This window comes from Azolla caroliniana, unplaced genomic scaffold (genome assembly GCF_043228905.1).
Source record: "Azolla caroliniana isolate FFs.n. ecotype wild unplaced genomic scaffold, voAzoCaro1.0.p SCAF_16, whole genome shotgun sequence".
Taxonomy (NCBI): domain Eukaryota; kingdom Viridiplantae; phylum Streptophyta; class Polypodiopsida; order Salviniales; family Salviniaceae; genus Azolla; species Azolla caroliniana.
Genome location: NW_028230451.1, coordinates 878,320 through 950,408, shown reverse-complemented (window position 1 = coordinate 950,408; position 72,089 = coordinate 878,320). Strand labels below are relative to the sequence as shown.

Sequence of the window (72,089 nt, the reverse complement as noted above, 5' to 3'; positions counted from 1 at the left end):
GTCCGCATTCATGTTCCGGATGGCCGCCACCACTACTTGCGCCACCTGCGTTAGCGGGCTGCCGCCCGGAAGCTGCCGGCGGTAGCGGCGCCTTCCGCTGAAGAAGAGGAGGCAACCCATCGCCATGACCACCGTGGGAATCCCGAAGCCCAGCGTCCAGCTCCAGTTGTTTTCGACATAGACCAGGACGGTCACGGCCAGCAGACCACCCACACAGAGCGCGAAATACCACCAGTTGAAGAAGGAGCTCCTGCTCTTGCGCTCCTCTGGGTCGGCCTCGTCAAACTGGTCTGCTCCGAACGCCTCCAGGCATGGTTTTATCCCGCCCGTCCCCAGTGAGACCAGGTACAGAGAGAAGTAGAAGAAGCCGACTTGGTAGGGTTTGGGGTTAGGGCATCCACCAGCTGTCGCCGCCACCGCAGAGGCGGCGGTGGCGGCGCACCTGATAGGCTTGAGATGCGGAATTGAAACCGAGAGGGTGAGCAGTAGCAAGCCCTATGTCATGAGCATTGACGCTAAAAAGTTAATTTAAAAGAAAACTGAAATACGATTAATTAAACAGATTCCCCTGAAATCGATCAATTCAAGCTAGTAAACATCCAAAAATGATGGATCCAAGCGCTGGCAGATTACACATGGATGGATTGGTTGGTGGGGGGGTCGCTAATCGTACTTAGCGAGATGAAGGAATTCCAGAATATATAATTATGGAGCAGATGAAATATAGCGATTGGAAGGGGGGGGATTGGATAGCTATACCAATAAATAGACGATTGTGAGGATGGCAATGGTCCAGTACCGTCCCCAATAAGCGTCGGCGATGAAGCCTCCCATGATGGGCACGACCAGAGTGACTCCTGTCCAGACGGTGACATTCTTGATGGCGTCAGAGCTGCTCTCCTGGAGGACTTGGATGAGGTAATTGAGAAGATTGGATTGAATGGCGTAGTAGGCTAACCTCTCGCTCAGCTCCACTCCTGCGGAAACATGGCCATATATATATTTATTTATTTATTTATATCTATATTATACACAGAGCACAGAGAGAGAGAGAGAGAGAGAGAGAGAGAGAGAGAGAGAGAGAGAGAGAGAGAGATCTGAGGGTAAGCGTGGAACAAGGGGGGCAACGCAATGCTCAATTATATTATATATGAAGGTGAAGTGAGAGGGGATGGAGCACAGCATAGCCATGGATGGATGAATCACCGATGATGAAGAATGATGCCTTCTTGCCGCCGGAAGCTCGGAGATGGACGCCGGCTGGATGGCCTGCGGCGTCACGGACTTCCACGTCGTCCGGCACTGGAATATCCATCATGGTTTTCGCGAAATCACGGAATTAGCCTCCCAGTAGTTTTTTACACACACTATACGTATATATATAATACACACACGCGCACGCACGCACACACAGAGAGGGAGAAAGAGGGTGTTTATAATTGCCATTGTGTTTCTTTGGTCAAGGGCATCCATGAAGAATAACGTAAAGTTGGGGGCATTCTTGTGTGAGCAATAAAATGATAAAGTGGAGTGGGATGTTTTTGGAGGTTTATACCTCTACAAGTACACATCAATTCATATTGGTTCTCAATGAATTAATTGGTTTTTGTGCTTTTTGGGGGTGGGGGTGGGGGGTAACACAAATTCTGGTGGTCCTTCCTTTTGCCTCTTGCTTCTTGCCCTCATCTTGACGATCTATATACATATAAGTACAGACATACATACCCCCACGCACTCTATGTGTGTATCCAAGGTCCTTGAGCCTACTACGAGCGCCTTGGATTAGGTAGGCAAAGAGAGTCTCTATTGCAAGCCATCGTTTTTACTAGACCCCATTTGTTGGGGACTTATAAGTATTCGATCTCTAAAAGGAATTGTTTTCACTGTAATGTGTGTGTGTGTGTGTCGTTTAGCACGTAAATGTCTTGTTTTGTTGTGTTGATTAGCTTTCCCCTTTTTTTTAAACTTTTGTTCAACGAATATATTCTTGAAGCTCGAACTTCTTCATTTTTATCATTACCTCTCTTACCACTTTTATGTTTTCAAGAATCACCAACGTACCCCTCTCATGTATTCGAGAAAATCATTGAATAGTTTTTAATCATATAAAATACATCAATTTTTAGAGAGCGTCTATACATACAAATGTGATCTACTTTTAATAATGCAAATGCAAACATAGATGGATTTCATTCGAACAACAACAAGAGGAGGCTTCATTTCATTCTTCTACTCCATACATCTCGTTTTGGCCCATTCATTAAAACCTTACGAATACTTCTTATCCCCTTGTGTGCTTTGAGCCCAACTCATGTTGTTCTTTTAAGTGTCAAGTACAACTTTGAGCCCCCCCACTAACTAACCCAGGCCCTTTCCTTCAACACTATGATGACGCAACCCCAAACTTGGTTAGGTGTGTTGCTTTCTTCCTATACCATCTCCTTCCTACATCTTCCTCCCTTTGTTTTTCAAATCCATGATGTGACATCATACCCATCATAGTAATCACATGCGTTTATTTGGTTATTCCTTTAGACCATGTCCACTGACTAGTGTCAATTCATCCATGTTCATTTCTATTTCCCCCTTTGTAGTAGATGGTATATTTGTGTACTTGCTATTTTCTACCCTTATCTTTCCTACTTTCCTTTTCAAAAAAGAAATGTCGGACAATGTGTTGCTCTACTATTTCCCACTAGCTCCATCCACCATTGCAATGTTAGCATTAGCATACGTCAAACACTAACACACGTTATTAGCTTTATTGTGACATGTAGAAACTACTACCACAAGGGAGGCTGAAAAGGTGCATTTCTAACGTTGCTTGGGTCCTATAATAGAGAAAAGGTCTACGTCGATAATGACGAGGCTCAAGTTGAATATCTTTTAGCAGACATATCATTTTGTGTAACATGAAAATGTATTGGAATTTATAAACCCCCTTTTTTTAAAAGTATATGGATTAGATAGAGTAGTAGAATGAAGAATGAACGTTTGATCTATGAATTCATTGTTACAATATTCAAAAGAGTCAAAGATTGAGATATAAATTTACTTGGTTATGAGTTATATATGCCATTATCATTTATTCTATTACAATTCTTTGTCTTATTTTGGTCTAATTCAGAAATCGTCCTCATGCTCTTATCTTGCATATGTGGAAGTGAACACAAATAATACGCTCTTAGCTAGTAGATCATTCAGTTTATAGTATCATTATAGTCATTGCGGAAATGAAATAATTCCTTGCTAAGTATTATGTCTCCTCACAAGATTTTCCGTTGATAAGTATGAAGTCTACATCTTGAGTGTATATTGTTATTGCCATGTGTGCCAAGTTGTTATATTTTGTGCACATTAAGGAACAACCTAGCTATCATTTCAGGTTCATCTCTATACCTTTACTTAGATGCTCAACACATCCACAAGCTTTCAAGCAAGGCACAACAAAGCGTAACAGAGTTGGAGGCGACGTTGTCCAACAACCTTTCTCATAAGACAATCAAACATGTGCTTCCTCCATGTCCAATGCTTCGAATATACGGCAATGAGTGTCTATCATCTATACCATAACTGCATTTCGAGCAAAAGAGATGGTTTGAAACTCTGAAATGTTCTTGTCGAGGCATCAACTTTACAAATCAATAGAAGCAGAGGCAATGGAGAAGGCATCTATCGAGCTCGCCCTTCTTCTTCTTCTTCTTCTTGTGGACGTTAACTTTCCCGGGCCTTTTGTTCCATAACCCACCCACCCAAAGGCTTTTTTGCTTTCTTTCATGAGAGCACAAAACGAATGTGAGTGATGAATGAATGAATGAATGAATTCACTTGGATTTTAGAGGTTTCCCATTTTGCTGGGAGGCATCTACATTACTACATACATGCTCTGATGATTCCCGTCCGACACAGTTCTTGATTCAGGCAGTGGCCATTACTTGCAGAGGGGAGGGAGGGGTTCTCCGTTCCCCGCACATGCGCAGGGACGCAGAGAATGTTCTCCACAGTACAGAAATCTGAAACGTGGGCCCTGTCCGCGATTGTACACGCCGCAGCCTCCATGAGAGCGGGAGAGACGGACTAGAGGGAGATTATCATCGAGCTCCATCGACAGAGGACGAGCAAGGTATGCCACCCAATGTCTCCATCCACCTCCTCCTGGCCATGGCAGCGGCTATGGAGGTGGCCTATGGTAGCAAAGGGAGGAGGCTTCCAGCTCATGCCTTGCACCTCCTGCACGCGCTCAGTTGCAAAATGGGCGTGCAAGGTAATGCATCGCTTGGGAGCTACCTGATCCTGATATTGGTAGATGCTGGGAAATTATGCCTTGCTCGCTCTCTCTTTGACAGACTACTCCATCCAAATAACAAGGCCTGGAATGCTCTGGTCATTGCATACGTGCAATCTGGGAAACTGAAGCTTGCACTTGATCTCTACCACCAAATGCAAGAGCATTCCATACCTGCATTTGTCTTTACCTTTATAGCATTACTTAAGGCTTGTGCTAAGTTGAAAGATATGGCAAGAGGACGTGATATACATAAAGATGCTGAACGGATGGGATTAGTGGAAAGAGACATTTTCCTTGGAAACACGCTCATAGACATGTATGCAAAATGTGGTTTCCTCTCGGAAGCCGAAAGAGTATTTGATAAGCTCCCAATTAGGGATGTGGTCTCGTGGACCACATTAGGTGCAGGATATGTCAAGCATAAGGATTACTCTAAAGCACTGAACTATTTCAAACAAATGCAATTTGAGGGAGTACCCCCGAATGCTGTCACATTTGTTTTCGTCTTGAAATCTTGTGGTAGACTTGGAGCCTTGGGCATGGGTCTTGAAACACATATGGAAATTGATAGAAAAGGGATCCCTGTAAAAGACCTCATGGTTGGAAATGCTTTGATCGATATGTATGCCGAATTTGGTTTACTGAGACAAGCTCAAGAATCATTCGACAAGCTTCCAATTCATGATATTGTTTCTTGGACTGCATTAATTGCAAGCTATGTGAAGAATATGAGGAGTGCAGAAGCACTGCACAAATTCGAACAGATGCAAGTTGAGGGTGTCTTCCCTGACAGCGTAACATTCGTTTATGGCACTGTAGCTTGTGCTGCCTGGGGATCTAAAGGAAAGGGTAAACAGATGCATATTGAGATTGTCTGGAAAGGCTTGTTGGAAAGGGATCTTATTCTAGGGAATGCACTGATTGATATGTATGCCAAGTTTGGAATGGTTGCAGAAGCTCGTGAAGTATTTGATAGGCTTCCAGTACGAGATGTCATCTCATGGAATGTGCTAATGGCAGCTTATACCAAAGCTAAATGTGATGAGGAGGCACTCAACTGTTTTGAAGAAATGAAATCAGAACAGGTCCCTCCCGATGTTGGGACATTCACATATGCCCTTAAAGCTTGTGGTAGTATTGGGGACAAAGACAAGGGTAAAGAAATTCATGATGAGATCTCAAGAAGAAACTTATTGGAGAAGGACCTTGTTGTTGGAAATGCACTGATAGATATGTATGCTAAATGTAACCTGCTTTCAAAAGCTGAAGAAGTGCTTTGGAAACTTCCAGCACGAGATGTGGTTTCATGGAATGTACTTATTGCAGGATATGTTGAACAACAGCATAACGAGGAAGCATTAAAGTGCTTTGAGATGATGCAGCTTGAGGGATTCTCTCCAGATACAGTTACATTTATTTGCTGCATGAAAGCTTGTTCTAATATGAGAGCTATTGATAAGGGAAGAGAGATACACGCTGATATTGCTAGACAAGGGTCAATTGCAACACATGTTACCATTGGGAATGCATTAGTTGACATGTATGGGAAATGTGGTTGGCTTTCCAAAGCCCAAGAGGTGTTTGACAAGCTAACTGTAAGAGATGTTGTCTCATGGACGGCACTAATAACTGGATATACTGAACATGAATGTTGTAGGGAAGCATTGGCCTGCTTTGAACAGATGCAAACAGATGGGGTGTTTCCGAACAACGTCACATTGATTTGCTGTTTGAAAGCTTGTAGCATTATTGGTGCTATTGACAAGGGTACAGGGTTACATGCAGAGGCTGCAAGGACAGAGATGTTAAGAAGCGAGCTTGTTGTTGGGAATGCTGTGGTCGATATGTATGCCAAATGCGGTTTCTCTGTGAAGGCAGAAGAGGTATTTCATGAGCTTCCCATGAAAGATGTTATCTCATGGAATGCATTAATTACTGGATATGCACAGCTAGGAGAGATTGAAAGTGTCCTTAGTATCATTGAAAGAATGGAAAGAGAAGGACAGAGACCGAATTTCGTCACATTCTTGTGTCTCCTTAATGCATGCAATCATGCCGGTCTGGTTAATAAGGCCCCAGCATATTTTAACATCATGGTGCAATATTATGGCATTCATCCAACACAAGAGCATTACATTTGTATGGTTGAACTTCTGGGCCAGGCAGGTCAGTTAGATAGTGTTGTAACAATGATTGAGAAAACCCCTTTTCGTCCTAGTCTCACCATGTGGTGTAATGTTCTGGATGCTTGTAGAAAATGGGGTAACGTAGTGCTTGGAAGAGCAGCCTTTGAACACACAATGTGAATTGATGAGCAAGTCGAAAATGGGTTTAATGTCTTTGAGCATGCAATGTGAATAGCTGACTGTGAAAATAGATGAGCTTGGGAAAAGCATCCTTGGAGATACTGCAGACTTATTGCTGCATTGTAGGGATGAAAACTATTCATAAATATTGTCATTCATTCATTCATAAATATTGTGATTCATTCCAAATATGCTCAATTGCAATTCAATGAGTTATGGAAGAAAGGTTAAGCGGCTGGTTTCTTGAGAAAATGCCAGAATATCTGTCACAATATGCCACGAACAGCTTGGTGGAGAAGAGAGATGCCTGTATAAATTAATGGTGCCCAATTAAGGAGGTTGTTGCTAACGTGAACATGAGTGAAAAAGGCTCATCAGATGCATTCATGAACGCAATTCCTTGATAAAGTGATGTTCTGTCTGGTGTATCGAGATGTGGCCTGATATGTTTTGACGAAAGTGACTGAATTTTCTGAGTGAGGAGAAGCATTATCGTAATGGAGGTTTGGACAAGTCTCTACCAAAGGAGATGAAATAATGGAATATGAAGCAGCAAATTACATCTCCAAGTGGAACATGTGGATTTATAATGAAGCTGTGCACATTCAAATAATCATTGCATGAAAGTTGTCAAGACCAACTACATGTGGAACAATATTAGTTATTGACGGTTACAAATTTAACTAAATATTGTACCTAAACAACACAGAGCTTCTCTGCGTTACTACTTTGTGATCAAATTACAATGCTATAGGAATGATAGGTACAAGTAAAGTAGAGCTTAAAATATACAAAATAAATATCTAGGAGAAGCAAAGTTAAAGAAAGGTTATTGTGGTATCCATTATCCATATCAAATGAATGTAAAGTGTATAAAAAATCACACTACTCATTTTTCCTTGTAAATTGTTTTTGTAGTTTCTTTTTTGTCGTTTTGTAATGCTCATAAAATCATTTTGAATTCGAGCACCAATATTTGATTGTAGGTCCATTTGAATTTGAGCACATTTGATTGTCGGTCCTTTTGAATTTGAGCAAGACGAAGCAATAACAATTTGTAAGGAATTATGAGGGTATGATTGTTATTGCTGGTAATTCATTACAACTTTCAATGAAGTACTAAGGGTGTGGGGTGCTGTACATAAACCATAGTTACGTGGAACGGAAACGTTTGAGGAACGAGGACATAAATTTGGGTAGGTGGATGGGAATAGGGACACCTAAAATTTTATTTTCTCATTTATTATTGGGAATGTGCTTCCCAACGACTTTCCAAGTACATAATAGCATGAACCGGAACGTGGTTGGGCGTGCATGCAATCTCCAACCCTCAAATACAAGGTTTGGAATGAGAACGATGTTCCAAATTAGAAAGGGTTAAACATGTGATGCTACTTGAATTTCACAATATATTTATGCCAACAGTCGATGGTTAATCATGATGCTTGTATATTGTTTTAAAAATTAGAACAAGAGATGAACCTTCATTAGAGTCAAATCTACTCGGTTGCTTTTTAAAGTTGAAAATTGAACCGATCGCAATGCAAAATACCTCTATGAATGACATTGTGAAGACCACACCCTTTTTTGTACATTATTCCTCTATTGATCTTTATTATATCCAATAGGAACCATACTTCAATTCCGTAACATTTATTTTAAAATGATGTCCTTTGCAAGAAACTAGATTTCCTGTGTGCTTAAAAAAATATTGTTATATTTATTGGTGAATTTTGTCATGACCTTTTTAACTTTCTTTCTAATGTGAAACTTGGACCATTAGTTGTTTATTTGTTCATGTCCGATTGCATATTTACATTAAAGGTCACAAATAATATGATATTTAGAAAGGTATAATGAATATGAACGTAAGACTTGCATATCATCAACGAATTGGACTAGTTTTGTGAAACATATAATGACTTCCAAAGTTATTAGAGAAACCTTATGTGACAAGGTTTTTCCTTGTTTGCATGTCGCATCCAACTTTGTAACGATGGAAAGTTTGATGGAAAGTTTCAGTAATCAAGGGAATTCGGCAATAATGAATATAATTTCATCATCTAATCATGAGCCTAAAAGGATACCGGCATGTTTGTCAAGGAAATCAACGTCCGGATATCCTTATCGAACTTGCATGAAATCTTTCCTTCCAATATATACATTTTTGATGATATGAAAAGTCAATTGACACCAATGGTTCTCAAACAAATATTTACATGATATTTGATAATATGTTGGTGTGCAAAAAGTTAGATTCACCATTCAAGGTGTTGCATCAACTATAACATTAGAATATTTCCCCAGAGGACCATTCGGTTTACTACATTACAAATTACCGTTCAATGAGCTCCCATCATCCACTATTACACTTGAACAACTTTAGATGCTTTACTTTTTGATAGCACTAGAAATTAAAAGGAAGTTGGAAAAAGGTGGGACGGTTTGATTCTGGGTTTATTATCTGTGGTCCCTCTATGTGATTGATTAGGGTTTACTATATACGGTCCCTCTATGCTATTGATTAGGGTTTATTATCTATGGTCCCACTTATGTTATTGATTACTGTATCTAACGATCATGCCTTAAATTAATGTCATCTCATAGGTTAATAATGTTTGAACTCATTAAACTTAGAGATAACCATGATGCTATATAAACAAAGGATGTGTTTAAGTTTGTGAGCAAAATTAACTAGAGGGGGGCTGAATGCATCGTGTTAATGATGTTAATTTAAAATCAAGCTACAGTTAATGTCGGTGATTCTACCTGGTAAATAGAGAAAGAGGCACTGCACATAAGGGTCTTGAGTATTACGATGTAGAGTGGTAATTGAGAGTTTTGTGTAAGGAATAAGAGAATGAGGAAAGCGGATCCTCAATTATGCGGAGCATAATTTAAAACCCTCCCACTATCCATTCACCGTATGAATACGAATGTGCAGGCGGTCTACCTATATATACATAGTAAAGGGGCCATTAAAGTTAGTAGGGTCCATGAATCTGCCAGATCTGGGCATATATATATATATATATATATAGAATAGCAACCAGATGTGTGGTTTTTTCTCTTTATATTTAAAGTAATTTGGGCACATTGGCTGATGACATGTCATGTTGAAAGTATCCTTTCTGAAAGTTTGATTTCGAATATGTGCACTGTCAAACCCGGATTAAAGCCTAAACGCACCTACAACACTCTTTGTTAGCTATAGGGGGTGTGAAAAACTAATGACTTGCTAGTGGTAGGGGTGTTCACCTAGGAGATAGAGATCCTAGGTTGTCATAGAGTTATTCCTGACTGTTAGAAGATTCAAGAAACTGTATACAATGAATGTACTTAGTACGTGGGGGGGGAACTCTTTAAAGACTGCATTATTGAATTTCCCATTTTTTTAGAACCAATGCATGACCTATTGCTATGTATATGCCTTCTCAAGCAAATGATGTAAGGTCTTTTCACAAATGAAAGACACCAAAATACCCCTAATTTATTATAATTGCACATTGTATTGACAGGAGTTGGATTACAACCTTTTGGGCCCAATCATATGATCATGAACTAGGTGAGGTAGTTGCGCAAAATGTTATTCTATTGCCACAACTTATAAGGTAGGTCATTGGCATTTGTGATTGTGCACTCAAAACAAATTTCATGTACTCCATCCAAGTGTAACCATATTGGGCGATCAATACATATAATCTGTGTTGCTAGCAGAATTGGTGGAAGATTGAAACATGGAATTTGTTATTTGTAGCACAAACTCAATCCTTGAGGTGCACACCAATTATACCTACCATTAGTTGATTGAAGATAGAACTTGGTTGGTGGTGAACTAGGTGTCCCCTTACATGGCACGCCACCTAGTGTATACAATGGTGGCATTGAGTGTTGAACGGAAAGCATTTCTTTTGTGGGCAATGGCGAGCATGTTACCTTTGGTGGTTGCTTTAAAATATCCACAAATTTAAGATGACTCTCATGACCATAACTTACATGGATATCATATATGTATGTATACACATATATGTCTGTGTGTGTGTGTATTTTTCCATAAAAAATATCCTCCATTAAAGTAAACAATAGACATATATTGTCTTGCATCTGTTCAAAACTAATACTGCACCTCCTTGGCATATACATGGTCTCTATAGCCTCTTTTGAGTGCATTCCATGAGACGATATTTGAAACCATAATTGTGCTAAATGTTTTCTGCACAGTTTCTCCATTTCGAGCACATCCCGGAATTAAACTAGTCCATTCAATAAGACTTCTTGCTTGTCTTATAGCAAAGACTTGTTGAGCTTCAAGCATACTTCCACATTTTGCATACATCTCAATAAGAGCACTTGTTTCTATTACCTCCATGTTCCACCAGGACATTTAAGCATGGACGTTGTTCCCTTTCTGTATATCTCCCATGTTGCCAAATGCTTTCAACATACCAAAAAGCGTCATCATATTAGGTAAGAAGCCTTGCACAAGTATTTGAAGATAGAGTTATATAGCATCCTCATTCTTATCCTGCTCAGTATAGGCCAATAACATGGCAGTCCATTGTACCACATCTCCAACCAGCAATAATACATCAAAAAGCTCTCGGACTTCAATTATTGCTCCACATTTACTGTACCAAGAAAAGGATCTTTTTCAAGTCCTTCTTTTGCAATATCACCATGTAATTCCCCTCCTTTTGTTAGAGACTCTGCTCCAAAACAAGCTTTCAAGAAGTAGAGTTAGGAAAAAATCCTCCTACTTGCATTTGCTCCAGGCAATATATTTATTTATTTACTTACTTACTTACTTACTGATTTATTTGGTTTCAGTTGTGAACTTCCCACACTAAGCATCCCGATGATGTCAACACAAAATAAGTATAGTTGTACCGAATGTATCGAAATCGATGCTCCTCATTCGTAATTATATTGATGAAATGCACCTACTTGGAATAGTGAACAAAGTGAGACTAAAAAACTAATGCAAATTCACTTCATAGACAACAAATTCCATGGTGGTCTTGTAAACAATCACAGCAACCTTATAGTTGAGATTCCCACACAGTAACCATCATAGATGTTCCATGGTAAGATGGGATGCCATGGTGAATGTTCCATGGTTAGCTACAAGGAAGATGGCCCGGTGGTATGTATAGTGACAAAGCTTAGTGATGAATAAGATTAAAATATGCTCTTTACCCTTCTCTTTGAACAAGATGGAGAATTTGGATGGGACCTATAGATAGCGGGCCAGACTGTTATACAGTATATTTAAGCATGACCTTCACACTTCCATAGTTCTTCCCCCGGTTTTGGCATTACAGGGAGGAGGTTCATAGGACCTTCAAGATTACCTCTTTTCTGAGCAAGCACCAAGTAAATGGCTTCCATATACATATTCTAGCCCTTTGAAACCACCTAAGATAGATAAGTTCCCCAAAATGCCCACATATTTTCACCACACTCTCAAAATGCCCCTCTTTAAACTACATCTCTAGTCTTTTGTGTGTGTGTGTGTGTGTGTGTGTGTGTGTGTGTGTGTGTGTGTGTGTATGTTCCTTCATATTTGCTCGCCATCGTATCCTTATCGGATGGGTGTGGTTAGGAGAAAGCATTTACTAAGTAGGTACTTCTTGATCGAGATTTGCGGCGTCCTTAGGTCTTGTCATTCTTGTCAATTGTATGCCCACATTTTCTTGGCATATTTGTTGGTACTTGTTCCTTTGATGTGCATAATTGCCCTACTGAGACATATTCTTATTAGGTCATGCTAGTGTGTTGTTAATTGTGGCCGATTTGCCTTTGGAAAGGCTCGCCTAGCTAGAAAAGGAAATGGCATGTCCTATCTTGAACGCCATTCACAATGGAGCCGTGTGGTCACATACATACATTTAAATGACTAAACCATTGTTTTCTTGGAACTTTCTTCTTCAACAACAACTTGTTGTATTAAAGAAAAAGAGAAATGGGTTGCTAATCGCAAGGACCTCGCTGCCACCAATTTGTGCTCAATGTTCTTAGTACATCTCTTCATGTTCTTCATTTTCGAATTGAATTTCCAAAATGACATGCTTAATGTGTTCAAGAAATTTCCCATGCTTGCTGAATGTCTTATACTGCAAAAAGCCCCATTGACATTTTGCTATGGAAAGTGCAAGATTGTCTTTGGTTTTGTCATACAATCCCACAAAATTGTTCATACGCTTTTACTTAGAAGAAGAGCTAATTTTGTTTTATAGATCCATCATGGAAAGAGAAAAAGTAAGAAGATAATGAGATTTAAGAGAGAGTTACTTGAGATCTCCAATTTGCTACCACAAAGTAAACTACACTAACCAAACTATTGTGTGTAAAATGTGATGACGTAAAGGATAATTCTTAAAACTCCACCTAGAAATGGTGAAGCAATTAAATATTTTCTACCATTGTAGAGGGTTACATCCAAACGATGTTACTTTCTCAATGTCATATGTATAAGCAGTCATTTTGCAATCTCCAACTAGCACTCATACTTTTTAATTACATTCGCTTCATCTATATAGTTACTCAAATGATTCTTTCATACATTATCCTCACAAAAATTAATTGGTCAAACAAAAGAAAAATAATGGGGAAATGAACAAGCTTTTCCATTTACATTAGAAGTTTCTACCAAGCCTCTTGCAAACAATTTGATGCCCACTTCTATCATGGGCATTATTCCCCACAATATTACTTTGAACACATTGTGACAAAACACTAGGTTCTGGGTTGTGCTACAAATGTAAGCAAGACAACCGTCAATTGCAACACGTGACAATTATGCTTATACTAGCATATATTGACTCATTGAATATATGTGTACATATTACCTAACTAAATATCCAATTTTAGTTACATTGGACCCCGATATTAGTTTCATTTGCTCATGTGGTTTGTTCGGTATAGTTTAGAAAAGGAAGTCTTTGTCATATTCCATATTTTTCGATAATGTGCATGTAGGTTTGACCTACTAGTTGCTATGGGAAAAAATTATAAGATGATTATCTATAGCAATATTCTAACTTGTGAATACGTTTTGTGGTTTTGTACAATCACCAAAATTTTAGGGTTTCATAACCAAAATCTTTGCCTACTACTAAGAGAAGTATAGAAATATTGTATAGACACATTAGCCTTACCTCATTGGGTCCTACAAACTCTTAACCAATTGTTCGAGCACTCCCCTTCAAACTTCTTGTATGCACGTGGTGGCTTCACCACCACAATTTTAGATAGTTACAAATTACAATTAACAACTTGTGCTCTTAAGCATTCTTTGGATTTCACCTCACATTGAGGTTTCCTACAATAATGCCACATAGTCATATTAAAGAAGGTTTATAATCTTAGATTTTATTATATCATATTCGTGACCAAAACTTAAGTATGAACATGCACAATTATCAATCTCATTAGGCTTCCACTGTTTTTATGATTTTTCTATGATGTCCATGTTGCACACCACAAATAATTCTATTAGACTTATGAATCATGATGTGTGAATTGTAGAAAAAACACCATTTAAAGCATTAAGCACATGTTAAATAAGTGGGGTTTCTCAACTACCAAGCTTTGGGAATCCATCAACATTCAATGTTTATAAGCTCTTTATGAATCCTTCTTTATAATACATGACTAGGTAAAGTTTGATGGTGACTAAACATGGAACATTCAACAAACAATTTATAATGTGTTACCAATGGCACGGGTAATAAGTTATAACAATTGGCAATTAAAAAAATGGTAAAATATACCCGTACTTTTTTAACCAACTTACTCATTACATAATTAAGTAAGATATTATTAGCAAGAGTTTTTATTTTGACTTGTCTGTCTCAAAATAAAATCAAGTTAGGTTTAAATTTATGGGTCTTGAATCTCTACTCAAGTTTTCACTAATTATTGGATTATTAGGAGGCATATATGGGTTCTCATAGTAATTAAGTTATGTCTTGAGTAACAATTATTGGATTATTAGGAGGCATCTTTCTTGAGGGCCAAGAATCTAATTCATGTGAGTTAACGGAGAATTGGGGATCATGTTGTCATTGTGTCTAGATATTTTGATAGTTTGTTATAAAGGTAGAGTTATTTGCTTATGTTCTTTTTCCGTTGATCCATTTACTAGTCTGAACTAGAGGAATTGAATGTGGGCCTTTCGATTTCCATGAAACTAATTAGTGTTGCAAGGTAGGCAATGGGTTGTTCCCTAGTGGTACCCAGTTTTTCTAGATCCCATTGTAGAATGTGCGCATCGAACATAAACCTCTACGCCAAAAAAAAACCACAACAATATGAACATCACTTATTTATTTGTTTGAAGTGGATTCGTAAGGATTGTGGTGTATTGTTATTTGTCTTCAAGGTATTCCATTGATATAGTCTCTCTCTCTTTTCGTAATTAGCTTACCCTAGTGGTAAGTTGTCAACACTACAAGCACTACGGCTTCGGTTCGAAACCCAATTTTCTCACCTCTCTATTAGATACTTCAAAGTTCACACATATCTCTTAATTCACTAGATGCCACTATGGAATGTAGGGGTTGAACCCATGACCATTGGGTCTCCATTGGGCAACCTTACCAACTGAGCTACATCCATTTGAGCACTCTTCTCTTTCTCTCTCTCTCTAGAAACTCAAATTATATCCGTGGAGTCGTTTGAATATGATCAGGTAAATATTACATGCATTTTAGAATTCAAACCTACAATTATAAGTTTTATATTAAAGAGACTATAAGAAATAGGATCATCTCTCACACAAATACAAATGCAAGCTTCTAAGTTGTGGGTCGTGATCACCATCATGTACCCATGACAAAGTGTGCAAGCATGGTGCGTTGCCAACCAACACCATTACACATTGGTTGTTTTCTAACATAATCTTGTTGTTCGTGCAAGAGAAAGAAAAAGAAAAGATAAATACTAAGAAAATGGTGTCCTCCAAATTGTCAATAATGATAATAATAGCAAATTCAATCTATATAATAATAATAACAAATAATAAACTTTTATAATAAGTTGATCCAGATGGATTATATTGAAATAACAAACCTCCATTTGCCTATTGAAGCATCTTTCAACATGATATCATGCGAGACGAGGAGTATATTTTGAATCATTTCCTCCTTGATTATTAAGAATAGCATGATGTACATGAAATTCTATTATCCTACATCATAAATGGAATATATGTAAACCTGATTTCAGATGATATTGACATGTCTCATGTGATCTCCTCTTATTGACCTATATGAGTGTCCATATCCAATGTTAGATTTCAATACAAATTTATATTATGTCCATAGGTCTCATGTAATCTCCTCATCTTGATCTATGTGAGTGTCCATATTCAATGTTTTTGCGCCATCATGTCTTCTATTAGCTTGTCTTTCACAATAACCTAAAAGAAGAAGATTCTAAGGCATGTAAAATATAAATCTTCTACTTTTGAACTATTATCATGAAGAAGGCTATTGTCAGAGAGATACTTATCTGGTCACCTACATGGCATGAAATAGTTCATGTTTTGTGATATATTACAAAGAATGGAAGGAGTTCATGAATTTCCGAGGAACTTCATGCGTTTCTTACCACTAGGATACAGTTCCATTATAAGAAAATATTTTCACTCATAAACTGACATGATTAAGGAGAATTTTGATCACCAATCATCTCATAATATATTTGGGAATCATTCTAAATATATTCCAGACATAGGATTGTATAGATGACATCTCAATCCATTATATATTCCAAACATGTAGGAATATTTATGGTGATTAAGGAGAATTTTGATCACCAATCATCTCATAATAAATTTTGTAATCATTCTAAATATGTTCCAGACATAGGATTGTATAGATGACATCTTGTTGAGATATAAGCTCAACATTGGCCGGATCGGTGCGTAAACCGGTACACAACAAGAGGCCAGATTTGTGTGGAAACCGGGAGGCCGTTGAACAGATATTCCGCGAGGGAACATATTTGGGAGTTAGTGTAGGAGCTCAGTTATGAGCATTGAAGTACGTGTCAATACTTCTGTTAGTCCGTATGAACTTATATAAAAGTGCTCCCTAAGCACATGCTATGTACAGAGTTTTACACATTATTTTGAATTTAGTTTTTCTGTGTGTTTATTCCCTCTCTATCTCTCCCGTGTACATTGTGTCTTAAGCTCTCCCTTAAACCTGTTTTTCCTCTGTTGGTCTTAATAGTTATGTTAAACCATGGTGGATTTCCCCACTTTTCAATGTTCGTATACAGACTTGTCACACATTAACAAGTGAATCCAAATTACACAATCATGCAAGGTTCTAATGTGAGTAAGAGAGAAAGATATAGGATAGTTTGTAAGATTAGAAACTATTGTCTATGAGGTCATGGACTCCATTGCTCCTACCCGCACAAAACATATGATGACAACATACTCTAAATATATATGACGGGGAAATATCACAGTTACTTGAATTAAGGTAAATTCGACATCCATATGGCCTTCATGAATACAAGATGTTTAATGAATCGTGGGCGTACATACGTTGTATGAACTAGTGTGTGGGTGTTGTTTATGTTTCGACAAGGCTCTTAGTATATACTACAACCCTTAGGAACATGTCATCCACACTTGGAGTAGTAATATCCAAAGAGGCAAGAGGGATGGTTATTGGTATGCGAGAGTAAAAATTGGCAATGGTTCGGTTTGAACAGAACTGAACAACAAAACTGGGGCTTAATAAAAACTGCTTAACGATTTAAAAGGTTCGGTTCGGTTCAAACAATTAAAATGGTTTGATGGTCTAGGGATGACAAGTTGAAGTTGATTTCTTTTTTAATATTTTTTTAAACCTTTTCATTTTAAAGCATAATTCTCACATTTTAGGAGAAATCTTTAAAGTTTAAAATAATGAAAAATCTTAAAATCTTAAAATTGGAAATTTGAATTTTGCCCTAAACTTGAAAACCCAAATTGAACCATGACCACGGTTTTAACGGTTTGATGGTTTAGTGGTTTGGATTTGTTGTAATGGTTTGGTTTAAACGAGTTCGGTTTAAATGGTTTCAAGGTTCGGTTCGGTTCAAGTTTCAAATTTTTTAAACCGGTTTGGTTTTGACACTCTCGAACCAAACCGTCGTTGCCAATTGTTATGCAAGAGGAGATTTGTGGTTGGGGGTGTGATGACCGGTTTCACACTGAGAGATAAGGGACGGCGAGCACTGGGCAGATGAGATCGATCGAACAAGGAAGGGGAGTGTCCGAGGGCATTACAGTCTGCAGATAATAACAATAATAATAATAGTTAAAGAGTGTAGTGGTTGGGGGCATTGCAGATAATAAAATTAAGAATTAAAACGGGGACATGTCTGGCCGTGGCTGGCTGGGTATGACAGATTGATTTGCCAGGCTCGCGCACACACAAACCCTACCACCACCACTACCCTAACATTAGCTGTCCACTTTGCTTTCTTTATTCTGCTTGGAAGAATTTTGGAGAAGCATGTAGTAGAAGAAGAAGCTTGGTGATCCATCCATCCATCACCTCACACCTCTGAAAAAGATCCTATCTCTCCCTCTTTCTGGTTCGTTATATATATATGAGTAAATCTGTAATCCGCATTTGAGGACAACAAACTCTTGAAGCCATTCCATTCTCTTCTTCATCTTCTTCCTGATCGCTCTTACATTAGCCTGCTGTTACATTGATTTGGCAGCGGCATTACACGACATGGGCAACTACTGGAAGAACAAAGTTGTGCCCAAGCTCAAGAAGTTCTTTGATATTTTTGAGAAAGACAAAGAGGCGGCCACCACAGCTGTCGCAACCAGAGATCTGGAGCTACCAACGCCACCACCAGAAGAAGACGTAGCAGTAGTAGCAGCAGTAGGGACGGTTGAGGCTGAACCTAGTACTAGTAGTAGTAAAAGTAGTACTAGTCATGGTGAGGTTCATACAACCCCGTCCTCCTCCATCACTACCTCCACTCCTACTCCTACTCCTACTCCCACTCCCACTGTGGATCTACCTCCTCCTCCTCCTGCACACAAAGACGAGCCCAACGCTAACCCTAACGCTGTCGCAGTAAAAGTAGCGTCAACAACTATCACCACCACCACCACCGAAGTTGTAAAAGTGGCCACTCTTGAAAGCCAGCCACCAACACCTCCAAGCATCACTGTCACTACCACCACGCCCACACCGACACCGGCGACACCGGCGACCACGACGACACCACCGGAGACCACCAGCACGTCGACATCGCCGCCACCGGCAACCACCACAACAGCAACACCACCACCGGCCACCACATCAGCATCAGCACATACCACCACCGTAACACCACCACCTACAACCGTCACGACACCTATCAACACCGTAGCACCGCCACCGACAACTGCCACGACGCCACCGATAACTATCACCACCGTAACACCACCACCTACAACCGTAGCGACACCTATCACCACCGTAACACCACCACCTACAACCGTCACGACACCTATCACCACCGTAACACCACCACCTACAACCGTCACGACACCTATCACCACCGTAACACCACCACCTACAACCGTCACGACACCTATCACCACCGTAACACCACCACCTACAACCGTCACGACACCTATCACCACCGTAACACCACCACCTACAACCGTCACGACACCTATCACCACTGTAACACCACCACCTACAACTGCCACGACGCCACCGACAACTATCACCACCGTAACACCACCACCTACAACTGCCACGACGCCACCGATAACTATCACCACCACCGTAACACCACCACCTACAACCGTCACGACACCTATCACCACTGTAACACCACCACCTACAACTGTTAGGGCATCTCCAGTCACCATCACTACTATCACAGAACCACCCACTGCACCATCACTATCACCATCACCATCACCATCGCCATCACCTCCAGCTGCCACTTCCAGCTAAGCACCTAGACCTCTCTGCATCCATCCCACATCCTAGAACCTCATAGCATGTGGAGAAAGGGGCCTACAGCTACAGCTTCTCTTTTTCGTAAATACAGGTCCTTCTACATCGTTGGATTCTTCTTGGAGTTTTATTGGCACCTAAATATTTAATCTTCCAAGCAGCACATTCATTTGCTATTTTTACCAACCCTCCTCCTTTCTCCCAATACACAGAAACAAGCAAATAATAAGATTTTCTCCATTGTAAGACAATGACTAAGTTCACACGTTCATATTTTCTACTATTAACCTTGGCTTGCTATTTGCAGTCTTCACACTTCTGTGTGTATGTATATATATACATTTTTCAATATTTGATGTAATTGTTTGCTCACTAATGTACATAAATAATCTGGGAACAGATTTTGTAACAAGCCATTCCAATTTCTCCCTAAGTTAAAGTACAATAAATTGAACTGCACATTGAAATAATATGTTCTATTAATCACGGTTATAAACCAACCACACAAACCTGCCAAGGCTTTAGATAGTTTTTCAAAGACGCTCATTATTTTCTGTAAGTTGTGCCAGTTTACAAAGATATAAAAAATTTACATGTATACGTAATAGTGCAATATTAAGGACCCATCTTCATCTATTATGTACCAATTGTGGCCTCCTTACAATCCAATTCAGTAGCCACCGTAACATTTATTTGCCTACCTGACTCAATTCACGTAGCATGATTGCCATTATTGCAGGCGTTCTGTATCATCACTCTTATTATACCATACATTTCGGTCTTTTAATCCACATATCAAGCTACATTGATGTTTCACAAAACGGAATTTTGGATTTTGAACCCAATGATGTCAAAGATTCAAAGTCCTATGATCATTATTGCCATTTATTTCCTTCCATCTACGTGCTTGAGAGCAAAAACTTTATGATCAACGCAATACATTTTGCTCTATCCCTACAGCATTGCATTTGGAAGATAACTGAAACTTAGTACACTTGGAGGAAACCAAGGGTTGAAAGTTGAAACACCATAACTGAAGGAAATATGTACTGGAGACGTTTCTGTTTAAACTCTTATCAATGTCATTCTCATTATAGATGGATAAATCTGTAGGAAAAGAAAAGAGAGAAAAAGATAGAAAGAAAAGGAGAAAAGAGAGAAAGAATGAGGGAAACTGATTTAGTTTTATTTATGTAATAACACCCTAATGATTACAATGTTGGTGGTGGCTTTATAAGACCACCACCGAGGCGGACCATCTTCCTAAGAAACTAATAACTAACACTAATATTATTTATTTATTTTCGTTTATTATATTTTAATTTCCACAAAAGCTGCCCGGAAATTGAACATCTCTATCATGGAGTTTTTGTGGAGTTTGGTTAGTTATTGACAGAAGATTACTTGTTAGTCGTGTTAGGTAATTACAGATACAAAGGCACACTATGTATAGTATAAGGATTTTGAGGCAGGTAATAAACACATTGACAGCCATCGAGAACACAAATGTTAAAACTTATTTTACGTTTAAAGAAGGCTAGAGCAAGATATTGTTAAAATCAAGCCACCAGGAGTAAGGATTTCAACTTAAGTACTGAGTTCCATCCATTATTACAAAACACCAAGAAACAATATAAATTTCTTAAAGCCGAAATTTTATGTTCAAGGAATTTCCACAGATACTTCCACTCTTTTACACTGCAAGAGAGTGCAATGGAGCTTGTTTTGAATGAATTAACGAAATGTTTAAAACCATTTCATGCAATGAGCTCTCACAACACCTTCACTCTTCTACACTCAAGAGTAAAGTCTAATTGTTTTGAAACTCGAGAATGCGATGGCCAAAAGAAGTCACATTCTTAAGCATCCATGACACTAGAGGTTCAGCATGTAGAAGGACATGGCAAACAAAGCTTACCCGGCTCCTTTCAGGATGATGGAGCAAACTTAAACGGTCTGTTGTCTTCACATTTCAAATGACACATGAAAAGAACCCGATCCTTAAGGCCAAAAAGCTTCAAATGCATTCCATCAGAACCACATTCACAGTTAATATTCATCTCTACACTTTACCACTCCCATTTCAAGGACTCTTTGTTGAGCTTCATGATCTTCACATTATCTTCCATATCTCTCTCTACATAAGATGGCTCAGCCATTCCAGCATAAAAATTGTTACTACCTGTGCAAGCTCATTTAGCAAGAGAAACTAGGGGCCTGAATACGTGCAGCACATTCATAAGAGCCTCGTCTTCCACCCATCGACTACGGAGAGGAGAATACAAGAAAACGCGGGCATTCCTAGGGTTTATGGTCAATCCTAGAATGAGAAGATTACCTTTCCAAACCCAAGAAACATCAATATTTATGGCAGGTGAAATGTTCTTGATTTGAGACCACACATTCATCAAAAAAATCATAAACCTCACAGTCTTTAACAAGAAATGCCCTTGTCCGGTATATTCATCACAAACATAGAGCTTACCATTGATCACCATACCCAAATTCACCTCAAGGAGACTTCATATATGCGCCACTTGTCCATGTCCTTCTAACTATGTATGTCGAAAATATGTGAAGCTCTTGAAGCTATGTAAACTTTAGAGAAAGTGAAACCTCCAAAAAACAATCCCAGTTGGCCAAGTAACGGGAAGTCATAGTTTTCATTGAAGATTCTCTTGTGAGTTGACTATTGATGAGGTTTCCTTGGCAACATTTTTTAGTTTTAAGGTCAAACCTCCATAAAGTAGACCTATGATTGTGGCTTGTGGAAGTTCGTGATCATGAACAGACTCTCTTTAGTTACTAAAGCCTCCTTTGCAGAAGTTTCTTTGATCATCCCATATGAAAATGAGAAAAATCTAAGGAGAGAAGAGGAACAGACTTGTATCAGGAAACATAAGAGGGCGGGGAGGTAAGAGATTGAGAAAGAAAGAAAGAGATATCGATGGAGATAGATAGATAGATTTCTTTTTAACGTCCACGGCGGAAGTGCATGACGAGGATCGAACAGACGAGGATCTACTATGGAAACCTTCTATCTATTAAGCTAGAGGAAGTTAGTCATGCTCTCTCTCTCTCTATATATATATACGCAGATTTGATGGAAGCCGCAGGTTTTTTCTAACTAAAGACAGGCTATCTATATATAGTAGAAGGGAGCCGCCAATTTAAGTAAGAGGCAACACATCGCATATCCCCTCGCCATTAAAGCAGGCTAAGAAGGTAAGGCCAAGAGACATTAGAAGCTAATAGATACATATGCACCAGGTTATGAAGGGTATGTACTAGGGAATAAGGAATACCATCAAGGCGCACTCCTCTTCTTGCTATTGTTGTCTGAGGCAGAGTTAGAGATGCTCCTTGTTACTCTAGTCTCTCAACACACTCAGCAATGTATTAGTTAGTATATCAATAAGAGGTGGTATGTTAATGTTCTAAGCGATAAGTAACACTTGTAATAGGATTTTGCCTTCTTCATTTAATTCAAACCATGTATGGTACGGGGCATTCTCTTCTTTTAATGTCTTGATTGGAGCAACAGCTTATACATCTAATGAATCCTTCTTAGCATATATAATAGTGTCAGAGAGAAAATTGCAATGAGTCTCTATGGAGGATGATCTTCTCAATTTAGTGGATCGAAGCCTATTACGATCATAGCAAAAACAGGGAAAGTATGTATTATTGATCCCAATCCTGAAAAAGTAAACCCTTTCTGGGATATTTGGGTTTGTGATAGGAAGCCCTTATTGGAATAAGAGTGGGATCCGGCGGAATGGTGGTGAAGAGATGTTAATGGTAAGATGGTTTCTTTCTTTGACTACTCTGTAAAATTAGGTAGGGAATTCCAACAAATGAGGGTTCCAGTTATGCCGGTTGCAGCTAAGGTATGGTTAAATAATAATATTCCTATGTATTCACTATTAGCATTTTGGAAATGGTTGTGGGCTCCACAGATTCCTTGCAAAATCATTACATTAAGATGGTTATGTGTCCACAATGCACTTCTAGTCTTGGAATGGATGCATATGGAAGAGGGAACCCAAACTTGCTCTTTTTGTGGGCTTTACTTGGAATCAATGCAACATGTCTCATGGAATTGTATGGCCGCATGTTATGTTTGGAAACGTATGTTGCGCCTCATTGATGTTGCATATGGACCTAATGTGATTACATGGGGAAATGTCTTTTGGATGGACGTAAATGTGGATAAGCATAATTATGAAAGAGAAAAGTTATTATTTACCCTTCAAACTAGGGGAAGGCAAATTAAGGACATACCATACTCAAGCTCAAATCGGTTGAATGTGGATGCTACAGTATGGGCGACGATATCATCGGTGGTTCTATGGAATATTTGGATAGATCGATGCAAAAATGTGTTTCAGCAAATAAAGCAAAATCTTGTTCATTGTGTGAAGGAAATTTGGTCAATGCTTATCTCAATTTTAAAAGGTCAATATGACTCCTTCACAAGTAATGAAGATATGATTTTTATGAAACAACAATCCTTTAAAGGCAAATGAAAGGATTTGTTCATTTTTGTGGAGAGAAATGACAAAATGGATTGGCAATATGTACCCCCACAATGGTTGTTTCCTCCATAGGTGGAGGTTGGTGTCAAGTATGACATAATAGGGGATATCTTACCCACCACTACGTTGTATTATTATATATCTTGTATATGCTTTTTGGATTGCTAATGGAAACTATGATGTAGTTTAAAAAATTAAAAAAATGTATTAGTTAGTATCCATCAGATCTATCTAAGCAGGCTACCTTCCTCTAAGAGATTGACTATATGGTATTTACGAATCCTATTACATGATCTTGCAAAACAGATTGATGGATGTCTCTTATGTGAGAGTGCTTATTGGGGCGTCCTACTCGAATAGATCCACCGTATCTATGGGTTGAAAGAGAAGACATACTTGGCGATTTTGTATGAGCAACCTTATCATCAAAGCATGGAAATTGACAAGCATCATATTCTCATTTATTCTCGTTAACCCAAAACATACACATCGATTAAGTCCCAAGAAACATGATCACTTAGACATACGATATACTAGATTATTTACACACATGTTACATGCTAGTGGATCTACATGACCCACTACATGGTTTCTTTAGGCTTGTAACTATCCTCCCTAGTGAAAGCAAGATCAAATGCTTATCCTTAATCACGACATCATGATTGGAGAAGAACATAGGGCCACCATCACAAACGTGAAATATATGCTCGTAGCCAAATTTGAAATGAAGGATATAGACAAGCTTCATTATTTTCTTGGCATCAAGATCGTTTGCATACCTCACTAGATCTAGCTTTCCTGGATCCTAGCACCACATCATCTTGAAAAAAAATTGTTTAAATTGGACTTGAGGAATTGCAAGTTGCTCATGACCACATGCGACTAGAATGCAAAGATGCACTCTAACTCTAACTCACTTATCTAGATGCGACACACCCCAACCTTAACTACATGGTTAGCCTCTTTAGTTAGTGTGAGATAACAAGTTCAAGTAGACAGTGCATGAAGACATCCATATATGTATGTTTATAAATTAAAGATTGCCATTAATTTTATTAATCACACATGTCATTGCATTGAAAAAAGTTGATATCTTGGGTATTCTACAAACTCTCCCATCATTAGTACGCAGTTCCTATCTTCGATTTATATTTGTATTGGAGCTCTACATAGATCCAACAACCCACCTCTCTTGTGTAAGTATGTTATTTACCTATTTATATTATCGATAACTTGATTATAGTTTATTGATTTTTAGCATTATTTTAAGCTTTGCTATAATTTTTTCGAGGCTTTGGTTTTGCTCTTCGGCGTATAGTTGTTTCGATCGTCTCAATGAGCTATGCCTCATCCAGTAGATGTCTAAAAAATATCTATCTATGTCACACGCATAACACATATATATCTCACATCTACTTTTTTCCATTGTGTTAAGACAACCTATCTAGTTCTCAAAACCTTTACATTCATTTCACGCATTAACTAGTGTGCAGTTGGATTACACTTAGGGTGTACCACAGTTTGTAAACGGCACTCTAAATCGTGACATCTTATACGAGGTGGAAGTCCTTGTTAAGTTCAAGGGCTTCATGGATGTTGATTAGCCTAGTAACTTAATAGATCCACGATTAACATCAAACTTTGCCTTCTCCTTGGGAACCTATGTTATCTCTTAGAGTAGCAATAATCAATCAATTATGGTTGTATCGAGCATCGAGGCAGTAAAGAGACAAAGATTGCCCACTATGAAGCCATGTAGCACAAGCATATCATGTAAGACTTCAATAGCTCATTGAATTGGAGCGAAGGGAGCATTATTTTGTGTATTTGTAGGTAACCCATCATTATAGGGCATGTTAATATCTCCAATACAAAAGTGGTGTAAATCAAAAGATAATAGTCGTTAAAATAGAACAATAAAGGTGGTTAATAGTCGGCATCCCACTTTTGGAGCGCTATTCTTCATAGTGGACATTTCAAACTAAATCTATGGAGAACATGACAAACTCATTGTTTGCTAGTTGTTCCCAAAACCGTAAGTTAACAACATACAATCATGAGTATCACTACATCATTTAAACTTGGTGAGTTTATAAATAATCATCGATCGAGAATACTATATAAGTATAAAGGCAATGTTGTTTGTTGCCTTGTGGTTTTGAAGGTGATGGCATTTTGTTGATGTAGAGAGAAAAGAGAGAATGTGTAAAAGATAATTTTACATGGGATTTTGTGTAGTGCTTAATGTAACGAGATAAGGAGAAACACTTCAGACGAAATGAAAAGTACATATCTGTAAATGATGAAATCATTACATAAAGAAGTACACGTGTTTGGTAAAAGTGTTAGGTAAAAATGAGGAAATTAGGGACTCCTACGTATTGGCACTACCCTCTGGAAGTGTCCGAAGATGGACACTTGAGTGGTTAATGCTCGTGAACTACTTCCAAATAAATTGTAAGCCAATCTATTTATAAGTTACTTATATGCAATCTTCTGATTGTGTTATGGAATATAGTAAAGGATATAGAAGACAAATTATGGATTACAAGGGAAAGTTTTACTTGCCGAGAAAGGATGAAACTTTGATTAGTTAATGTTGATAGAATCCATCAAAAACATGTCACGAAAATTCAAGTTTATAGTATTTTGGTAGCTTTAGAGAGAGAAAACTAGCGAACTTGTTAACTTGGAAATGGGTGCAAGATAACTTGGTGTATAAGTCCCACCTAAACTTTTCTTGTATGCTTTTTTGTTTAAAAACATTTACCGATGAAGAATATTGATTTGTTGTAACGAGATCATGGGGAATGAATCTCTCACTCCTTAGTATATATAGTTTTTGATAACTTATAAAATGGATATGGTTTGAGTGCAGTAAAGAAATCTTGTTACACATATTTATGATGCATTTTTGCTTCCATCCATGGGAAATAAATATGCAATATTGTCACTAAAGTCTTCTAACAAAGATTGTGCCTACTATCAAGATATATCAAAGTTTGAGCACTAAAAAGCAAGGACTAACAACTTCCTTTGTGTCTACTATCAAGAATTTGTCTTGGTAACTATTTGCAACAAAAGGTCCCCACTCTCTAGGAGGTAATGGTTTTGCTTTGTTCCTTTGTTGTTAATTGGTATTGTAAATATTTCGTTTGATCTCTCTTATTTGATGCAACCACAATATGAATCGGTCAAAATGGAGGGCCCTACGTAAGATTTTGCCTTATTTGAGCAGTCAACGTTTTATAGTTTTCGAAACTAGTAGTTACCCAATTGTAATATAAGTATTATCAAAAAGCAAAAGGTCGTCGGCACTAGATTTTAAACGGTATTGAATTTCTGTACAAAATATATTGAAAAGTCGGAGAAAAGGAGGTTTAAAGTATGATGTTTCACTTTGTATAGAGAAAATGAGATAATGTTTTACTTAACTCAGATATGTGAGCCTTGATACAAAGTATTGTGAAACGTTAAAGAGAATGAGATTTAAAATATAAAGTTTCACATTCTAATGAGAAAATGAGGTGATGTTTTACTTAACTCGGATATGTGAGCCTTGAAATTCCGCACTTCGTAGAAACGCAAGTACACGTTTGGTTTCAAAAGAATGCTTATATATTGGCTTCCATTAGGCTCCATCGCGGAAGAGGCCGAGGCAGACCAACATGTGTACCCCACAAGAGAGGGTCGATTTCAGACCACTAGAACCTTTGTCTTGGCCATGCCAAACTTGGAACTCAAATGGACATACATTTTGATTGTTCTTGTGACCAACCGACAACTGCATAATGGTCCCCACCAACAAACAGTCTGTGGGATTTATTTCTGAAAGGAAGAAGACGCCATCGCCATTGTTTGAGTTGAAGCAGGAGCTTCTCCTGATTCCGGGGCAGTATCAGCTGACAGTGTCGCCATTCCTTTGAATCGAGTGGGATCCTCGAATTTTTTAATCAAACCTTAGGTCTGCAATCTCTCCTCATGGATGTAGAAATCAATCTCAAATTGGATCGTCTGACGTCAGTCTATCTATCTATCTATCTCAACGATCTACTGTTTTTCCTGTTTTTTCCTGATATAAATCTTCCACCGAAGGTTTTGCTCATGATTGAACGCTCTTTAAAAAAAATCTAAAGCTTTCCAAGGTTCTTGTTTCTCTTGATATGTTATTGATGACTTCTTTGTTGGAATAAGCTGAGCAATTGTATGCGGAGAGTGGGGAAGAGAGATGGAAGATTTTGTGAAGGTTCGTAGTGCTCAAACCAGCATATCTTTGAAATGCAAAGCATTAGAGATGGAAGCTGAAGAAGATTTGTATTTCCTGTCCTCATCATGCGCGTGACGTATGGATTAATGTACTGTATTCACAATGGAATTTGCAGCAATGGTGAATTCTAGTTGAATAAATGGGACTACATGCATTTCAATCGCTAACTCTATTGAAGCAATTGGTATTAGATCCTTCTCAGTAGTAATTATATACTTGTAAGTGTGAAAGATTTAGTAGAGGTTAACAGGAATTGCCAGTAGTAACAACACTACATAAAGTCAGAAATGATAGTAAGGTTTTTTGGGTGAGAAACATTGAAATGAGAAAAAACGTAAATGTAAGTGTGACAGATTTAGTAGAGGTTAACAGGAATTGCCTGTAGTAACAACACTATATAAAGTCAGAAATGATAGTAAGGTTTTTTGGGTGAGAAACATTGAAATGAGAAAAAACGTAAATGTAAGTGTGACAAATTTAGTAGAGGTTAACAGGAATTATTGCCTGTAGTAACAACACTATATAAAGTCAGAAATGATAGTAAGGTTTTTTGGGTGAGAAACATTGAAATGAGAAAAAACGTAAATGTAAGTGTGACAGATTTAGTAGAGGTTAACAGGAATTATTGCCTGTAGTAACAACACTATATAAAGTCAGAAATGATAGTAAGGTTTTTTGGGTGAGAAACATTGAAATGAGAAAAAACTTAAATGTACACCACATACAACGAAAGAAATGGAGGACACATTGAGAGAGAGAGAGAGAGAGAAAGAGGGAATTTATATGTATGAATTGAATTACACAGAATGCAGCCAGCAGGTGTTGCTGCTGCTGCTTGCTTGCACACACTCCACTCTTTCTTCACGAAGAAGAAGAAGAAGAAGAGGTGAGCAGCTGCTCGAAGGCGAGTTTCCTCTTGGTAGCCATGGCAGGTGTGATGGTGGATGAAGCAATCATAGTAGTAGTAGTAGTAGCAGCAGATGAAGCAGAGGAGGATGTTGTTGATGGTGATGACGAAGGTATGCCCAGGTCCCTTAGGATCTGATGAATAAGATCCTTGAAGATCAATCGCTCGATGTCCAGAGCTATTTCACCCTTCTGCTCATCCACAATCTGCGCCGACCATTCCACTCGAGTCTCTCTGCGCAGGTCCTCTTCAAGAAGACGAAATGTACTCTCACGCTGATCATCATCGTCATCATAATCTTCTTCTTCTGCTTCTTCAACAAGATTGCCATCACCATCACCGTCCTCGTACTCATCTTCCTTTTTGTCGCTTCCTTTCTTCCATTTTCTCTGCGTCTTTAACCTTCCTCTACCTCTCCCAATTTCTTCCCAGACTTCTCGTAACAAAAAATTGGCCCCCTCGCCAGTTAACCGCACACTGTTGTCGTTGTTAAGACCTTCAATAAAAGGTTCTAATAATGGCGAGCATCCAATCAGTTTGCTGTTAATATTCATGAACTTCTGCTGGTTCATCAGAATCCATGGCTTCTCTTGCAGCCGCAGCCATGTCTTTATTTGTCTTGTCAAGCTTAAGTTCACCGCATCGAACAGAAGCTTTCTTTTCCAGCTGTCGCCATCTTTCTCAGTCCTTTCTCCTTCTAACAGAAGAAATAGCCGTGGCTCTAACGGCACTAACTTAAAGAAGCTGATTTCGTCTTCTCTTTCTTCTTTATTCCTTGCAGATCCTCCTCTCAAGATCAGTTGTTTTACATACTCATAATCTTTGTCTTCGTTCGATATAATGGAGAACTGATCAGACTTTACTGTTACACTGTGAGTGCCTTCCACGCTTTCAATAACTTGGGCGACAGCTTTGCTCAATCTAGCATTTCCGATATCTACAAAACGATTCAGCAACAAAGAAAATCAATTTTCCTATGTGATGAAACATGATCAGATTTAATGAATTTAACTGGAAAATGGACTGTATTTGTTACATCTTGTCAACTACGCCATATTCCATCTTCCTGAGAATCATTGGTGTCATCGACTTAAACAGTAACATTGTATTACATCCATCTTAGCAGTAAATCTCGCCAGATGACTAACAGTTACTTTGTTATAATCATGAGAACCATCCAGTTTAAAACTTTCCATCTTAATGATTGAATTATCTTGTGCAAACTGGGATGCGTTGGTTTCAAATATTCGAACCATAATTAGTTTACATCCATGATGACCTGACACTGAAGTTAAATAACATGATGTTATAATGCATATATCTACCTTCTTTAAAATTGAGCTTGAACTCTTTTGGTTCTGGCGGAGAAGAAATGTCTTCTTCGTGATAAAAGGGGCCATCAAGAACAGAAATGGGACTGGGCTGCTCACAGCTTCCAGTGGATTTATCTCCCTGTGATTCTGTATCATCATTCTGCAGAAGGATACAGAGCAAGGAAAATGGTATTAGAGTTCTGTCATACGAACATAAACTTTCTAAAGGAAACGGTTCTGAAAGCTTTTGTTAGAGACTTACCTCTTTTGTGAGCAAGTTCAAACCTACTTCCTGACATGCTTTGTCTCCTCGCAGAATACACTTAGTTTTGACATTTGTTGGTAACTGATTAGTAGAGTTTCTAGTGTGCTCTGCTTGCGAAATACTCATATTACTGAAAGTAGAAGCGGAAGCAGATACAGAAGCTTCTAAACTTTCACCTGAACTTTTAGTCTCAATGGTGGAACTATTGAAGTTAGCAACTATTTCATTCTGCACAATCTGTTCCATGGAAGACTTGCAATGGTTGTTCACGTTTGTTTTCTCATCAAAGCGAGATTCTTCAGTTAATTCTGACTCAGAGAAGGTTATCCTGCGTTTCACCTTCGGGTCAGCTTTGGAAGATGGACTATTTTGAACACCATTAAAGGACTTTGAAGCTGACTCTGGAGACTGTAGATCCCTTATACTACGAGGTATAGCTGCTCGAGACCGTGTGGAACTTTGGGCAGAATTTGAACTCAAATTGGCTACTGCTTTATTAACTGGAGACAATTTCCTCTCTGGTTTTAGAGAAACTACCTGGTGCTCTTTGATGTCTTTATGGATTGTAGCCTTCTTGTTGGTTTTCTCGGGTAATTGCTTATTGATATGTTTTCCATGGTAATTCTTACTGTTTCTTGACTCTTTCGTTAGTATGGAAGCTGGAGAACCATCACCCTGAGGGCTTTGAGGGGGTGAGGAAAGGTGATCCAACTTTTTCTGAGGAAACTGATGAGAAGATGGTGAAGTGAAGGAATTCGTTACTCTATTAATTACTCCTCTGCTGGTAGCCACCCTATTGTTTATGGTGCTTTGACCATTGCGCCCATTGCTAGCTTCATTAGCAACAACTGGTTTTCTTGGCAAGCTTGCTGAAGAATAAGTTGAATTGCAATACGTTTCTCTCATCATTCGGGGAGACCGATAATATTCTGGCGATGAATGTTTACTCAGAGAACTATCAGTTGCCGAAAACGTAGCATCAGAACCCTTCATTCGGTTTCTATGATGGGTGATTCCAGATGGATTTCTCCTATAGGAGGCCTCAGATTCTGAATGTATAGTGCCTTCATCATCATAGTTTAACCTCCTGTTGGCCTTCCATTCGGATTGTTGAGAAGCTTGCTCATTGTGAAACTGCCTAATTCCAGGTAAACTCAGTGCTTCTGAGTTTTCAGATTGAGCCCTGATCTTCTCACCTTGAGAACCCAAATAATGGCCTTTAAGATGAATAGATCCTAGAAGTTGCCTCAATGCTTCCAGGTCTTGCTTTGACTGGCCTTTCATTCCTGCCATTGATCTAGTGCCTCTTTCTTCAGCATCTGATTTATGCCATGAATCTTTTCTTTGCATTTCTTCAATCTGCGCACACAATTTGGCAGCTGAAGACAACATATAAGGCGGGCAGTCTTCTGCAAAGTGATGGTTTTTGGGTATCAGATGGAAGGGATTTTCGAGATCATCAGTTTCAGATTGACTCGGATTGAATTGGCTAAGAGAATCCTGGAAATGGAGGTAGTCATCCTCTCCATCTTCCTCAAGATCCACAGCTATGTTGACGTCTTGCCTGCGTTTGGAAGGGAAGAATGAAGGTGACACATACTTACCACATTGGCTAGTATAACCTACCTCGAGGTCAGATACATTGCTATTGCAAGTTGATGTCAGTGATCGAATTGTTTGCATTGCAGAAGGGTTAGAAGCATCCATCTTGTTATTAGTAGTATTAGGACTTGTGTTATCCCTACTAAAGCCACCAGGCATCCCTTCCAGACCCATTAACTTGGCCACAACATTCGAGCTAAACGAAGCCCTCTTCTCATTATTTGATTCGGTATCACAATCACTAGTACTGCATGAGACACTCCTTGAAGCCGTGACATTCTTTGAATGAAGCTTTTGAGGTGCTTTATAAAAACCCGTCCCTCTACCATCGAGGGAAAGTCTCGGAATCTCGCGCGAATTCAATCCTCCTTCAAGAGGAAAATCTACTGAAGAAACCCTGGATGGTTCATAAGAACTGGGACGGGATGTGCTACGATTATAGGACAACTTTGTAACACTTGGTGTTTCTTTATCCTTGGCAAGATCAACTAATGAAGGTCTTGAAGGAGGATATTGGTGATGAGGCTTTTGATGACTGGAAGATAGATTATTGGCAAGGTTATTGCCATTGTAACCAAGATTAAGAGTGGGAGCTTCTCTAAGCCGAGACAGCAATCTTAGCGATTCACTAAGCTCAGGCGGAGTAGATGGTCGGGGGGGTGTTTCAGGTTTAGCCTTATGAGAATTAGCAAGACCTTGGCGAGAAGAACGTGCCTCCAAAGGAGGACCACGATCATAATTGTCAAGGAGATCAGGTATAAGTAATGCAGAATCAGGTATTCTTGAAAGCTCTTTCAGAGCCCCTCGGGCAGCTGCTGCTGCGGCTCTCTCTGCTGTGTCCACTGACCTTCTAGGGTTCACTTTTCCCTCATGATTTGAAAGGTTTGTCATAAACCTTGGTTCGTGTAGAGATCGAGATGAATCAAGCCTCCTAGGAAGAAGTGAATATGGTGGATACTGAGGCGGATCCAAAGTGGTTTTGGGTAGTTCAGATAATCTGTTGCTTGTGGATGCTACATTTCTATACATTGAATCATCCTTCTTGAACTGTTGTGGTTGAGGATGATGTGGGTCTTGTGATGAAGGTCCAGTACGCCTAGGTGCGTGGGGTACAGTGGAGATTTGTTTGTATTTATCTACTGTGTTTCTTTCATCTTCCGGTTTCTTTTTACTTTCAGCGTCCGACAGCTGCTGTAAATATACAACAATAGAGAAGACTGGATGATTACTGGAAGTATCTATGGAAAGCATGGAAATTTTCTTGTTAGACATATGTGTTGAATTGAGAGAGAGAGTTTTCCTTACTGTTTCTTGATGGATGGAATCTCCACCCTGATTCGTAGGCGAAACTTGCCCACTTTGAATACCTGCATTGAGATGAGAAAATAACACAGATCATTCTTTTTCTGAGCCCCCTCCCCCAATTAAAGCTTGCCTTCTTTTCTATTTGTTTCATGAGACGGTAATGCATTTTCTTTCTGTGTTAGAAGCGTTAACTCATGCTGCTTTGTTTATTACATACCTGCAATGCGTTTATGTCCATAAAGTCTCCTTCCTGTCAAGACCTGATGTCTATCAAAGATCTGTAAAATACCCGCCATGCATCCGATTTGCTTCTCAAGCTGAGGATCTTCTGACAGAGATTGCAGAAGCTTATTCGTAGACATGGTGGATCTACCCCTAGCCTTGGTTACACTCCCACTTCCTCTCTCTGGGTCCATCAGAAGCTCATCCCAGATACCTGTGCGGAAGAAGGAAGAAGATTCAGAGAGAAGAAGTGACTTGCAATCAGCAAAGAACACTCATCAGGGCCTTGTAGTTTAGGATGAGAAATCAACGCATGAACTAAACTCCTGTTGTATATTATATGCGTACGACTGTTTTGTTGTGATTTTTATTTTTGGTTCAAAACTCATCATTATGATCTTCTTCTTTTTTATTACAGAATGCCGCTTTAAAATACAAGTAAATCGATCTATCATAGCTTAGTGCGCTTGCAGCTATACGGCCATTGTACCATCTAATAAGGCGAGCTCATCAAAATACGAAGGAATATCTAGGGAGTTTCAAAAGGGGGATTTCTTTTGTTACAGTTTGAGAGAGAGAGAGAGAGAGGGGAAATAATACCTGTGAAGCAGAGTTTTGATTGATACGGTAATTGTTATACCTAAGAAGAGGAGGAGGAGGAGGATGAAAAAGAAGAAGAGATTGATAACAATGAAGAGATAAAACTACTGATTTTCTGCAAGCCAGAAAGCTATGGTGAAAACACTGTGATTAGTGCTGAAGGGTGGAGCTCTAACCCCCAAATTGGCAATAGAAGAGATTGATAACGAACGATGAGGAGAGAAAACTACTGCTATGGTGAAAACACTGTGATTAGTACTGAAGGATGAGCTCTAACCCCCAAATGGGCAATGATTATGGACAAAGATAATAAAAGCACTGAAATTGATATACAAAGGCAGAGAAGGTCTGATCAGAGAGGAGCCATGGTTGGTTGCTCCGTCTGTCTCTGTATTCTCTTCTTCTTCTTTTCTCTTTACTGACTGATAGTGCAAGGTGGACCAGTAATGGTGAGCTTGGGGTTCTGTACAATTAATCTACTCTAACCGTGTAAAAATGACGGGTCTAGAGGGGGAAAGAGAAGGATGTACATTTCTACATTCTTACTTTCATCATCATCATCATCATCAGGCGAAAAAGGGAAAGCCGCAAAGGTCCAGTGTAATGTAAATGTGTGTGTTTATGACTCTGTGCAGAGGAACAGAGTAGAAAGAAAACAGAGAGAGAGAGATAGAGAGAGAAGGAGAAAGGGGGGGGGGGGGGACAAAATTATTATTAAGCAACTGGCTGGCTGGCTGGGTATTAGTGTGAAGAAGGTAATGCCGTGTTTGTACGTTGAGTGCATTGATGGGCGCCCCCACCTACAACTTCTCTCTCTCTCTCTCTCTCTCTCTAACCTCTTCTCTGTGTCAGGCGAAGAAGTAAAAGAGAGATAGAGAGAGAAAAGGGGGGGGGGGGGGGGGGAGAGGCTCACAGCACATGTGTATGACAGACACACACAGTATGTATGTATGTACATACAGACATATATCAATATGTACATATGTATGTGTATGAAAAAAAAGCAGAGAGAGGAGGGTGTGGCTTTCTTAAGAAGCCTTTGCTTTGAATTGGCAAGTTGGGGGAGGAGGAGGAGGAGGGGGGGGGATGATTGATATTGATGATGATGATGATGATGCGTCAGAGGGCCCAACAGGAGTAACATGGGCTGTTTGTTTCTTGCTTGTTTCTTTCTGTCTCTCTTTCTTTGTTGGTTTGCACTTTGCACGACTTTCTACTACATACTACTACTACTACTACATACATACATGCATGCATGCATGCATGTCCATCTATCTATCTATATGTGTGTGTGTGTGTGTGTGTGTGTGTGTATGAATGAGAAGTGAGGAGGGCGAGTCTACATGGGGTCATGGGTGTTGGTGGGCCCCATCTCTCTCTCTCTCTGCCGTCCTCCCATTCTCTTATTGTATGTCTCCAACAGAACCAACCAATCCACCATCCATCCACTGCCACTCGATGATGTGTGTGTATGAATATATGTATGTATGTGTGTATGTATGTGTACATACATATGTACAAAAAGAAAAGCAGCTTGCGGCTCACCCCCACCCCCACCCATGACTTGCTTTGCTTGCTTCTCTTCATTTATTACTACTTGGCTTCAACAGGTCAAAAGAAAGTAAGAGAAAAAAAAATACATAACAACAGCAAGGGAAGCTCTCCAGACTCCAACCAACTTTGCTTTCAAACCAAGCCTCCCCTTTTTCTCCCCAGCTATAAGTAAGTAAGACTAGCTAGCAGTAGCTAGCTCCACACACATATGTAGTAGCATATGGCATATACAATACATACATATATATATGTATGTACATACAGCCTACTACAGTCTACAACTACTACTGAGTCCTTACTAGAAAGAATGAGATAGAGACAGAGAGCCCCCCCGGGGGGAAAGGGGAGGGGTGGGTGCTTTTTCCTAGGCCGAGAATCATGAAGCAACTCTGAAACAGAATCAAAACAACCAGCACACATACACACTCTCTCTCTCTCTCTCTCTCTCTCTCTCTCTCTCTCTCTCTCTCGCTGCGTCCTCCTAGGGAATGGTGGACTTAACTCCACCCCACTAAAATAATAAAGTCCTCCTCCTTCCTTCCTTCCTTCCTTCCTTCCTTCCTTATATGTATGTATGTATGTACATACATACATACATACATACATACATACATACATACATACATACATATATACCTTGGTTTCCACAAAATCCATCCCCTCCCTTTTAATACCCTCCCCTTCACATCATCCATCTCTAACGGAACTCTGATACCTAAGACTTCCAAGGCGACTTGCTCCTTGTGTGTGTGTGTGTGTGTGTGTGTGTTCTCCTTGGCATGGGCAAGGCAAGCTAGGATGGTCAGTCCACACGTAGGCAACCTTCTCCAAGGTTGGTTTGCATCTACCTCCTTCAATGTGGGCATCTATGCTTCTTTGTGGTTTCTCTAAGATCCTTAACTTCTGCCATGTTGCTTCAGAGCCACCTCATGCATCCATCCGTCCTGACTTGTTACTAGAAAAAAGTTATTGCGTTCAAGAGTAAAAAGGGAAATATGTGGCTCCTTTACTCGTGTGGCCAATGAACTACAACCCCCAAGTTGCATCATGGGATCAATACTATATGTAAGTCCAAAGATTGGACTCTATTTTACTTTACATTTAATCTATAGTTGTTCTTTGTGAATTTACTTTAGCTCCATGTTTTTGGTACTACAATTTGACGCCATACTGATATAAAACCCATTGCTTGTTATCAAAGATTAATCTCTTTGCCAATGTGCCAATCCCCTCCCTCGTGACAAGTTCATTTAGGTTCTCAATATTCTAGCATATTGCTTCATATTAACGCATACTCCGAGGTCTATAAATTTATTCTATCATTCAAACAACAAGGCCTAGTTGTATCGAATGATGACATAAGACCAAACTTGTGAGGTGTCACGCTTGATGAAGAGGTGGTTTGCTATTGAATACCTTATGCACACCATGTATATATAAATAAAAATGTATAGGTAGGTGAAGCATTTTGGAATTCTAACTTTTTGCAAGTTAAAAAATGTTAATGAGGTATCAATCTAGATTAATACTTTTGGAGGTCAAATTCATACTAGTGGCCAAATAGGAGAGAATATGTGGCAACATGGGAAATGTATGTAGCACATGCATTCCATATGATACGCCGCAAAGATTAAGTGGACCAACCTGAGGAGGCCAACATGTTACATATCCATGCTACACTTATTAGTGGGTGGTTGGGTGGGTGGGTGTGTGACTACCTCGAGATTGTGTTGTCGACAACGTGGTATGACAATGAAGAAGGGGGAAAGAAGAATCTAAGTACAAGTAAATCCAAAACCATTCAGTCTTGAATGTGGTTAAAGGTGGGGTTATCACTCCTAAAGTGATAGATCTAGCCCAATATGATGGTGTGGGGCTATCATTCCAAAAGTTATGGAGGCCATATATATCAAAGGAAGTTAGCCGACAACAACAAAACAAGTGCCAAATGATTTCTCTTTTGCTTGGAAATTAATCAAAAGTGAAGGCATGAATTGAGGAGGCGCATGTGCCCACATCCCTACCCCAAAAAAGGAGGCAATATAAAAAGTGTGTAATTCGGCATGACATATGCTTGAACAAGCAAAGCCTCCTTGTCTTCTTCTTCCTCCTCCTCTTCCTTACAATGTATTGATTGCGTGGATTATCTCTGACTTATAATGATTGTGGTTGAAAACAAATGGATGTATAAATTAATCCCTCTGTCATGTCTACTAAGAAGTTAGCTCTTAAACCATATTGATCATGTGTCTCTCTTTGCCAATGCACGATATAGATAAGTGTTGAATTGTACATGAATCCTAGGGTTCATGGACATGTAAAGGGTTAGCTACACTCATGGGCCTTACTTGGTTATATTTATTCTCCCACTAGGGGTGTAGATGCCCCCGGAAGTAGTATGAGTTCAATCATGCACCAAACCACAATTCTTGCCAATTTATGGGACTCAAATTGAGTGCCATTGTAAGTTGAGAAATCACAAGATCTATGGTTATATCAAGGTTAATTTCATGATTATGGCCACAATCCTAAGTAATGTTGTTCATGTAGGACAAGTAAAAATATCATGGATGCATTGCGTTTGTGTGCATGTGACCTTTCAAAAGGCTCAAGCTCTCTTCCTCATTCATGTATTGTACTTCTCTTCGAATTGAAGCTTTAGTCCTCACTCCTCAAGACTATCTTCATGACATTGACAAACAATAATGTATTTTTCCTCAACTTTAGTCCCCTGTTTCTAAAAGGGGAGATGAACAATGTGAAAGCTCGAGGCTTATACATGTCTCATGTCTTTAGTAAACAATCTTCTTCATTTGTTCAAATGAAAGGATGTATGTTTATCCTTTTGTCTCTGACCAATTAATGGTATATACAAAAACAAATATATATTTACATGCAACTGAGATTTGGAAACTCACCATTCATTGGTGTCAAAATTGAAGGGGAAACAATGCATCTGATAGAAAGTGGCAACATTCAACTAGTCCTCAAAATATGGTCTACACATTAAGGGGTCGTCCATAGAGTTGCATGTGAATAATTCGTTTGAAGGTAGTATGACGTGCAAATTTATTTGATCGACAATGTAATTGAAATCAACCTTTTCTTTACTACCTTGAAAGTTGCGTTGATGTATCCATTGTGTTAGGGATGAAGGAGACTTATTCCTGTGATAAGATGAAAAGCTAATAGTAAATCCTTGTTTCAATGGTCTCCTCCATGTTTCTCCACCCTAAAACTAAACCGAAGTATTTACTAGATGTGGTTATAATTTTATTTTCCTTGGCATATGCATTTATGGAAAGGTTCAAAGAATGCTTTGTGAAGGAGGGTATTATAATGTGTTTGAACATCAACTTTTAAAACATTTTTTACGAATACTTTTTCAATATGGCAGAGGCCTTGTGGTATTTAGACTCTATTTGCTAATGAAGTTGAAATACATGTATGGATATAAAAATAATTTAAGATATTAAATATCTTTATATGATGAAGATGCATCGAGATGACTTCGGAATATGTCATAAACTTTAAGCGCCTTCAAAATGCACATCACCCTCCCAATATTTCGAACGTGTATAAAACCTTCAATCTAAATCCTGACATAGTCATGTACAATGTTCCCTTGGTTTCCATGCATACTTATCGAAAACGGGACATGTCTACGAATGTGTGTAACCTTTTCATAAAACCTCTTGAAAATAGTATATCTTGAGTAACACACACCTTTCTGTTTAGGTCCAATTAATGCCTTGAGCCACCTAAGATTCCATCATAGTAAAGATGTCTCTTTTATTTTCTCCATCTCACACATTCATCAGGCTTGTGCCTTCCCCTACTACCGTGCTTCTAAGTTCTACCAATCCTTACCATTTCATAACATAAATACGATAAGAATAACATTGTGACTTAAGTTTTGAATTATTATCGACATAAAAAATAAAACTCTTCAATGAAAACTCTCGCTTCGATTAACCATCCTCACCCCAAAGCCTATACTCTTATTAGCTTGTTGAGATATGGAATGAAATAGTTTATAAAGGGCATGTATATAGAAGTAATTCATTCAAACACAATCACAAGTTAAAGGTATGACCTCGGTGAGGCCAATTCACCTTTTGCTTTCACATGACACTAAAATATGTTGTCAATTTATTATAATTTGAGGGATTAGTATATATTACATCATTATCAACCAATCTTCACCTTCACGTTTTTCAACATGAAAAGCCTCACAAACGAAGCATTACATGGTCAAATGGCATCATGTAGTGGTTAGTGATTGATATCTCCAGGTCATCAATTCCCGAAATAATATTATTGTAATGATGCACTTTGAATGAGAACATTTAGTCTAATCCTTGATAATAAAAACGGGTAACATTGATGCTATAAACCAGCTCTATGGATCCATGTAAACTACTCTTGAGCGGGATATATGTTATGAAACTCAAAAACTTTAGAGAAAGTTCATATGATATGCTTAAAAGTAACTTCCCAAAACAATTCTACGATAAACAAAGCAATTAGATACCAACTTCAAGTAAGCCTTACCTTTCACACTTTTTGAAGTTTGCAATCATAACGACTGTACATTAAAAAAAATCGCACCCTTCCCGCCCAAGTTTATTGCACTTAGGAAGTTAAGAAAATCACTTGTTAGGAGATTTAGATTTTATTGTTGTCATCAAAGGTCAAATATGATATATGAGATCAACAAGAAACAACATCAATGAAGCTTAGGGTTGAAAAAATGGGGAACACGAGCTTCACTTTGGCAAAATGTGGAACATTGAAATAGAGGGTGAATTTGAGAAGATAAACTAATGGGGGGAAACAAATATAGTCGTCGAGTCTCGTGATTGGTCGCAAACACAAAGACTCCATGTAACAATTGACTATGAGATTTGAAATCATTAACGCTTTATTGATTAGGGAAGCTGCTAATCAAAGGACGACAATGGAGAAATGGACAGGCTATGAGGAGGAGGGTTCTTTTGTCCCAAGAGGTAGGGAAACATCGGACATGATCGAAGGCTCTAAATTGTGCGACGATGAGACAATAACATTGAATATGGCAATTCGAGTTCTCGTATATACTGGTCATAAATGGATTGTAGATCTCGATCCGATCAAAGTACAACCATAATGGCACATGTGTATGCATGAAAACACAGGGCCACGTAAGGTCAGTTGGAACCCTTTGAAATGGACATGGCGTGATCCTTATGCGGGCCAAGGAAACAAAGCCGTCTCTTTCTTCCAAATTCCAATTCATGGGTAAAAGAAAATTGTTTTGTAAATGAGTAATATGTTATTTGGTGCAAAATATGTAATAAAACATGTTATGTGTGAGGATCATGGGTCCACTTAAAGTTGCAATGTATTAGTAGAGCAAAAAGGACCTTATTCATAGGGGGATTCTATTTAAGAATCAAGAGTACAACATCCCATCTTCCTAATCATCGTGAAGTGAATATTTTGCTTTTGTGTAAATTTGAGCATTTTTACTTGCTTCCCATGTAATTGTATGTTGTTGACGTAACGTTCTTATTTTTCACTTGAAGCATGTACTCTAGAGCGTTGTCCACTCCCAAACCGCAATGGAAGAGATATGGTCCCAAGAAATAGGAGCACATATGATATTTGATCACGGCTTTGAAGAAATGCCACGATTCTAATTCCCCCCCAATTCTTCATAAGGACCATCTATTTGCCTTCTTTGCTAGCTTGATTCACCTTCTTGAGCTCCATACCTTTGTGATGAAATTAGTTCAAGATGAGCCCCTTCACAATCCATCATTGAAGACTTCCTCATGAATAAAAATGAGAATGCCATGTTTATGATACTTAATATCATTTTATTCACTTCTTACAAATGAAAATGATGACCTTGAGCTTTGAATTTTATGAATAAAGAAAGTATGCAAACTGTAGGCAAATATTTAACGCAAAAGTCATTCATTGGAATGCAATGGTGCATCTTTGTCCGCAACCAAGTGTTGGTTTTAAACTTTGTATCATACAATCATGATTTCCTTCTTACCATTTATAGGGTGGCCTTTGTTTGAAGGAGCATTGTTATTTGAGCTATAGTGCATTCAAGGGGTATTTGTAAGATCCATATGTGCGGGGTCTCACCAAAACAAAATGTGTTCACCTTACTTTATATGGTGCCCATCTATATGTAAACAATGTGTTAAAGAGGTAATAGGTGGGTTGTGGTGGTTGCCAACGTTTTTCCTTCTCTATTACGAAATCTTGTTTGAAATAGGATGAACTTTATAATATGGATCATTTATTTAAACATAAAGTTAGTCTTGGGAAAGCATCGGCTGAATAAATTATTCGATTGTATTTAAGATTAGAAAACACCTTATGACTACAAATTTTGAAGGCACAATCGAGCAACCACCAAATTTATCAAAGGAGTTTCATATGTTTGGTGATGCATAGGGTACTACCCTAAGAAGCATGGTATGTAGTATTAAAGTGGTCTATTAGGCCAATACCATTGCATCACAAACAGAAATTTAGTGATTGGACTAACCAACAAAGCAATATCTAACTTAACATATGAGGCCTTTTAAGAGTGGTGGTTGGATAATGTGGTCCCATTTTCATCCATAATGCAACAAGAAGATAATAAGAACGTGTATTGGACAAAGTTGGTGGACGAAAGAGTTTTCTAACAAACATTATTGTTTCTCCCCCTTTCTCTCTCCATGTATAGACTTGTCATTTTCCTAACAAGGTACAAAGTGCATCAATGTTTCCAATATACATCACAATCTATTATTCCCCGGACAATTGTATCATGGAATCCAATAATGGGATACCTAGCGAACCGTACTCAAGATGGTAGATGTGAAAAACAAAAAAGATTTGGCTTACAAGTGTATTCCATATTTGGGGCCTTTTACATTGCATAGAAGCCTACTATTTACTATCCACCAATAACTAAATAAGAGTGGAATTTGGTAATGGTGATGTTTTGTTAAGAAAATGATAATTAAAGAAGCAATTCACGAAGTAGGTTGGACCCAATTCAAATTATATGATGACTAGGTTGTGTTGTGGCACCATGTTGCTATCATATTTATAAATCGACATTGATAACTTAAACCATGTGCTATTTTATATTGTCTACAAATTACCAGCAAAATATGTTCATATGTGTGTGTGGTCCTTGTTATGTCCTCTCCACTTCTTTATGTGGTGTATAACTTTCATTGCTTTTTCTCCCCATCATCTCCTCTCTACCTCTTGATGTGCAACACATGATGGCAAACATTAATTTGATACATGTGCTTTGTCTACCGAATTTGCAGAATTTGCATTGTGTACCCTCACCTAATAAGGTGGGACAAATTTGTCAACAAGCAAGAATGTTTAAGAACAATATCTTATTTTGGATTGATGAGTTTGATCCCATTTTTATTGTTCATCTTAGAAACTAAAAATATGCTAAATAAGTCTTTGTAGATAATACAAGCATATTTACACCAAAATGTCACTTTTTAAACATTTACAACGCCAATGTTGTTCTCGATTTTTTCTTTGTTCATGTGCTTTAAGTTATCTCTCCTTACTTTAGACAATTGTATCCCCTATATGTCATTGTTATTGTTCACAACGGTGCCATTCCCATTTTGTCTTTTTGCAAAACACCTAGAACCTATAATTGTGAGCATTCCGACAGAAAGATACAAAAGACTAACAATATAAAATTCCTACCAAGATTCAATCAATTTATGAAATTTTCGTACGAGAAGTCTTACATGAATAGGAAACTTGGCCCATCACTAAGGAAAAATTCCCCAAAAACATATAGTAAGATTTGAGTACCATAGTCATGGGCAAATCCATGACTTCTTTTAAAGTTATATGTTGTAACTTGTAACACTTATTTTCTCAACGTTTTAAGTTTACGTAGCATTGTGACCAACATTAGCTTTAGATATTTGTAACAATGGCTAGTGTGATGTACCTATGACCAATGTCTTTGTGATACGTAATGTTGCATATCAATGATATGGATATCATGAAGCAGATTGATCTTTCACTTTGGGGAGGGAAATAGATAAAAGACACAACCAAGAAGTAGACATATTATTGGATGTCAACCCTCGCATTGGCTAAAGTATCGAGTAGAATGGGGGTAAGGACTGATATATCTTGCCAATTTGAGGTGTCATTATTTCTTCTTTGGCATGAAGTTGTATACCAACACTTGGTTCATTATCTAGCCACGAGACATTGTGATATTGATCATAAATTATTTTATGGTCGGAAAGAGATCTCAACGTTCAATTCAATTGAATTTTGTTTGCTCTCTCAAGTGGAAGTGGGTTTGACACTACAAGGTACAAATGTATCTTATTCCATCCACTAAAAATCTATATGTGATATCAAAGACTATTCATTATAGAAATCTCAATAACATAGTTGTTAATTGGAGAGAGATTTTATTATATGGCATATATCAATGATATTGCATTGTCTTTGTTCTTGTAGAATCTTCCTAATCATAGTATTATAATGTGTGACTCTTGACTTTAATGGAAATAACAAAAAATTCTTATATCTATCAATGTATGGATTTGGGATCATAAGGAAAGGCAAACATAAAGAAGCATGTTGAGACAACCAAAGGAAGAAAATCTACACATAGTGTAAGATGAGCTTAGTTCTTCCACCGCTAACATAGAAACAAATGCATCTATATGTATATTGATAACGCATCATGTTGAGTCCTATACACTTAGTGCTCAAACTACAAAATGATGATCTTCTACACCTACTTTGCCACAATTACTAAAGATGAGCAAATATGCAACATGAAAATCGATCACTCGGACATGCTCATGAATCATGCATTAACAGATTAGTTCATTATATAAGTTACTTTTTCTCACTGCAAATATGACTAACAGGTTTCATGGAAGGATACGAGAATATTTTCTCAGGCTACTCCAGAGAATATTTACCATATACGAGAAACTCAACTACATGTACACATTTTCAGCTTTTCAAAACAATGCTAGATATAATGGCTGCAAATGCAGATATGTATAGATTATGCCTGAAATGAAACATGTCAACTGAAACCATTTGTCCAGCAAGAGCTGAATTTTATACAGTTACGAGCAGTAACAAGAATCCCTAGAATGAAACATTTAATACTGAAACCAACTGTTAAATGGGATTGAACCTATTCTCATCTAGAGTAAGATATTCTACTAACTACTTATCCCTGCTCCAACACCAAAAACACGAGAAATATTAAACATGGCTACAATACAGCGTAGGTAACGCAAGCTCCTCCAGTATGTGAACAAGTCACCACCCACTTCACTGAATGGTGACATATCTATTTGTGCCATGCTTTGCCCAGTGGTTTTTCAAGTCTATAGGTTTAGTAATATCCACACCAAGGCCTGCCAATTTTTCCAATAGTTTTCCAAATGCACTACCACTCATTTTACGCCCTGGAACTCGAGATCCACTTTTAACCTGATGCATAGGGAGTGGGTACATAGACATAAACTTGGTACAACATGCCGATTGCCAGCCACCATTACCCCATCTATAGCATCTTTTGTTAGTTCCAGTACATGAGCAGAGAGGAACAGGTGTTGACAACAGGTCATATGGAGAGATGCATGAAACTATACTTCTTGATGAATCCTGATGGTTGAATTTCTCAATACCCAACGGTCCATCTGGATCATGTTGTTTCCTTTTCCTTCCTGAGGCCTTCAACACTTTCTTATCTTGGTTCAGCACATCAATAGGTTTATGTCTTTTGGAAGTACCAATTTTTGCTTTCTTTGCCTGCTGATCCTTTGATTGTTTCTTGGTTAGCCCGGTTTCGTTATGTTTTGTGACTCCTACCATGTTGTTATTGAATGATTCGTTTACAGCATTAGGTGTAGACAAATAGTTTGATCTTCCTGACGGGCGGTTTGCTATGAAATGCATCATCTGCATGATTTTTGCAGTACTTTCAGGGTCATTTGCATTTGCTCGGATCATGCTAAGGGCTTTCATGGCAGTGTCACGCTCCACCAAGGCTGCATTCCTATCAGCATAGGCTACATCCCTCTGCAATAAAGCTGCATCTCGCTCGGCATATGCATTTTTCTTTTCAGCAATGGCTTTATCACGCTCTGCAATTGCAGCGTCCCTTTCAGCTATAATTTCTGAGAGCTTCGGATTTGATGAATCTCTAAAAAAATCTTTCAGATATGTCTGGTCAAAGTTAGCCCAGTTTCGCAACTCCATCTTTCCAGGATCTTCCATTGAGGAGTGTAAGATACTTATAAACCTTCAGACAATTCCAGCAACTATATTACATGCATTTCCTGCATCACACAACACAATATTATTAAGGATGATGGATAATACATCTCATTCTACTGAAAATGGGATTAGATCTGACTAACAGTATTAATATTATTCTGTATATAACTCAACCTTTTTAATGGATACATGGATACATCCAAAACAAGCTTTTTATATGAATAGGTTAAGTTATATACAACCAAGTAGCCTATTGTCACATTAGTAACAACATAAATATCCTGCATTGGCAGCACTCTGGCAACATCAAAGCAGACTTCCCACTATGAATAGCATGATACAATTGACTTCTTTATGGACAATCTTTCTAGAATGCTATTGCATTAGAATTTTTGCTTCTCCGTGAATTTTGCTACCCCTTGCTTTGGGTGACAACTTCTTGTTTGCTAAACCTCTAGCCATCAAATTTGGCAGCATGTTTGGCCGTTTTCCAGAACTCGCTACCTTAGCCAATGATCAAGGCTGAAACCCAACCTAGGAGCCAGTGTTCGCATGAGCCTCAACCCATTCCCAGCAGTATATTGTCTGCTGCATGCATGTCCTCAACAAAACTATCATAGAGATAAGTCTGAGATGTTGATTCAAACTTGTTCAATATACTATCTTTTTCTAGTTTATGAGTTAATGCAACTTAGTTGGAATGTCTTCAATGGATTTACAGTACTTCACATCGTTCCGTTGGTAGTAGAAACTGTCACAAAAAACTTCATAAACTCTGTTTGCTTCTGGAGAGTCACTGCCACTGGTAGAAACACTTAAATATAGGAAGTTTGATAAAAATATGTTTTGAATATATTGGAGTCTCCTAGAATGTAGATTAAGCAGATTGGTATTGAGAATTGAAAGATTGTTGGAGTTTATTCTTGGAAAAAGCACCCAAGTCATCTTCCCTCAAACTCTTGATTAGCATCACATGGCCAATGATATAGTTTCCCTGCAATCATTGCTATACAAAATCCTAGCATGAGAAGGAAAGTGGCAATAAGGTATCTGCTACCAGAATGCCTAACACATTGGAAGAACTCTGTTGGAAGAAGATTTTGTTAAAGAATTAGCATACAAACGAAAACATGAAACAATTTCTGGACGTAATTATGAAGTATTAAGGTAAAAAAAGGGAGATACGTGTAACAGTCAAACATGTTGGCAATCCAGCATTAAAAGTCTATTCTGATCATTGAGAAATTCCAAAAATATTATGGGGTGTGGGAATTGTAATTCAACGAGCATCCTGCTTTTGACTGACTGAAGGGTGAGATGAGAGAAGGTCGATGTAGAGATCTTGGATCATGTTTAATAGTTAGTAAAATAACCCTTTAACAGAATGTTGTTTGATGGAAGACTCACACCTCAAGGGGGTTTCGTTGGGTATTGGCATTGGTAAACGAATCAGGAAAAATCTAAACGAGATCCATTAATGAGATGAGAGGCCTTGCTTTCTTGAACAATCAAAAAACAAAATCAATTCCCAATGCCATGTTTAGCATGTGCTCAGATAATAAGTGTCATTTTATCTCACATATCAGTAAAGATCTGACATAATTATATACGAAAATTCCCTTGCCATAGGGCGAGGGTCGAATTGAGTTCAAATGATCTTACTAAAGGATGTACCACTAACATTGTCAAAATTAGACAAAAATGGTAACTAACCATAAATTTGGCTATCACTATTATTCTTGACCTCATTGTTTTCAAATCATTTTGCAGTAAATAATATGCAGGAGAGAAAAAGAAAGATAGTTTTAGATTAGTTGATTCACCAACCAATTTAAGGCTATGGTTATGGCGATTCGTGTCTCTATTTGAAAAACATGTCAGAAATGTAGACTGATCTGCAGATGTAAACAAATCATGATAATCTGTCAAAATCCTAAGCTTAAGAAGAAGCAGGGGTAGTGTAGAGACTCATTATAAGGAAACAGATAGGGATTAATAAAAGACTACCATAATGAACAGTCAGTAAACTACATCAAAAGCGACTCTGAAAAACACTCATCCTGGCAAAGATAACAGTCCACAAAGAAAAAACAGGATAAGGTTCTATCATTTTTTGGAATACTTTTTTAATTCCAGAGGGCCTGGAACTATACATAACTTTAAATAAAAAATTGAATTGAACTTTATTTCTGATAAATCAGTGACTGTTGGGGTTTTGGCTATCAGCAACAAAGGGCCTCACCTTTGAAGTGCTCAACTCAGCATAATTCCTAATTTTATGTGTATGTTTAGGCAACCGATATTACACAGACGCCTTTTGAATGCTCAATTGTTTTTGAGATGGCAAATGCCCCTTAGAACTATGGATAAATATAAGGTTAGGCCCTCCATTGTTTATTACTGTATTTCCTAAGCATTGAAAAAAATCCTTATGAGGGCACATAACCAAAGGGAATTTGTATATAGGGCCAGAAGAATTAGACGAGAGAAGAGGATGATACAAGGATAATCATTACTATGTAATCATAGGGATAAGTTAGCATGTAATCAGTGGGTAGTTCAGACTATGTGATATAAGAGCAATTTTTTGCAACTAAGGTAAAAACGATTGGTGTTTTGTTATCTATTGCATAGTCTTATGAGTGTGAGAGACAACGATCTCTCATGGAGGCATCCTGCTCTACGGAGCTCCATTGTATCTATGTGTTTTGTAAGGGTGAGATTCATGCAAACACCACAGCAGCCAGCTTGCTAACCGTGGATTCTGACCAAACATAGGCATTGACAAGCCATCAGCTTTGACTGGAGGCCTGTTCTTGCAAGTTCCAGCAGCCCACAACAATCATATAACATATCAAGAAGAACAACAGCATAGACTACAAATAGATGGACAGTTTGATAGATTATATTCGCATCCCCAAATATTCCAAAGTAGTTTATGAGACCAACAATCGTTGCAATCCTCATGTCACATAATAATTCAAAAGAACAAATCATAGAACTTAGACTGAGAATGTAAAGTATCCTAGTGATAAATGAAAAAGTGTCGGATACCATAATTGACTATTAAGTAGGTTGTGGTACAAAATACAATGCAAGGGAATAGCTATCCATGGGCAACCAAAAATAGGTCTTTGGGCATGGGCATCATGTCTAAATGCTTGTACTGATCTCTGTTGTATGGTGAATAGCTCCTCTTCATCCAGGATCCATATAGGGCAATATCAGAAGCAGATGATGATGCTCTGCAAGGCAAGTAATGTAATTTTGGAGTCATGCAAGTAAAATCGAGAACATAAATTCTACCCTCCTTCTCAAGCACCTTATGATGCTTCTATGAATTTTTGCAATATATCAAACCCACTCCAGAAGAACCGCGTGGAATATAAGGATAAGTATGAGCAATAATGAGAAAAGGAATAACCATTGTCTTTTCATTCTTTGAAAAATTAGCATTTTATAGGTAATTGAGAATTAATCATTCGCATCTAGCTTTGAGATGATCTTTGATTAGTTGGGAGTTTGTCTCCTTATCAATGCTTTCTCATAAACTATTGCACCATATTCCAACTCTTCCTCCTATGTAAAATTTTCCTTTTCCATTTTTTACTTTTCCAACTTTTTCAAACACTTCTACATGCTCAATCCACCACATTTTCCGGCACCCTTAGACCTCCATCAAGAATCACATCCTAAACAAGGAATCACATTGTTGGAACTGAATTTCTTACGTAGTGTCGTGTATGGAAGACAATCGTGCATGGTTAGGTAATCTACACTGTGCTTGTAGTTTTCTCTATAAGACTGATTGTGGGGAAAAACACTTCCCTCCAAACATCCAACCATTTTTATGTTTCTTCTTTGACAACAATTGAAAGCAATAAAAAAGGATAAGTATTAAGTAGTGAGCAATACTATTTTGCATAGTGAAGTTGGGCTTCTTTGTTACCAAAGTAGAACTGCCGTTGTTCATTATTTCAGTTGAATAATCACTTTAAACTTACGACTCTAAAACACGTCAATAATATGATTTTTAATGACTCCTAATTTTCAGGAATTAGAGTTTTCTCAAGAAGTTGCATTCTTTGAGCCATTCTTGAGAGTTAGTGCTTGTTGATAATTTAATTTTGTTACCTGTAGCTCTAGTAACTGCTATTTTTCTCACTAATATAAAGAAGACATGAGAGAAAGAGAGCCTTTGTCTACCATCCTAGTTAATGGGTGGATAATCTTGCCTAGATACAACCACTGGCAATCTAGTTAGATAAAACGTCTGTCTAGAATCCTATATGTTCCTTTCTCTGTCCTCAAATCTGATATGATATAGCAACCATGGCTGCAGACTTAGCTTTGTTTATTTCAAAACAATCTTTCCCATTTTTAGATATGCAAGGTATGGAATGAAAAGCTAGTGGAGGACAAATATCACTTACTTATCCCATGCTCAGGCATATAAGTTAATTCACAAGAAATGTGATGACTTGTTAGACGGGCATGATAATGTGAGTGCTATACTCAATTTTCCACCAAGAACGGTGAGCAGATAAGTGCGTGCATTACTTTAACATTGAGAGAAGAGGGAAACAGCATTCCCAATGAACGCATTAATTTTCTTCATTTTATAAAAAAGAAACTAAATTGAAAAGTTGTGAGGGCTCAGGAGTCTATAGCTCCACTCCATGGTACATGGCCATCTAGAGGCCAGATCATCTAGTTGAGAATGAACCTCTCCTCTCAGTCAAGCAATGTCAAATGTCATGATGAGGAGGATATTGATGTTTCCGATGGGGAGAGTGTTGACAATGATTCTGATCAAAATTATATAAACTTTGATTTATTTAGCACATTAGCACATGGCAACTTGACATCTCCGTAATTTTGCTCTCGTTTTTCCTTTGTGTCTTTTCTAGTTAAATGAGCATATTTGCCATCTTTATTTTTTCAGTTTAAATTGGATTTCAAATTTTCATATGAACTGAATTTATTCAACAATTATATTATGGGAGATTCCCTACTAGCTGGAGAGAACGTGTTACATAACACTCATTATGAGTGGGATCACATGGCACATTAGCAACCACGGGGATAATCAAGATTGACCATTACCTGGAAAGGCTTAATTTTGGAGCACATATTTGGTTTCAAAGGATATTTTGGAGCACATATTACCACGGGAAGACAAGAAAAATGGCAAGAATTACCTCTTCTGATGGAGCTTTCAGAGCCCGAAACAAGCTTTTGGACGGTATAATCTACGAAACTGGACCACTCCTTGAGAATAAACACTGCGAAAGGCATCAAAAAAACATGTGTAAAGTTCGGGAAACGCGAGAGGGAGAGAGAATGATGGATAGGGAGAGACAGAGGGAGAGACCTTCGAGATCTGTAAATGTACTGAAGAAACCATTAAAACTGTGCTTCAATTCTCTCTCCTCCTCGAATCCGAGTGCTCTGTGTGTGTGTGTGTGTGCGCGCGCGACTGTGGGGAGAGAGAGAGAGAGACTTTGTTGTCACGTGTGGGGAGCATGTCGGAGCGTCCACTCTCTCTTTCTCTCTCTCTCTATCTCTATCTCATAATGTGCTGCGTTCACACTCGGTACCCATTACACTGCATACACATTGGGTGTGGTGTGTCCATGCATGGTCATCGTCTATCTACCTACATACATATTTCGCGCACCTTTGGTCCATCGGCAATTTTGCCCGGACATTTCTCCGGTGACATTTCCCGTGAATTGTAAGTTCAATTTGAAGAGAAAGTGACTGGAATATACTCAAGCAGATAACCGATTCTTTTTCTTTTTCTTTATCTCCCCAAGTGCCCCCAAGTTTTCCTTCTCTCCAAGAATGCCTTGGGCCAAACCCTCGTCTTCCTCTTAAATGTGCATGCATTTTGCCCAATCCCTCTCTCTCTCTAGCTTGGAGAAAGTTGCCCATTAGCGAGAGTGAGAAAGAATCATGATTTTCGTGAAAGGGTTTTGTAAAAGAATACGTGTGCAAAAGCGTATGCGTAAGACACTGAGTACATGGTTCGGAATTACAACAGATCGATAAAACACAGAAAACACAGAGAAGGAGAGGGAGAGAGAGAGAGAGAGCAAAAAACGTAACTATATTCAAAAATAATTCTCTGTATGTTCTCTTGTACATACTTGGTGCTCAATGAGCACCTTTTATACAAGCCCTGACTATCGAGCAGACACAAGTACTTACATATACCTGACTGCTCATAAATGAGCATCCTACACTTACCCCCAAAATTATTCCTTAAGAGGAATAACATTCTAACGGCCTTTCGGTTTACATACCGCTACGACCATATTTTGCGTACGGTTTTACCACTCAACTTGAGGTTCCATATGCTTTTCCGGATCTTCACTTCGGCTTCACGCCTCACTCGCGCTCCTCAACCCGTCCGATTCCACGCACTTCGACCCTTCCGGTCGGCTCGTTTGCTCATGCGGCCTTTCTCAGCTCCCTTGTTGTCGCGGTATTGGTGCCTCTTTCGCTGCCCTTTTCTCCGCTTGGCCCTTAGTTGATTCGGCGTATCTGAATCAAACATTTCCGATTCATTCCCACTTTCACCCGAATTGGTTGTCTCCAATTCGTCTTTTGTCTTCAGGCCCTTAACTACGTCTGACCATGTCTTAGTCTTGGCCTTTACACCTTTCTTGGCTTTGTTTCCCCTTTGTTCGGCTGTCTTCAACTCTTCCTTGCGATTACGACCCTTGTTTTCTTCTTCCGACCCGAAATCAAATTCTTCATCTGATTCAGCATCGCGGTTACTACCGCTCCTTTCATGCTCTTGTTCTTGTTCTTGTCTCCCCCTCATGTTTGGCGTGTCAAGGTGCCGCAAACCCAGCTCAATCGAGAAATGTCGTAACTTGTTGAGACCAAGGGGCTTGGTGAAGATGTCGGCAATCTGCCATCAGAACATACGCCAGGAATCTCGGCGAAGCTTTATGTTTCTATCTAGAGGGGTCGAGATGGGCTTACAATCTGCCATCCCGAACTTGAAGAGCATATTCAGCGCGTAATGACGCTGACTGATCAATATATGCCTTCGAGGGAACGGATCACTTCGATCCCGAGGAAGTAATGAAGGTCACCAAGATCCTTCATTTCGAACGATGTCGCAAGTTGAGACTTTACACAACCGATTTCTTCCAGGTTGGCACCTGCGGTGACTAAATCATCAACCTAAAGTAAACAGCAAACTAGTCCATGTTGACCTTGCCGAACGATCAACAAGGAGTCCGGTTTGGACGTTGTAAACCCCATTCTACGCAACCGTTGCATAATCTTTGAGTTCCAAGCTCGCGAGGCTTGCTTAAGGCCGTATAACGCCTTCTTCAATCGCAGTCTGCCCAAGTGTTTTGTTCGAATAGAAATCTGGGGGGTTGTACCATGTACACATGTTCCTCAAGATCACCTTGCAGGAACGCATTCTATACATCCATCTTATGTAGATGCCACCCCTTCGCCGCAGCTACGGCTAGCAGAACTCACACAGTAGTCATCTTCGCGACAAGCGCGAAGGTCTCGTCGTAATCAACGTCGTGCTTCTGCGCGTAGCCTTTCGCAACCAAACGGGCCTTATATCGGTTGTCGAGCCGTCGGTGTTGTATTTCACTTAAAACACCCATCTACATCCGATCGGCTTAACACCTTTAGGTGCGTCAACTAGGTCCCAAGTCTCGTTGTCCGATAATGCGCGCATCTCTTCCTCCATCGTAGCACACAAGTTTGTGTCTTCCGCCGCTTTTGCGTAGCTCTCCGGCTCATGCACTTCCGCCACTCGTGTCATGTACGCGTAATGGTGCGATATATGTATGTCAAATGTGGAATTCTTGCAAAAGCAGAGAAAGTGCTAACAAAGGGCTTCTTGATCGAAATATTGTCTCGTAGAACGTGCTCATTGTTGGGTATACTAAGCATAATCAAGTTCATGAAGCTTTAGTTCCTTCAAGTTGATGCAAAATGAGGGCCTTTCCCTAGACATTATCACCCTTATATGCATCTTGAAGGCTTGTGGTAGGTCAAGTGATATAGAAAAAGGTAACAAGATATGCAATATTCATTGTAAATAGTGGACTATTTTAATACCAATGGTGAATATTTATAAAAAATAAAAAATAAAAAATAAAAAATAAAAGAAATACACACAGAGAGAGAGAGTGTGTGTGTGTGTGTGTGTGTGCGCGCGCGCATTGTGATATGTGAATGCATGGGCAAGAAATATAGAAATTTATTATTATCGTCTGTATAGGTCAAATATGACATACAAAACAAAAAGTGAGACATTATTATCTAGCATCTATGAAATCACGTAGTGACACTTGATATTTAAGAATTTTATTAATAAATGTTGTGAGAGGAATGTGTGTAGGAAGTGGACTAGATAGAAAATATGTGGAAAGCAAACTCAAATTTGGTTGAATGAAGCGCATTGTATCAAAGTGTGATACTAAAACTTACAAACTTGCTTAGGCCAATTTTTCTTAATTGATAATTCTCTGCACTTATGCCCTAACACCTTGCCTCACATAGAAGAGAATGTGACCTTGCCTCACCTTGCCCTAACACCTATGGAAATAGTTATCTAGATGGCGGATGAAGGGACAACCTTTAGCATGTATTCACGAATCAAGGTGTAGTTTTTTGAGCCCAAAGTGTGCACTTGATAATCCTTTCCATGGCTTGATCCTAATGGGAAGTGATCCAGATTCCAACCTCAACAATTAGGAGCATGTATGATGTTTGTAAGTTGTAGCTTGACTTGTAACTTTCTAGCTTGACTTGTAACTTTCCCATTAACCTGAAACTTTATGAGAAAACACTTTTTGACATTTAAAACTCTTTCTATGTGGACTTATGGATGTTATTGCCTTACCATTTAACCCCCATAGAGAAGCATCAATGTTACCAACGAGTCAAAGAGGTTTTATTGTGAACCAACTTGTTAACTTCCCCACCACAATCCGCTCCAATGCATAGTGTCACACATTCATTCCATCTATGATTTTGAAGGAACCGCAACCCCGATATATTTCATATTTCTATAGTTTCAAGTAGCTCATTATCGCACACAATACATGGTTTCTCCTTGCTTTGAGTTATCACAAGCATAACCTTAGTTTCAGATATAACTTATTAAGCATATAAAAGTTTCCCAATATGCTTATAAGCTTTTGGGCACCTACTGGAGTATTTGCGAAAAACACATCATTTGGACATAAGTAAATAATGACAAGGAAAATCTCAACAATAACCTGCTCGATGCCTTCTTGTTTTTCAAGCTTGTTAACCATTTGTTCCAACTTCCAACTCATCAATGCATGAACCAAAGTGAGTTGGTGACAATGGGGAACCTTGTTTAATGCTAATTGTGTTTTTGGAAACCAACTTATCCATAAGCCACCTCACCATTCTTGTTAACCTATGCACCGAATTAACTTTCATTGTACATCCAAATGGTTTTGGCATATGAAAACTAACCACGAGAGAGAGAGAGAGAGAGAGTTATGGGTTGACAAAGAGAGTTTGATTTTTTTGTGGGAGTATCATTGAACAACCTTAATTACATTATGTTTTGACAATTGATCCTTACAAAATTAGTTGTATTAGTTTTAATATTACCTTTAATATAAGGGGATATTTGAAATATTTTCCCTAACAAAGTCATCTTTAGAATTAGGGTCATAATTTGAAGTCACTTGGAACTTGGCTTAAGTTTTGTACGAGGCTTAAAATGTACATATTGAAATTAATTTACAATGTTGGAAAGGTTGGAACATGGCTGATAATTCTATTTGTGGGCACGTGAAAATTGATTTCCTCGTTAAGCAATTATGAATATTCTTAGTTCAACCAATATTGAGAATGGTAGAAATTTGTCCATGAAACCAATGAATTGAGCTTTAAGAGCTTTATTATATATGCTCATGAGATTGATGGTAGAGTTTTCAATCATTCAAAGCTTTCTCTGAGGTTAATATTTCAAATAGTCAAACTAGAGGGAAGGCTGAGTTTTCAATCATTCAAAGCTTTCTGTGAAGTTAATATTTCAAATAGTCAAACTAGAGGGAAGGCTGAGTTTTCAATCATTCAAAGCATTCAGTGAGGTTAATATTTCAAATACATATTAAACTAGAGGGAAGCTACATAATTTTTGAATTTTAAACATCCCTTTGATATTAAAGCTCCAAAATAAAGCAAAGCTAAAAGTGGATGATACAATGTTAGTTTCATAATAAGATAACAATAAAAGCTCTTACGTGAACATGACAATTGAAATGATGGTTGGATTGAAGCCTATTGATAAGGAGTAGTAATAAAAGACATAGTAAGAACTTAAATTGGGCCAAATATAGGAGAATCAAAGATGAAACACTGAATATGGCTACCATCAAAGTCTCTATTTGTCAAATTTCCCGTGAGAAGTGTGGCCTAGATTAAAATCATCACAATGTTCTTTGGTCAAAAGTTGAAGATAAACTAAGAAGTGGAGATCCTACGTAAATTTTGACCAAGTTCCACCTTTTGTGAGAAGGCCCAATTGAGTGGACAATAATACTATCCTTTGATTGATATCCTCCTTTTTGAAAACTAGACCAATGTCCACAATTTTATGACAATGCCTGATGGAATGGGCATCAATTAAGTTCCTTTATTTGACTTACCCAACTAAATAATTGTCTTGAATTTGGAAATTTTCATTTTAATTTACTAAAGAATTGACCTTTTTTGTTTTCATTGTTATTTTAATGAAGTCAAACTCAACATCTAGTCCTTTGGTTATCAATGTCTATTTGAATAAAGACAACCACACTAGATATTTGCCCCTTCTTTCATCTAATTTATGCAAGACAACCATATACAACATTGGAATTGTTGTGGATCTCTCTCATAACAACAATAGTTGACATCTTCTTTTTCATAGGTGGACACGCCTTTCTCACCTCTCCATTGCTATTATTGCATACATATTCTCGTAATTCACTAGAAGCCATCTAATTTATGCAAGACAACCATATACAACATTGGAATTATTGTGGATCTCTCTCATAACAACAATAGTTGACATCTTCTTCTTCATAGGTGGACAAGCCTTTCTCACCTCACCATTGCTATAATTTGGATGCATATTCTCGTAATTCACTAGAAGCCATTGTTGAATTTAGGGGATCTCTCTCATAACAACAATAGTTGACATCTTCTTTTTCATAGGTGGACACGCCTTTCTCACCTCTCCATTGCTATTATTGCATACATATTCTCGTAATTCACTAGAAGCCATCTAATTTATGCAAGACAACCATATACAACATTGGAATTATTGTGGATCTCTCTCATAACAACAATAGTTGACATCTTCTTCTTCATAGGTGGACAAGCCTTTCTCACCTCACCATTGCTATAATTTGGATGCATATTCTCGTAATTCACTAGAAGCCATTGTTGAATTTAGGGGATCTCTCTCATAACAACAATAGTTGACATCTTCTTTTTCATAGGTGGACACGCCTTTCTCACCTCTCCATTGCTATTATTGCATACATATTCTCGTAATTCACTAGAAGCCATCTAATTTATGCAAGACAACCATATACAACATTGGAATTATTGTGGATCTCTCTCATAACAACAATAGTTGACATCTTCTTCTTCATAGGTGGACAAGCCTTTCTCACCTCACCATTGCTATAATTTGGATGCATATTCTCGTAATTCACTAGAAGCCATTGTTGAATTTAGGGGTTGAACACGTGACCTTTTGGTCTCCGTGAGATAACCTTACCAGGGGGTTGGGGTAATTCACTGGAAGCCATTATAGAATTTCAAGTTTGAACACATGACCTTCTTGTTCTTCATAGCTGCACAAGCCTTTCTCAACTCCCTGTTACTATTATTGCGTACGTATTCCCTTAATTCACTAAAAGCCATTGTTGAATTTAGGGGTTGAACACATGACCTTCTGGTCTTCACGAGACAACCTTACCAAGGGGTTGGGGTGGGTTTGACACCCAAATTTCTCACCTCCTTATTACTCCATACATATCTCTTAATTTAATAGATGTTAGTATAAAATTTAGGGGTTGAACACTTGACCTTTTGGTCCATGACATAACTTTACCTACCAATTGGGTTACATCCATATGGGCAATTATATACTCTCTCTCTCTCTCTCTCTCTCTCTCTCTCTCTCACACACACACACACACACACACACACACACACATTTTTTCTCTCTCTTCATCGTAATTAGCTTACCCAACTATGCCATTGTAGAACCTAGGGGGGTGAAACCATAACCTCTTAGGCTCCATTGGGCAACCTTACCAACTGCTCTCTCTCGTAATTAGCTTACCCTAGCGGTAAGTTGTTATACTACTAGCACTATGCGTTGGGTTCAAAACCCGATGTTCTCATTTGACACACATATATCATAATTAACTAGATGCCATCATGGGATGTAGGGGTTGAACCCATGACATTCATCCTAGTCTCCATTGGGCAACCTTACCAACTAAGCTACATCCATTTGGGCTATTTCTTTATAGTAATCAACTTACTCTTGTTGTAAATTGTTAGACTACTGGTCCCACGTCTTGGGTCTGAGAGCCAATTTCTCTATTACTCCATATACATCCTCTTAATTTACTTGATGCATTGTGGGATGTAGGGGTTGAATGAGGCATCAATTCAATGTCCTCCATATGTGCAAAAACTCATTTGAATGAAGATAGTTTTGCTCAAGTTAAAGACATCTAGAGAAATTTGATACATCTCCAAACCATTCTAGCCATTGGGCATGAAAGAAATCAATGTCCGTTATGTTTCAATTCCACCAAAGAAATGAAACACATTCTTCTAGCAATGTTTCTTTTGTTTAATGCATCCCCCAATGGTAAAGCTCCCAACCTACCTTAATCACATGAAACCACCACGTAATGGGCTTACAAAAATCCTATATCTTTATGATACTTTCTTCCATCCACTTATGTTTGTCAATCAACCTATGATAAGCATCATTTGTTGATGTCATAGTCAAATCTCCCAGTTATAACAAATTTCCAAATCAAGCTCTTAAGATGTGTTAGAAATCTTGAGAATTGATTAGACATATTGAGTTACAATTACAGAGATGTATATATGCAAACAAACTTTCTATTACATATGAGAGTAGCTCACAATCGTAGTCCACCCATGCCATGCACTCACAACTTAGAGCTTAGATGGGATTTGAACTAACCGACTACAAAATTAGTGGGGACCGATAATAGTCACAACAATTGTGTATGAGCTGCTCCTCATTTGGGCCACTATCACAAAATTTGAACTCTAAGTGTGGGGATAAATTGATAACTTGAGTTGATAATTGATTATATATAACCAGATGCCATCATCTAAAATTTAAATCAAGAATTGGCTTATACGATGATAATAATCCTTGCAACTTATCCTTAATAATGGTTTAACCTCTTGGAATACCAACATAACATCCTTGACTATTATCAAACCCAATCTAACTATCCGATTAAATTGACAGTTAAGAAGAAGTTGATTACCTTCCCACCTCTACAACCTTGATGTCGCCAAAACTTCCATTTGTAATGAATTGGCATATCCCCTTTCTTGTGGAGGATGCCATAAAATCCAACATACTTTGGCAAAAATCAATCTCTCTGTCTCTCTCTTAATCGTAATTACCTTACCCTTAGTGATTAGTTGTTACACTATTTAGCACCATGTCTTGGGTTCGAAACCTGATTTCCTCGTCTCTCTCTATTGCTCTGCTCCATAACATATGCTCTTAATTAACTAGATCCCACTGCGAGCTATGGCGGAAGGCGACAGCAGAAGAGGAGGAGACGGGGCTATTGCGATGTGGGCCTCTTGCAGCGCGGCGCAGATAGTGGGAGCTTTCCTTCTTTACACCAGAGGATACAGAGCCTCCACCATGCCCGCTCGTGCGTTCTTCATCGCTTCTCTCGGCCTTGGTGCCGCCGTCTCTGCCACAGCTGCAGCGCTCCACTCCTCCGGGATTAGCCGGGTAGTCTCTTCTTTTTCTCCTTCTTCTGTTCGTCCACTCATGGACAAGTACATGTTTTCATAGTGCTGACAAATTTCTGATCATCAAATGGCAAAGGAAATTCTTTATGGCCTTTCACAATGTAAATAGATCACGAAATGTTGCCTGAGGGATCTTTTTGATATTAACGCCCTCATTGTCATGTAGGGGGATAGGACTAATCTGCATTCTGTCTGTTTGTATAGTTGCATATGTGTGTATACTTCATCTACTATTTTTGGCTCAGTACCGCTGCCTTTCAAGCCTTTAATAATTTTCTTTTCATGGATGCATGTATCTGTTTTTTGGCTTTGTGGACTATATCAATATCTCACAACCAAATGCGCTATGATCAGCCTATTGCCCACAAAAAATTATGCTTTTTAGGTTTTTTTACACTGTCAATCTCTAAATTCTGGCTGTGAGAATCTATGGCTCTCTGCTTTTCAAATGACTTCTCATTAATCATGACAGAATTATCGTTTCTGGTAACTCCAATTGTTGTCACCAACAGCTGTCCTTGATTGACACATCGTATCGCTATTAACTCTTGAAAAAGATCCTTTCAAGGTCATGTTACTTTGATGAATCACTCAAGCTCTGAAATGTTTTCAGCTCCAGGAAGCTAGAGCATGGGCGGCTGGATGCTTCCAAGTCCATTTTCTGGTTGTGATGGCTCAATCACCCCGTTTTTCAAGTGATTGCCTAATGACCATAACAATTGAGCTGCGCTGTTTCTCACTTGATATTGGATCTTGTTATGCTTTTTTCTGGTGGATGGCTGCTGCCAAGTCCATTTTCTGGTTGTGATGGCTCAATCACCCCCTTTTTCAAGTGATTGCCTAAAAATCATAACAATTGATCTGCGTTGTTTCTCACTTGACATTGGATCTTGTTATGCTTTTTCTAGCCGATGGCTGCTTCCAAGTCCATTTTGTGATTGTGATGGCTCAATCACCCCCCGTTTCAAGTGATTGCCTAAAGACCATAACAATTGATCTGCGCTATTTCTCACTTGACATTGGATCTTGTTCGTCTGTACTATGACTGAAAGTTCCTTGGGAACCGTTAAGCTTTCAGCTGCTCTAGCCCATCATACTTCAAGCCTGAAATGCATATCTTCCCCAAAGAACCATCTAATGAGTATTTTAAACAGCATGATGAAGTGGTTCATAATGTAGAATGGAATCACACCAAATTGACAAGATGAATAGTCACAGTACTTTCCCATTCTTAAGCGTGGATTATCATAGAATAATCCTCATTTGCTTATTCATTGTGAACATGTAGTGCAGGGACGAAATTTGAATCCACAGTCTTCAAGTCATAATCTAGATGAGTTTTTGGACATGTACTCCAACAATATACTTCTGTAATTATTAAATCTAGGATTAGAACTAGTACTGGATCTAAAAAGACAGTAGCTGTGCTTTGCATAAGGTCTGTGGTCTACATATTCCCACTGGCATGGGCCATCATATTAATCTCAATGGACGGTCATTTGGCATAGGCTTAACAAAACATCCAAAGAACATGTGAGGCTGTCCCTATTCAGAGCAACATGGAAAATCCTTTGGTATAGGATTAGCAATGCTTTCAGAGATAAGTGTAATGTAGACCGCAGACCTTATGCAAAGCACAGCTACTGTCTTTTTAGATCCAGTACTAGTTCTAATCCTAGATTTAATAATTACAGAAGTATATTGCAAACTCTCAAACCTTTTATTAGCCCCCATCAATTTGTGTGCATTTGATGGCATAAGGGCCAAGGCTAATGCAACCTTTGATTCTTGTCGAATCATGTGTACATACGTTTTAGACGTTATGGACATTTTCCGTTCAATCTTAGATAGATAATAGAATATGTGGATGTACTTGGATTTTTCTTATGTGAATATATTTGAACAAGGCAAGAGTTTGCTGTTGTTTTACTTGTATCATTACTAACAAAAACCTAGTTTTCAAGAGAGAGAAGATTAAGTTTAGGACCATAGTCAAATCCATTCAATGTTTTCCTTTCATCATAAAATTTATTTAAGGCATATCAAGATTTTTTCATAATAAATCCCCAGCTATAAAAAAAAACTAATAAATGCTATGTTACATAAAAACACGTTGGTAATGACAGATAAATTCCATGTGATACAATTTCTAATGGCGAGTCTCTTTAGGGTTTATAACATGGAAAGACTACCTTTCTTTAATCTTTGTACGTCTTATTAGGATTCAGCATGTCATTTTGCTCACAATGAATGGAATTTATGTACAAGATTGACAAAATTAAACCACCTGTGATAGAAAATTGTTTAATAGCAGATAGATTTTATGATTTTCAAAACTTTTTTTTCACATCCAATGTTTGGTAATGAGAAACTATAATCTGTGAATGGCCACACATGATTCTTTGTAGCATGACTAACTCTTTTCTTGTGTACTTTATTCAGCTCGAAGATGTGAAACAAATCGGCCAATCCATTAGGGAGTCCCTTAATGGACGGGAAAGAAGTTAACAAAGCAGCTTGTTCCTCGTTATTTTCTCCAGATATCTGGATGAAGAAGGGTGCTCTAGAAGTCATTTCATACAAATTTGCTGTGGAATTCCAATGACCCGCAAAACTAGAGGTAGGTATCCCCGACACTGAGATATGAGCCACTTGACCATTGAATGGTCACCTTTAACACTTATTGCAATGCAATTATACACCTGGATAAATTATACTTTGCTTTGTGCGATCACGAGTAAAACATAAGTCTTTCCGATGTTGTAAGAGGTGTTTGTTGATCCATGCAACTTTTACCATATCTCAATTTTGTCTCTTTGTGAATACTTAAGTACTAGATACGTTTGTTGTGTGGGCACCATTGTGAACAAAGTCTTTATCATTGTCAATTCAACTAGTAATTGTACTATACACGATGGTGCACAAAGATATATAAATCGCAAATTTGGGCATGTCAAACTCATGGGGACCATGCTTGACATGTAGTTTAGAAAAACAAAGTATCGTAAACTTGTATGCTATTGAAAGTGAGGTGTTGGATGGTGAGGAGATCGAACCTCATCATGCGTACTCATATTATTCATGATATAATCATTTAAATTTGTTTTTGCACACATTTTATTGTAAAATATGGTTGGCTTTGCACATGCATATACGAACACTTGATTGATCACAAATAATTCTAATGAGCCTAGTAAATTTGATTTTGCAAGGAAAAGAAGTTGAGGATATTGTTCTCAAAATTGAAAGTGAAGTGGAAAACTTTTCCTCCGAGCTATACCTGACCAAGGAGACAAGTGAGTGATTTAACGCATCCACCAAGAGACCATGGTCTTCATAAAGACGTGAAAAGGTTAAATGCCCATCAAATTGTATGTTGGTTGTATAAAATTCAATGAATGTAAAACTCAACTCCCAAGTAACTAAGAGTTAAAAGATTAGTTTCTCAGATCCTAAATGTTGTATAACTCTTTAAACATGATAAATATATATTCAGATATTTTAGAGGAACAAAATTGGCGTATAAATTAAGGTGAAAGGAGAGTATATCAACTAAATTATTACACAATACAATGCCCTATACAATTACCTCTGATTTGAATTTTGGCATCTAATGATTGTTCTATAAGAAGTGAAACATTTTCCCCATTATTTCTAGTAATGACTTATCAATATAGCCCATCTATTGTGTCATTGGTGGTTTACATAATATTCATATTGTACACAAAAAGGTAAAAACTACTTAGACAACAGTAAACTGCACCTTTTCTTCCCAAACTTAGACATATCTAGAGAGAGAGAGAGAGAGAGAGAACACCCACATCAGGGTGGGAGTTCTATGTTTCTTTAGCACAATCCATATTACACCAAAAAAACCTTACAAAATTCACACACGTGTCAAGTTTGATGAAGAAAATGTTATTGTCACTATCCATTGAATTTGATACTCCTTAATTATCATTAGGAAAAATCATGAAAAGAAAGCTATATCTATCAATTTCTCCTTCTTTCTTCATCATTGAGTGTGCATACGAAGCACTAAGTTTTCACTTGATAATTCATTATGATAGTCATTTCTCCCTTTAAAGTTGCATTGTATTAATATCTTATTGTCATTTTTAACCCCCCTAGGTTGGGCAATGACACATTCTAATGTGCAAGATCATATCATAATGCATTATATGTTTTTAGTGTTTGGGACTTGAACATGCAAGGTTGCAACCTTAACCTTAGGAAGTGAAAACTTAACATAAATAAAAATCTATTTAGTAAGCTAGTCTAGAAGAAAAGCATTATTAGAATGAATTGATGGAGACTTCTAAAGTTTCTCTTTTTCACACTATGCTTTATCAACATGAGATAGTTTATTGTGAAGGGAAATTTCGCTTCCATTTCTATGTTAAGGTCAAGAATAACTTTTGCAAGACCATGTTCTATTTTTAGGTCAATAGAATTTTTTTATAAAGTTGAAGCTTGGGTATATACGATAGGATTGAATTGGCATGGAGAATATTAAGGTAGGATGGATGTCAATTGGAATAGTGCCTACATCTAGTATAGTAAATACATTGTATACCATGTCCTCAATACTCACTTAAAAGCTAAGGCAACCACATAGGTCCATTCTGTCTTTATATATAAAAAATTTGGCTATTGCACATGGATAGTTCCTTGTAAGTACAATAGTATAAAGGACGAGAGAGGAGAAGCCATCACATGTTCAACCTACTAATTTGGTGGAGATTGATTTACAAAAGGGTAAACAATAGAATTGAGATTGTAGAATTGTACAAAGTGGTTATTCTAAAGTAGTGATTCAATCCTATAGTGCCTCAAATGACAAGTTGCTCCACAATTTATGTTTCTACATACCACATCACGAAACCATCACAATTCATTCTTGCAAACAAGCATTGATCACTAAGTGCTTTACATATTGACAAGGCATAACCACTAAAATTTTGCAATCCATTAGTCTAACTTTTACTAACTTCAAAACAAACCCCATGAGAATGCTAACATCTTAGAAAGTAGTTGTTGCTAAAAATTCCCTTACTCAGGCCTAATAATATTGATTTATAGATATACCAAAAGAGTGTCAAGCTAATTAGACGAAAAAACACATGTCAATATTTATTTATTTATTTTTCCCACTTAAAACACAAATCAATCTTCTTCATAATTTGCAACACATCACATCTTTTCTTCATACTCCTTTTTCTTGGTTCTATGCAATAATACATTACATCCTGTTGATCCTATTGGCTTACTTGATTGCATTTTATTGACATGTAGATAAGAATTTCATCACTGCCTCGCAATCCAAACACTACATTTCTAACATAACCCTAAGGAGGTAGCTTTTTTTCCTTGTCCTAGGAAATTGAAAATTTTCCCCACATGATTTATCACCATTGGGATGAAGTCAATCATTCTTTCAAAAAGGTGATAAATGAATCATCATCACACCTTGTTTTACCTTTAAATACCAATTCAGTTCTAGATTTTCAATGAGCCTAAAGGGAGATGAATCAATTCAACATTCCTAAAGAAAGATCCCTCACAAAGAAAAGGCTCTCAGTCATCTTTATTGATTTAAACACTAGGAACCATTTTCAATCCTTCCAAGTTACATCAAGGGAATGATAACCAGCAGCAATTCCCAACCAGTTTAATCATATGCATTTCGTTCCTAAAGAGTACATAAATAATCTTAGAACGTAATAAGTTTGTGAAGTATCATCAACACACTACATCCCAAGATACACACCAGACGAAATATTAACTGATATTATCCGAACAAAAGAAACCTATATTTCTGCTACATTACAAAAACAAGTATCCATGATCCAAACTTCCATTGGTTCCAGGAGATTTAATTCTTGAAAATCTTTAAACTACACACAAACACACATATCTGAAGCAAGCAACCACCATTAAATTAAGATTGAATTCATTCACTATCTTCCAAATACCAAAGAAGAACAATAAACCAAAAACTGGTGCTTCAACATTACAAACCAATTATGTAACAGTACACTCTATTAAATCACCTTCTGATCATCGATTGATCTTCCAGCAAATTCATGTGTTTAGGTGTGCGAAGCCGTTTTGCTTACACTTGAAAGAAAGAAAAATGCCAAATCACAAACGCACTTGATTTTTCTTCAGAACATGTTGTGGCTGTTTCTGATGCACTGCTTTGGTTTCCACAATTTGCAACTGAATATATCACAGTTCAAAGTCGGGGTTTTTTCATATAACTATGTACAAGTAATGGACCATAATGCAAACCAAACAAACCCTAGGTTTTTGTGTCAGTGGCACAAACTTCCTAAGAGAAAATGAGAATGGAAGCCACAACTATTCTGATTGCCATGTTAAGAATTGATGAAAATATAATATTGCAATGGGGCACGAACCGTCGTGACTAGATGATGCAAATGGTCAAACAAAAGGGACTGATGAACGTTTTCACAGTATGACTATGGATCAGAGAGGTCAGTAAGTTGCTTTCCCTGGTAGAGCGCAAGATAGTTGATGGCTTGTTGTACAAGGTCAGCGAAAGACGGTTGCATTAAATGTGAATTTTTCATAAACGCTTTCAATGCTGGTAGGGGCTCCACCTTTGCAAGTGTCGCAGCCTCACCTGAATGTATGGCTAGATAACACATCAAGGTGACCGCGTCGATTTGAAGCTCGTTTTTTGAGAAAAAAACCATCTGGACGAGAGGACCCGCCCCTCCCGCTTGGACTATGGCTTTAGAATGCTCTTTATGCAAGTAATTGTCCGTGCAAGCAAATTTTGTCAAAGCTTTCACAGCCTCAGCAATGATGTCATCAAATGCGCCCTCAAGTTGTTTCACGAGGGGTCCAACGACCCTAGTCTCTCGGACGGTAAATGTCCGGGATAAACAACCGACCGCCCTAATGGCCACCACCTGGAGTTCTGGGCGCCCATCCCTGACCAGCCTCAACAATTGATCCACCACAGCTTTCATGGCCGGAGAAGTCATCCGAATTGCCTTCCTCCTTAGATTCACATCTTTTTCCGCTACTGCCATTATCTCCATCACAGCTATGGTTGAGTTGAGTTGCACATTTCCAATCTCTTTCTCCATTAATGCAGCAAAGCATAGTAGAGCTTTTGTCTCCGTAATGCTAGTGCAAGACTTAGAATTATTCTTGGCGAGTTTTGATATAGCTCGGGCGACTTCTGCCTTAAGCTCCGCCTTCACTTTCGGGTCTTCCGCCTCCCTGACTCTTCTATTAAGCTCTCTTTGAGTGAGCCCTTTAACATTTTCATTGTTGTGCTTACCTCCTGTCATACCAATGCCATTAGTATGTATTGGTCTCACGGGTGGGGGTCTCGCATAGGGTGCATTGATCGATGGCTTTTGGACATGATGTGGCAAGGGCGGAGGATCGTCGTGATCCAAAACCTTATCATTGCCCAGAGTAGCCATCTTGTTCACGAGCGAGGTCATAGTCATGGGTACTTTTTCCTTCTCGGGTTCATCTAAAGACTCTCCTAAGAGAGCAACCAATGGCCGTACAGCAAGATGCTGTAGAAATAGACTTTGGAGACGCTCTAGAAATTGATCCTGCTCTTCAGGGTCGACGTCCAAAACCTGTGCCATAGCCACGTCCAAAACCTGAGCCATAGCCCAAGCGACAGCCACTTGAACCTTCATTGGAGCATTGGTAAGAACCTTCACAAACACAGGGGCAAGTCCACACGCTACCATTTGATTCACTGTAGTCTCATCTCTGGCAATGTAGCCAAGCGTCCGGGCAGCAATTTCTCGTGCATTGGGGGTACCTTCTTGCAACACTTTTAGCAGGGGCTGTACTGCTTCTTCCTCCATCATAATGTTCATAAACCTCTCAGTGTCCTTTGCAAAACCATTTAGAGAGTTCACGGCTTCTTCTTGGTCGTCTTCATTGCCTCGATAAAGAAGCATGATCTGATTCCAGCAATACCCTAACAAAGGTTCACTTGAGGCGATGGGTGGCATACCCCCACCTTCCCCTTCATTGCGAGAGATAGCGATAAACCAAGTGAGGTCACCCATGGAGCTATCTAAGAGGGTGCTCACACGCTTGAAATCATGTACAGAAGTGATAGTGATAACTCGTCGGATCATACCTTTTCGGTTGCATTTGTGGATGAGATCGATCGCCTTTTGGACAGATTTCTTGAGCTCTTGAAGCATACGAGAGAGAGGGCGCGTGTAGAGAGGTTTGGCGACAGTGTTGTCGAGGCGTGCTACCTGGCGGAGTAGGATTGCTAACTTCTCTGCCTTGGCTGCGAGTTCAAGGCACTCTGCCTTGTATGAATCCGCCAAAGATGCTTCTTTTTCCATATCTTGGATGAGTTGTATAAGGATGGTCAGCATCTCCTCAGGCGTTTCTATCTTGTTTGTCATCGCCATTAGCACAAAAATGAAAGGGAGGAAACGAAGGTGAAGAAGAAGTCTAGGTTTTGTTTGAAAAGAAGAAGACGTCTTCAAAAAACAGAGTACTCTAAGATCCTTTGATTCAGAGAGGCCTTGATTGATTGGGATAGAGCAGGAGGGGAGGTCTTCTTCGTTCTAATTTCAAAATCAGAGGAGTCTTCTGTGCAGAGGAGAAGAAGAAGTCTTCCGAAGAAGAGAAGAAAGAGAGAGGGAAAAATGGAAAGAGAAAGTGCGGGCGGGGGTTCAGCTCTTTGCAAGGAGAGATTCTCTCAGACAGAGGAGAAGCAGAACAGAAGGAAAACAAAGAGAGCGAGATCGTGTCTTTCTTTCTAAGTAGCCATACAATCTCTAACAGAGAAGAAAGAAAGAAAGAAAGAAAGAAGATGGAGATGGAGATGGAGATGGAGACAGAGGCGACGGAGTCTGAAGAGAGAGAGAGACTCTGAGAAGAGAGAAGGGGGTTGGGGGGCTTGGGCTTTTTCAACGCATCCGCAAATGTGATGATTGATTGTTCTATTACACATAGCTGTATTTATGTATTTATGTCTCCTTATTTCTGTGTATTTACAAATCTAGTCCCCCACCACCACTACAACAACATCAACAAGAAGAACAAAAAAAAGCATCATGTAGAGAAAGGTTCCGTGGACATTTGATTTGATGATCTATATTTATTTTAGAGAGGAACAAAGAAAACTCTGCGTCTTCATACATACGTAGTCTAACAATGTCTCGTCGTGGGTAATGATATGTATGTATGTATGTATGTATGTATGTATGTATGTATGTATGTATGTATGGGCCAATCCATGTTTACTAGGTCCAATGGGTCGCATGACTTTTATTAAGATTGTTTGTTTTAAATGTTGTGCAGTCCCTCTTGCCCACGTCTCCCTCAAACCCTCACCCCCCCCCCACCCACCTTGTTTATATACATTGGTCAACAAGCCCCTTGATGTCCATCATGCCACTTGTAGTAGGGTAGGGCTCCTTCCAAGAGTAACCCCCCCTTCCTTATATCCCATCCATGTCTTTTTGTATCCCTACTCTACTTAATCATTATTATATATGCATATATAAAGCTCATGGTCAAGTCATTCTCCGCTTTATTGGTGAAGACCGTGTGTGATTTTCTCAATCTCTGAAAACTCCTTTACTTTTTATGTGCATACACCAATGGTTTCGAGCATCATCCATCACGAGTGTGTGATTTTTTCCTTGTCTCTCAAAACACCTTTATTTAGTCTCATAATGAGTGTGATTAATAGCCTATCACGAAGACACTTAATCCATGTTATGGGCATGAAACCCCTTGTAATATGTGCATGATCAAAAACATATTATGAATGTGATCAAATACCCTCTTCTGAGATGATTAATCACGCGCTCATTTTTTAGCACGGTTATTAGCTTTGAAAACAAGCATGGTTATCATTGTAACTAGTTATTCAATTTCATAAAAGGTACCCTTTCTTTTTATCGAGGTATACAATGATGATGAGGAAATTACCAAGGGTAATAATATCAATATTACTCCTAATATGATGAGTAAAGTTCATTGTGTAGTTATTACGTGTAATAGTATCGAGAAACATGTCTATGATTTCACTCTCTTGAAACACTTTTAACATTCGCAACAATAGAAGATCTTACAATATGTCATGTGACAGGTAAATATTTAAAGGTGGAACTACTTTTGTTGTCATTTAAGAGAAATGGAGTTTAAGAGTGTTAGCTAACAATATTAAAATATCTAGACATGTACTGCAAGCCATGTTTGAGGTGGTGTTGTATGGAGGTAATGTCAATTTTACCACTATCAATTATGAATCATTTGATTTCACATAATCAAAAACTTTGAAATTAAAAAATATTGTAATTTTTCCAATAGGAACATAATCAATCAAATGGCAAAAGTTACATGTAAAAATCCAATGCATCACAATTCCTTTCGCTAGAGCTATTCCCATGTCTCCACTAACAATCTTTTATTCATTAGCCAACTTATAATGCTCATGAAAAAAAATACGCTTGACCTTTGCACTATGTCACTTTCCATGATGTTAGCATCCATTATTCTTTCAAAAGTCTATATTCAAGTAATTGCAGTGCCACCACATTATCTTTAAGAAAATACATTGTTTATGATAAAACCTTTTCACCTAAGTAATAGTTGTATGACTAGTAGTGGAAAACTAGCAAAGAATAAAGAGAGGCCATACAAAGTGTCCATTAGACACTAAATTGCTTAGAGGAACTCAAAGTAAAGAGTGTAAGTTTAAAGGGGGATGTCCAAGAGTTTTAGACAATCAAATAGAGATTGACTGAGGGATTGCTTGAAGAAGCTGCAACCAATTTTAACCAAAAAGCACACAATTGCAAACCATTTTAATTGTCCAAATTACCCAAAACCTTCTCCATCGGAAGAAACATACAACGTTCAGTAAGCCAAGTAGAAATTGTTCGACAATAATAAGTTTTTCTCAAATTCTACCTAGGAAATTTACGTAAAATATCGGCACTTTGTATTTTGTTTGTATGCTTTGGTGATTTAGTAGGACCAAAGGAAATGTAATATTGATTCAAACTCTTCAACGCATCATGCACATTGTCACAATTTTGTCTCTTCGCATTGAAGATTCAACCCTATGAGATAGGAGTTACCCTTTGGTTACGGGTAAGTACGGAGCTCCATGCACTACTTACTACAAAGGATTTGCAAGTTCTTGCAATCCTAAAGGTTGTAGCAACCTATCCATCATAATAACACTTTACTCATGGATGTTGTGTAACAACCTATACATTGAATGTGTTTTAATAATGTCCTTTGGAATAAAAATGTTGCCTTCATTTGACACCAAATGTGAATCATATAATCTCTTTCTAAATGAAGAAACATATGCTATTGAGCACACAAACTCTATCACCTTATATCATATGGATCAATAACAATGCCCAAGGCTATAATGGCGTACTATGTCATTGAGGCTTAATAAATTACACTAAACATTTATCACATCTTGAGCTGATTTTTTTTTTTCCAAAAACAAAACTCCTATTAGTTATAAAATTGTATAGTTGTGAATGTAATATATGTACAAA

General features: G+C 38.3%; 5 protein-coding genes across 6 annotated transcripts in view; 1 reads left to right on the top strand and 4 right to left on the bottom strand.

Annotated features, from left to right (window-relative positions):
• Nucleotides 1-1,374, bottom strand: part of LOC147853432 (protein NRT1/ PTR FAMILY 8.1-like) — a 5,241-nt gene extending 3,867 nt beyond the window's left edge. The window contains exons 1-3 of the mRNA XM_087332177.1: nucleotides 1,207-1,374; nucleotides 760-977; nucleotides 1-495 (exon numbers count right to left, since the gene is read on the bottom strand). The exon at nucleotides 1-495 is cut by the window's left edge and continues 92 nt beyond it. Of these exons, the coding sequence (XP_087188303.1) occupies nucleotides 1-495; nucleotides 760-977; nucleotides 1,207-1,318 (825 nt within the window). The 5' untranslated portion in view covers nucleotides 1,319-1,374. The remainder of the gene's footprint in view (nucleotides 496-759; nucleotides 978-1,206) is intronic.
• A 2,582-nt stretch (nucleotides 1,375-3,956) lies between these two features.
• On the top strand, nucleotides 3,957-7,207 carry LOC147853431 (pentatricopeptide repeat-containing protein At3g09040, mitochondrial-like). Its single transcript, XM_087332352.1, has one exon. The coding sequence runs from the start codon at nucleotides 4,126-4,128 to the stop codon at nucleotides 6,592-6,594; it is 2,469 nt and encodes an 822-aa protein (XP_087188478.1). The 5' UTR covers nucleotides 3,957-4,125; the 3' UTR covers nucleotides 6,595-7,207.
• A 21,933-nt stretch (nucleotides 7,208-29,140) lies between these two features.
• Nucleotides 29,141-34,789, bottom strand: TRM4 (LONGIFOLIA protein). 2 transcript variants are annotated; one of them, XM_087332590.1, is made up of 6 exons: nucleotides 34,594-34,789; nucleotides 33,989-34,207; nucleotides 33,772-33,833; nucleotides 30,862-33,657; nucleotides 30,612-30,759; nucleotides 29,141-30,223 (listed from the first exon to the last, which is right to left on the bottom strand). In XM_087332590.1, exons 2-6 carry the CDS (start codon nucleotides 34,185-34,187, stop codon nucleotides 29,241-29,243), a joined length of 4,188 nt encoding a protein of 1,395 aa, XP_087188716.1. In that variant the 5' UTR covers nucleotides 34,188-34,207; nucleotides 34,594-34,789; the 3' UTR covers nucleotides 29,141-29,240. The 2 variants fall into 2 exon arrangements, with proteins under 2 accessions (XP_087188716.1, XP_087188717.1); XM_087332591.1 differs by having other exon boundaries at nucleotides 30,862-33,654.
• Nucleotides 34,790-45,191: 10,402 nt separating this feature from the next.
• LOC147853429 (uncharacterized) lies at nucleotides 45,192-51,930 on the bottom strand. Its single transcript, XM_087332153.1, has 3 exons — nucleotides 51,827-51,930; nucleotides 51,654-51,737; nucleotides 45,192-46,514 (listed from the first exon to the last, which is right to left on the bottom strand). Exon 3 carries the CDS (start codon nucleotides 46,450-46,452, stop codon nucleotides 45,502-45,504), a length of 951 nt encoding a protein of 316 aa, XP_087188279.1. The 5' UTR covers nucleotides 46,453-46,514; nucleotides 51,654-51,737; nucleotides 51,827-51,930; the 3' UTR covers nucleotides 45,192-45,501.
• Nucleotides 51,931-66,516: 14,586 nt separating this feature from the next.
• Nucleotides 66,517-69,034, bottom strand: ARO2 (armadillo repeat only 2). The gene has a single exon (XM_087332250.1). The coding sequence runs from the start codon at nucleotides 68,961-68,963 to the stop codon at nucleotides 67,014-67,016; it is 1,950 nt and encodes a 649-aa protein (XP_087188376.1). The 5' UTR covers nucleotides 68,964-69,034; the 3' UTR covers nucleotides 66,517-67,013.
• Nucleotides 69,035-72,089: the final 3,055 nt, after the last annotated feature.

Bases quoted from the DNA above. Each gene is read 5' to 3' on its own strand.
- LOC147853431 (XM_087332352.1), top strand. From the start codon at position 4,126: ATGCCACCCAATGTCTCCATCCACCTCCTCCTGGCCATGGCAGCGGCT.
- TRM4 (XM_087332590.1), bottom strand. From the start codon at position 34,187: ATGGACCCAGAGAGAGGAAGTGGGAGTGTAACCAAGGCTAGGGGTAGA. The intron at 30,760-30,861 runs GTAAGTCTCTAA...ATCCTTCTGCAG, and splicing joins TGAACTTGCTCACAAAAGAG to AATGATGATACAGAATCACA. The intron at 30,224-30,611 runs GTAGATATATGC...ATCGTTTTGTAG, and splicing joins CAAGCTCAATTTTAAAGAAG to ATATCGGAAATGCTAGATTG.
- LOC147853429 (XM_087332153.1), bottom strand. From the start codon at position 46,452: ATGGAAGATCCTGGAAAGATGGAGTTGCGAAACTGGGCTAACTTTGAC.
- ARO2 (XM_087332250.1), bottom strand. From the start codon at position 68,963: ATGGCGATGACAAACAAGATAGAAACGCCTGAGGAGATGCTGACCATC.